Source organism: Miscanthus floridulus, chromosome 19 (assembly GCF_019320115.1).
Source record: "Miscanthus floridulus cultivar M001 chromosome 19, ASM1932011v1, whole genome shotgun sequence".
In the NCBI taxonomy this organism is placed as follows: domain Eukaryota; kingdom Viridiplantae; phylum Streptophyta; class Magnoliopsida; order Poales; family Poaceae; genus Miscanthus; species Miscanthus floridulus.
This window is the reverse complement of record NC_089598.1, coordinates 28779444-28851532: the sequence shown is the minus strand read 5'-3', so window position 1 is coordinate 28851532 and position 72089 is coordinate 28779444. Positions and strand designations below refer to the sequence as shown.

Below are 72089 nucleotides of genomic sequence, written 5' to 3'. Positions count from 1 at the left end.
AACTAACAGTCTAGCCAAGACTACACCCCACTATATATGTTCACTAGCACCTTGCAAAGATAATAATTATGCAACAAAGGTGCCGGGCTAGCTAGAGCTCTCCTAAACAATTCTAGGAGCAAGGTTACACAAACCTATGCCACTAGTACTTTAAGCGACAAGGGAGCTCCTACATATGCTAGTAAGCAAAAGCACAAAGCTAACTAAGCTCACTAGCAATGCTCAATAACAAGGCAACCAATGCCTAATTAGAGAGCGCAAATACTTAGATACACAAACTAAGCAATGTGACTAACAAGGTTACTAAAACCAAATTAGCCACGCAAGGGAGCTACTTCTATGCTACACAAGCAAGAAGGTAATTAGCAAGCTACACAAGCTATCTAATTACAAGAGCAACTACACAAGCTTAATATGTATAAAAGTAATTGCAAACTTGTGTAATGGGGATGCAAACCAACGGGAAGAACAAGGTTGACACGATGATTTTTCTCCCGAGGTTCACGTGTTTGCCAACACGCTAGTCCTCGTTGTGTCGACCGCTCACTTGGTGGTTCGGCGGCTAATTAGCATCACCCACTAAGTCCGCACGTCGGGCGCCGCAAGAACCTACCCCTTGAGTGAGGGTAGCTCAATGACACGCTTTACTAGAGTTGCTCTTCACGGCTCCCGCGGGGCGAGCACAATACCCCTCACAAGCACTTCTTCGGAGCGCCGCATAAGCTTCTTGCGGGCTTCGACGGAGACCACCACCAAGCCGTCTAGGAGGTGGCAACCTCCAAGAGTAACAAGCACCACCGGCTTGCAACTCGATCACCTAGTGCCACTCGATGCAACCTCACGATGCAATCGCACTAGAATCGCTCACTCACACAATCGAATGATCACTATCAAGTATATGTGTGATGAAGGGCTTCCAAGCACTCACAAGCATGGACACTAAGTCCCTTGAGGTGCTCCACGCCAGCCATGGCCGAAGGCCACTTCTATTTATAGCCCCAAGGGCTAAACTAGCCGTTACCCCTTCATTGGGCAATAGTCGGGCCGACCGGATGCTCCGGTCGTGTTGACCGGACGCTGGACCTCAGCGTCCGGTCGCTTGCAGATGACCACGTGTCCCGGTTTCAACGGTCACTTGACTTGACCAGACGTAGCAGCACTCAACTGACCGGACGCTGAACCCCCAGCGTCCGGTCATTTCCAGTAAGCTCCCGAGTATGACCGGACGCGTCCGGTCGAACACGATCGGATGCAGTCAGCGTCCGGTCACACTCCAGCTACTATGTCACCGTACGTCAGCCTGACCGGACGCAGCCTTCCAGCGTCCGGTGCATTCAGATCCAGCGTCCAGTCAGTTGACTGACGCCAGCATCTTCGCGACCAACACGTTTTCACTTCTAACATCTTCACCCTTGCTCCAATGAGCTAACCACCAAGAATTTGCATCTGGCGTAATAGAAAATAGGCATTCCATTTTTCCGAAAGCGCCGAATCTCAACCCTACAAACACCACCTCCTTTGTAAATATGCCAACACCACCAAGTGTACACCACCATGTGTATGTGTGTTAGCATTTTCACAATCATTTCCCAAAGGATGTTAGCCACTCAACTTGCCACGCCACTCGATCCTAGCGATAATACAAAGTTAGATCACTCGAGTGGCACTAGATGACCGATATGCAAACAAGTTTGCCCCTCTTGATAGTACGGCCATCTATCCTAAACCTGGTCATAAACTTCTCTACACACCTATGACCGGTGAAATAAAATGCCCTAGGTTATACCTTTGCCTTGCGCATTCCATTCCATCTCCTTCAATGTCGATGCAACACATGCACCAACATGATCAACAATGATATGATCCACTTCATATCATCACATGATCATATTGGTTCATCGATCTTGACTCTACTTGCTCTTCACCGTTGCCATCGTCCATCGGTGCCAAGTCTTACTCAAGCTTCACCGCCACGCGGTCCATCACTCCAAAGCCTTCGACTTACCCTTCACGCTTGCAACTGATCCATCAAGCCAAGTCTTGTCTTGATCTTCTCCACCTTGATCACATGACTCAATGTCATGTCTCATGTGCATTTAAGCTCCTTCATCATCACATGTGTGAGCTTTGCAACATCTCCAAGCCATTTTCACCTTCATGGCATATGTTGCTCATACACATGTACCTGTGGACTAATCACCTGTGTATCTCACATAAACATAATTAGTCCACCTAAATTGTCACTCAATTACCAAAAACCAAACAAGGACCTTTCAAGGGGCTATCAGGAAATACCTCCATTCCAGGTGAATGTACCCCTACCCATCCTTCAAGAGGGTGACGAAACTACTTACGTACGAATTGATCACAATGAGGTCCTCATTGTTGATGCACCTAAAGATAGTTAGATTATTGTTAACTATGTAATCATTATGCAGACGTTGTTTTAGCAATTCGCACTGAATATTTAATTTATATTTTATGGGCATCTCTACAATTTAATTATTGACTATGTAATCAAATATTAAGATGATGTTCACAAACACTATTATTTGATAATTATAGACCATTAATTAATTATCATAGAATTAAATAATCAAGACAAAATTTTTTGTGTTATTTTAGAATATAAACTAACTGCATTATTTCTATTAATAAATAAATAAAGAAAAGCGAACTCCCTACCCTAGCTCAGCGGTTAAGGCCGCGCACTCTATACTATAAGACCCGCGCTTGAATCTCAGGTGGGCCAAACTTTTTTGATTTTACATTTATTATTTAGTAGTTTATTACGATGGAATAAAAAAAATAAAACCATTCTAACCAAACTCCCTATCCTAACTCAACGGTTAAAGCCGCGCACTCTCGACCTCGTGACCCGCGCTCGAATCTCAGATGGGCCAAACTTTTTAATATTTTTTTACAAAAAGGCTGTGATGGTAGGCTCCAAACCGATAATGTTTTTTTTATATTTTTTTACTAAAAGTTGACGGCAGGGCCCTTCACTGTTGGTTTTGCTTTTAAAACCGGCAGTGATAGCTTCTATCACAGTCGATTGCTCAAACTGACACAGAAGGCCCAATTCACTGTCGGTTTTTAAACTAAAACCGACAGTGATGTGTAGATGCTCCTCACATGCTAACAGTGCTCCCATGACCACAACAGTTGGAACACTGCTCCCACCTACCCCGACAACTTTAGTTTAGAAATAAAAATGTACCACGACTGCTAGCCTCTATAAAATGGCCCTCGGCCAGGAGCTAGCCTCTCCATGCATGTTGGTTTCTACCAGGCCTTATCAGCCATGATACAATGTTTTCCTCTCACAACAAACCACATTAACTTATTTCTAATTTTTTATAAATTTTTAATGTATTTCAATACTATCTAAATAAATACATCGTTCTTGTTAAAACTTTTTCACTATAGTATCTAAATAAATATATCCTTTACATATATACACCTTCACTATCGGTTCTATTTAGAAACCGACAGTGATAGCCACCTTCATTGTCGGTTCTATTTAAAAACCGGCAGTGATGTCCATGCCCCCTATATAAAATAAACTACCAGCCACATCCATCGATCCCACCCACCCATGAACTCTCTCAGTCTCATTTCTCATGTTTTACTCTCACTTCTCAAGACATCCACTCTCTCTCTACGTGATTTGGTCATGGCTCCTGCATTTTTCAATGGTATTGATATGTTGTCTTCTCCAATATTCTATCTATATTCATTTGATCTATATTTATATTCATGTTTCTTTGCATTCTACATTTATACATATTCTTATTCCTTGCATATGTTGCCACATTTTACTTAAAAGATTTTTTTGTGCATATATTTTATGTTCATTTTTTTTGCATTTTATCGATCAGGTGGTATGAACAACGGACCTCCCCCACCATAAGAACCAGGTTTCCACCCGGGCGATGAGCTATTCGCTCCTAATGTGGCCATTCCACGGTTCCCTGTTCTAGCTATTGTATGAAATATTTTAAAAAATATCTTTTGTTTTTTGATGCTAACGAATAAGTGTAATTAGTTTAATATCATTGTTGCATGTATATATGTCGCAGACTATATCCCCAATAGATTGGCTGCGAACAGCACTTAGCTAGTTCTTTATCTCGGACATCGTCGAGAACACGGCATCTAATGCAAGTGGCTGGCTATGGATGTGTGAACTCAGTTTTTTCATCCCTATGAGAGGTTCAAATCATCGGAACCATATCCATGGGACGAGAATACAGAGCCCGGATATGATAAGCGCCCAATTAAGTGCCGTGCGCATCTGTTTAGAGGCACTTCGATGTATTTGCTATGATGTGCCTGATTTCTCGCACTTCAAGGCACTTGCTTTGAATGCTGGGGATATCCCCGTCCCGCATGCAAGCGAATGGTTTGCGAGCTACAACCATACGGATGTGGTAAAATGGTCACTTATACCTGAGTCGTGGTTATTTGTTGTTTATTATTGTAATAACATTCTCTAATTTTTTTTCCTTTTCTCTGCATGCAGATTGTGCTACAGGACCTTACCTATGCTCATGTGGCTTGTGGACCGTTCTAGACCAAGCTACAGAATAACTCGGGTACGATTGGGACTTCTGCAATAGAAACCTCAGTCAGCTCACTATAGAAGGACGCTAGTACTGCGTAAGGATTACTAACAGGGGCAGTTGTCGTTCAGTAGGTTACATCTATGGCCGACCATTCTTTCGATATTATGAGGCACGAGAGAGTGCACTCATACGAACATTGGACTTCATCGATACAAGCGGATACATAATCCGTGACATCAATTATCATATATGGCTACAAAGGCATGTTAGTGTGCGTGGCCCAATCGATCCCAGCAATGATTCTGATAGTAATTAATGTTTATTTAGCTAGGTTTTAAAGGTCATAGTTTAATTAAGTTCTAATTTTAATATGTACGGCTTTGTGTGTTTAATTATTGTCATGCATGTAATTCGTGTAATATTTGTTGGGCAACTAGAAATATATATTCTGGTGCCGTATTGGTCTCAAAATTATTCTCAGGCTTGCATGTGCTACGTGTGAAGGAAACACCAAGTTCGTGATTTTACGGAGATGGTTTGCTACTTTCTGAGGTTTAATTGAATTTCCGCGCGACGACACCTATTAATTATAGGTTGAACTGAGTCTATCCACAAAAAAATCCAGAATGGTGCCAAACTTTTACACAGGCTCTAATGTGCCCTTGGGATAAGAATTTTGTGGAGGTGGATAAAAAAAATCTATTGGGTCCAAGATGAAATTCATCCTCTTTTGTCTCATTTGGCACAGAGAAAAATATAATAAATAAAAAAATGATCAGGAAAACCTAAAATCCTATGTGGGGGTCTTAATTTGGATGTACATGCTTGCCAAAAAAAAATTCAAGCCATTTCGATATAGACGGAGTATACATGCTTCATAGAGGTATATTTACCTTTTCATCGAACCATGACTATACACATAGGTTATCAAGGTTTTTGTGGTTCATAGGCATTCTGGTGTCGTATTGGTCTCAAAATTATTCTTTGGCTTGCACGTGCTACGTGTGAAGGAAACATCAAGTTTGGGATTTTTCGGAGATGGTTTGCTACATTTTGAGGTTTAATTGAATTTCCGCGCGACGACACCATTTAATTATAGGTTGAACTAAGTCTATCCACGAAAAGATTCAGAATGGTGCCAAACTTTTACACAGGCTCTAATGTGTCCTAGGAATAAGAATTTTGGATGAAAAATCTATTGGGTCCAAGATGAAATTCACCCTCTTTTGTCTCATTGGGCATAGAAAAAAATATAATAAATAAAAAAATGATCAGAAAAACCTCAGATCCAGTGTAGGGTCTTAATTTGGGTGTATATGCTTGCCAAAAAAATTCAAGTCATTTTAAAATAGGCGGAGTATACATGCTTCACAGAGGTACATGTGCCTTTTCATCGAACCATGACTATACACATAGGTTATCAAGGTTTCTGTGGTTCATATGCATTCCGGTGTTGTATTAGTCTCAAACTTTTTCTTAGGCTTGCATGTGCCACGTGCGAAGGAAACACCTAGTTTGGGATTTTTCGGAGATGGTTTGCTACTTTCTAAGGTTTAGTTCAATTTCCGTGCGACGACACCGATTAATTATAGGTTGAACTGAGTCTACCCACGAAATGATCCGAAATGGTGCCAAACTTTTACATAGGCTCTAATGTGCCCTAGGGATAAGAATTTTATAGAGGTGGATGAAAAGAATCTATAGGGTCCAAGATGAAATTCACCCTCTTTTATCTCATTCAGCACACAAAAAATATAATAAATAAAAAATGAGTAGAAAAACCTAAGATCCTTTATGAGATCTTAATTTGGGTGTACAAGCTTACCAAAAAATTTCAAGCCATTTCGACATAGGAATACATATGCTTCTATTTATTCAGTATATAAAAGAATTTTTTAATATATATAAACATCACTGTCGGTTTCAAAAAACTGGCAGTGACAAGAAGAAACCAATACTGATGCTGGTTATCACTGTCGGTTTATTTTGAAAACCGGCAGTGATATATAAAAAATTAAAAAAAATGTGTCAGCCCTTGGGTTTGAGCTCGGGTCTCGGACTGCAGAGTTCAGAGACTTAACCGCTGCGCTAGTATAGGATGTGTGCCAAGATTTATTTATTTTTTCTTTTTAACCTTTTAGACCGCTTAATAAATTATAAAATTAAACCAAAAAAATTGGTCTGCCCGGGATTAGAATATGGGTATTGGGGGCTAAGTTGCGGGGTCTTAACCGTTGTGCCAGTAGGAGGTATTCGAAAGAAGTGGAAAAGATAACTTACTTATACTGGAGCCGCTATACGATAATCACTGTCGGTTTAAAGAATGGTCCGGCAGTGATATTTCTACATCACTGTCGGTTTAGACTTACAACCGGCAGTGATGTACCCCCATCACTGTCGGTTTATAATTAGAACCGACAGTGATGAGGTCTGGTATAAAAGCCCGGCGCGGGTTGAAATTATCCAAATTTCAACCCCAAGCCAACCGTTCCTAGCCCCACACTCCTCTTCTTCGACGCCGACGCCCGTGCACCACCCCACGCCGGAGCACCCGTCCACCGCCCCCCGCACCGCCGTTCCTAGCCCCGTGCTCCTCTTCTTCGACGCCGACGCCCATGCATCACCCCACGCCGGAGCACCCGTCCACCGCCCCCTACACCGTCGTTCCTAGCCCTGCGCTCCTCTTCTTCGACATCGACGCCCGTCCACCGCCCCACGCCGAAGCACCACCGAGACCTTCAGGAGCGCACAGACAGCTGCTTTCCCACCTCGACGGTGAGTGCGTGGCTCACTGGTAGCTAAGTGTTTGATAAAATGTCCCACGGTTGTTGTCTTCCCAATAGCAGCCGATTCCTATTCGATTGAGTTACATTCTGTTACTCCTTGGTTTAGCTATCCTTGTATGTACATGCTGTTACATAAACCAGTTAGTTTTCCCCTGAAGAGATTATGCTACCTACTAATTTATTGAGGACCTAGTAATCATGGCAATAAACTGTTTAAGAACCATTGGTGTTATTTGCATGTTGTCGCAACAAGTTATTCCCTTGAGTCATAGCTAAGTGACCTTTTATGTTGTGTGCAGTCTAAGTATTTAAACATTGATCATCAACACCTCTGGACATAGTTAGATTGAATATGTGACAATGATATGAGCATATCTGTCTCGAATAGTAGTTGCATAATGTTATGATATCTCTGTACTTTGTAATTATTGCAAGCAATGGAAACTAGCAGTCAAAGGTACACGTTAATGACTGTGGACATCTTATTTGTGATGGTAGGGAGTGTTCTGTTTGTGTAAGAGTTGGATACAAATTTTTGCTCTTGCTTAAGCAATGATGGATTCTTGTCAAATGTGTACATGTATAATCGCTATAGGTAGAGTGTCAATTGATTTTGATGGAATGTATAGCATGCTTAAAAAATGCATCTATAGATGTTTGTTCCAAAAAAAAGTTAAAAATAACTTTTAAAATTGGCTCGACAGCAAGTATGATTACTAAACCACATTGATCTTCGAATAATAAACAATCCAATTATTGAGGTAATTTTTTATCATGTCAAGGATAAAGAACATTAAATAGATTTAGTTTGGCCATATAACTTGAATAATAACTCTTGTTCAGTGAGTTACTATTACCACTTACCACATGCCTAATTTACTTAAATGTATAGGCAACCATGGCATGGTATGTAGTGCATGTTGGTCACATGCCTGGGATTTATCAAACCTGAGAAGATTGCTATGCTCAAGTCAATCACTACCCTGATAATGTGCACAAAAAATACAACACAGAAGCTGAAGCTTTGAGGGCCTACTATAGTCATCCGGCCTACCTTGCAAATCATGGGCAACCGGCCTACTATGGTCCAATGAATGCAAACCATGGCCATCCATTGGCACTAGAGATCAAAGAGAAGCCACCCGTCGGAGATGTAAAGATTAGGAGAATTGCTCCTTAGTTTTGGAAAGATGTCATGCTTTTATTTATGGCTATGGTCATTGCTTTCTTATTTGAAAGTTGATGTAGGCTTAGTTTCGTAGAACAGTAGGTAGACTTTGTTGTATGTGGTCAATCAAACAATGAATTTGTTGTAGGTGAACATATGCTATTATTTGACTTTGTTGTATGTGGACTTATTATTAGACTTTGCATTAAACATATTATATATATATATGAACATATGCTATTAGTAGTTGTCCGCGGCCAAAACTAACCATGATCGTGTCACAGCCATGACTCATCGTCGCCTGTTACCCCGTCGCCAAAGAACAGATCGGTAACAAGAAGCGGCTGATATCGCTGGGATGGGAGAGCCGCATGATCCGACAAACGGTGACGGTGTCAATCAGGTCGGTAAGAACGAGCAGCCATGGACCCCGTCCGGCCTGCTCGATCTAGGTCAAAATGACCAAGATGGCCAGGTAACTTTGGTATCATGTGACTATGTAGCCACACACGCTAATAAATTGAGAGAGTCAAAGCTTACTTGGCGTCTCTAGCAGGAGCCTCCGCCGGCCGAGGAGCCAGAGGGTTCGGGTAGTAGGAAGGCCAGATCCAAGCAAGGCATGTCAAAGATTTCTATTGGTAGGAATGCGCACTGGCACATTACTGAGTTCGATGAATTCGGGGATCCACTCTCACCGCCTATAGCTTTGACCAAATACAAGACTATCGTCGGGTTACTTGTTAGGGACTTTATCCTGATTAAGTACAGAAAGTGGATTGGGAAAGATGATGACCGGTGGAGGGTTCCCGAAAGCGAGAAGGATTACATATGGGATGTCAAGATCCCAGAGTATTTTACTTTCCCAGCCAAGTATGATAGGAAGTTAGTCAAGAAAAAAGCAAAAGAAATCATGGGGACATGCTTCAAGAATTTCAAGGGGACATTGTACAAGAATTTTGTCCTCCAAAATAAAGAACCAGATTTCGATGGTGGACAATTTAGCAAGCAGAAGGACTTTTGGCAGGATTTCAAGGAATACAGGTTATCCGAGGAGTACTAGAACTGAGCAGGAAGAATAAGGAGAATTCGCAGAAAGCGACGAATCCTCATCATCTCGGCTCTCGTGGCTATGCCAAAAAGATGCCAGAATTTGAAGCAGAACTTCAAAAGATGGATCACCTTGTTGAGGAAGGCGTTGAGGTTGAGACCGCCGATTGGGAGCCCAGATCGATATTATACTGTATGGGGAGAAATGTACGGCACGCCGAGGACGGGAGCTTTAGCTCCTCAAATCAACCCATGAACGAACTCATCTAGAGGATCTCCTAGGTAACTGAGGAGGTGAGGCAAGGGACTCACACTTCTAATAGGGAGAAAGACGTGCTCACCTAAGCCCTCGAAACTAAGGAGCACTCTGGTCGCACTAGAGGAACCGGTGTTGTTCCTTGGAAACTAGCATTCCCCCAAGAATCTAACACTTATCGGAGCCGCTCGAGGGGTTGAGCGGAATAGGAGGCAGAGTATTTAAGGAGACTAAAAGAGATGGAAGACAGAATGGAAGCATGGATTGAGGCGACCGTTGAAGCGCGAGTCGAGCAAATTTTGCTGTCCAAGGGGTCAGTAGTACCACAAAATCCTATCCTACTGCCTTTAGCCCACAGTTTAGGGGTCGCAGCAGCTGCGGATGGATCCCGCTCGATGAAGAAGAGGCGAATGTGCCTCATCCGGTGGATGGCATCACTAAACCCATCAATGTCAGGTTGTACATCCATCGGGAATGAACAAAATACAAGGTGGCGCTCGGCCAAGCCTGGCCTACGGGAGATGGGACAATTAATGGCTGCCCAATTCCACTGGGGTACGCTCGTGTCACCATTGATAGAATACTTGATAAGAAGTTTAACAAGATACCCATTGAGTACCCATAGCGGAAGACATGTCGAAACTTGATCAAAACAAGGGCTCTCAAGTGGCCTAGTGCAAGTGCTTCATTAAATTTGACCATCAATTGTCCTCTGATGATGAGGACGACTGTGAGTCTTCGCCCACCTGCGATGATCACTCACCATCTCCCAACAGAGATCACTCCCCTCCTCATCCGGAGCCATCATCCCCGAGAAGACAGAGGTCTCCTATTCCTCCTCGTTCGACTCCATCTTCATCAGCCCCGAGAAAAGAGACTCCTCCTCCTCCTCCCCCTCCCCCTCCATCTTCATCAACGCCGGGAAAACAGAATTCTCGTCGTCATCCTCCTCCTCCTCCTCCACCTCATCCCAAAACAAGATCAAAGATATCCTCGCAGTGGCAGAAAAGGTCCTTGGATTCGGTCGCTAATGCTCCCAAAGTGGATCAACAGAAAAGAAAAAGGCCATTCAGTGGTAGCGTTACCACCTTGATGAAAGAAAAATTTACAGCACACATCTCAATGGAAGATTATGTTAGTTTCTTCAATTTCTGTGCCTCATTGCCTTCATATTTGTTGAAGTCCGGATTCGAAAGGCAAACACAGAATAAATACGCTACAACAAGAGATGAAGAAATACACAATAAAGATTTAAGGAATATACAGAAGTATGTCGAAGACAACCCAGGATTAACCATGGAAGAGGCCGCGAGCATCTATTATGATGTACAAGGGACGGCAACACTGGCAATGAAGTATGAAAGGGGCAATCTTTTGGTTCCCGATGAGTAGTATAAAAATCTGACAACATACATGCGCTAGTTGTATGAATATTATATGGCTCAAGCAACAGAGACAGACGACTTTGGTTTTGAGGTTATTATCCATTCGCCACATAATTTTCATTATCCTGAAGAAGAGAAGTTCAATGTCGAGTGGGAGTGCTTGTTTCAGCTATACCAGAAACGCTCTCTCGATGTTCAAATGTTGACGTTGTGGACTATGTAAGTACCCTGCACGCACGATATTACAATTAACTACTCTCTCGAGACAAATTATTAACTTTTGAGCACTTTCCATGATTTTATGTAGGTGTATAGCAAAATTTTGTATTCTAAAAAGCAAATGAGATTACATAGGCTTTTTGGACCCCTTGCGAGTCAATGAGAAGATATGTCTAGGCCTCTATGGATGTGACGTGGAAGACCTAAAACAGAGATTGATTGCTATTTTCGATGAATTCACGATGAAGAAGAAAACCCACATACTTCTAGCCTACAACTGCGAGTATGTGTTCTCGGCTTTTAATTTTGTGCTTCTTTTTTTGTTAAGATTATTCGATAATTAGGATTCTGTGATTGTAGCAACCATTTCGTCTTCATTTGTGTCAATCTTACCAAAAATCTGATTGAGGTGTGGGACTCGAAGAAAAAACCATTTCATCATCTGGATGCACTGGTGGCAGTGCTGAATTAGTAAGCGATCCTAATAATATATTATTTTTTAATCACACATACCGCTTTCTAATGTTTCTTCATTTAATGTTGCTCAGTGTCCGAAGAAGACATCGGTGGGACACCGATCCCATTCAAGGTTGTCGAAATGGAGGAGAAGTACCTGTCACAGCCGGCGTGAAACAATGAATGCAGGTTTTATGTAATGTGGGCAATGCTTCGCTACATCGGCGGGAAATCAGAAGAAGCTGATAAGTTGGTGTGTATAATCCCTATTTTATTTATGTCTGTTAATAATTCAATAAAATGATTTAATGTTCCTCTTTGGATATCATATTTTTTGAACGACAACGCAAGAAATATAACCACCAAAGGCTGTTAGACATGGAGATCGTCGCACTGTAATCGGAGCTCGCAAAATTCAACTTAGCCGAGATATTGGAAAAAGATGGAGTATTTTCCATTGCACAATTCATGAGGTACAAGGACCAATATGGCCCAGAGCGGCTCGCCAGATTATTCAGCCTGTTCGCTTGTTGGTTTCAGCCAGCCCAAACCAGCCAGCCAACAGTGTTTTTCCTCTCACAATAAACCAGCACCAGCTAGCTCAAACCAGCCTAGAAACCAACCAGCGAATAGGCCGATTGTAAGAAGTCCGAGAAGCATTGCACAATCTGTGAAGTCCGAGAACAATTTTTTTTGAGGGATCGAGATCTAGATAAGAACATTTGAACTGTAACCGTAACATTTGTAATGTTTAATATTGATGGACCTGTCGTCTACGTAGCGTATATAAAGCGAAACCCGATTCCACGAAAAAAATAAATTAAAATCAATTATAAAACAATAAAATACGAATGGGCCATCACTACCAGTTAGCCACAAACCGACAGTGTTGTCTTGCAAAGCACTACCGGTTATCAACAAACCGACAGTGTTGTCTTGCAAAACACTGCCGACTTGAGCAATGAACCGACATTGTTGTCTTGTTCAACACTGCCGGCTTGAGCCATCAACCGACAGTGTTGTCTAGATCAACACTGCTGGCTTGAGCTATGAACCGACAGTGTAGACTTGCTCAACACTGTTGGCTTGAGCCAAGAACCGACACTCTTGAAGCAACCATCACTATCGGTTGGGACTATAAACCGGCAGTGTTGTTCAACTAGACACTATCGGGTGGAGCCAGAAACTGACACTGTTTCCTGCAGATCAGTGTCGGTTTTTAAGAACCGACAGTGATGTCAACCCCTCATCACTGTCGGTATGCCACTGTCGATTCAAAATCCGGCAGTGAAGGGGGGTTTTTTAACCGACAGTGATGTCTAGATCTAGGGTAGTGAAGTCTAGCCATCGCATGCAATGCAAGCTGTCAAGCTAATAAGTGAGTAGCTTCCTCTAGTTATCGCTAAGCCTACCTCATCCTCCAAGATCAAGGTACCTACAACCACTACTACTGTAACCATTTCAATTTTTCAGAGGCAGGAATGGCATCCGTCTCTAGCAAATGGTCACTGTTAATCGGCCATTTTCAAAGGCGAGCGTGTTGCCCACCTTTGTTAATATATTAATGGAGGCCAGCGTCTTAATGTATCCGCCTCTGTTAATGGAGCCTTTATGGAGGCGGGCATTTCCCCATGTCCCCATGGACGCCCCCTCCATTAATAGAGGCAGTGCCCCTTTTGTGCTCACCTCGGTTAATGTAGGGACTGGTCTCCTAAACAATTTTTTTGCGGTAGTGAACGTGGCTCTATGAAACTTGGCTACCTCATTGAAGAAACTAGAAGAGTCACTAAATCCTCCGGTTGTCATTAGAGAGCCTCATTGCATGTCAACGCCATCGCTATGCGGGACTGCCCGTCTCCACACCGTGCAGAGCACATCACCAAAGCACATTTCCTGGTCACCTCCTACTGCACCGGTCTCCATGCCAACTTCGTGGTCACAACTTCCGTACTGTCGCCCTTAATTGCTAGACAGAAGCACTGTCCTCCATCACTAAGCCCACTCGCTCTTTTGGCTCCCTTCCTCCACCCAGGACCCCTACACCTCTAATTCTCAACCGGGTCTCCACCATCTTGTACTCAACACCCCTCGACACCAACATGGCAAACACCGGTCGCCATGCATTGCCTTGCACCTCACCGCGCATGGCCACACAAATGGCAACACCAGCCATGCAACCACAACTCTATGTCCTAGCACACTACAACCTTACTCTGCTGTGCCGCCGCTCCTTCGCACCGCAGCTATGCTATGCATGTGTAGCCTCTACAAGATAGTTACATCATGCACACATGGGTCCACGCACCGTCCATGAACGAACACCGCATTGATGCTGCACTGCATCCTTAAAATTGCCTCTGTGTCGCTGCTGCACCACCCTGTTCAGCCTACATGCCAAAGCGTCCTCCACGCCGCCACATAACTGTTGTCTGTCCTCACTTGGTTATCTCAGCCCCCAAGCGATCCATGTGTAGTCACCATCATCGTGCAAGCCTTGGCTACCACTGCCATCGTAGATGCGCACCCAAGCCCGAGCTATTTTGCTTCCCCCGTGGTGGCTGGCGCAAGTGCCTAAGGGCACCGTTGCGCACTCAAAGCCCATGCTATCCCACTGAAGGACGACGCAGCGGGATCTCCACTGTGGTAGCCAATTCGTTCCGTGCCATAGGCCCTTGCTCGGTGTCCTCTTGGCCACCGCCTCCACCACCATGTGCGCCATAGCACACAACACACACCACTTGCTCACCTTCCACCACCGTTGTAGAGGGCAGAAACCAGGGGCGGAGCCAGCCCTGTTCACTGCTGTCATGTGACAGCAGTGATTTCCTGTGATTTCTATAGCACATTGATGCTCACATGTTAAGCCATGATGTAGTAGAAGTGACATCAATGGATTTGAGCTAGATCCGCCCTGCCTAGAAACACTTGGTCCGGGCGGCAACATACCAGATCCGCATGTTCTTTTTGTGAATCTGGTCCATTGTGCCTCCGCCGTACATCTTGGTTGTTAGAATCTCGAGCACCATCATGGGTGGATGGTGGGGTGGAGGGGGGAGGGCAGGAGCTCAGCAACAAATTAAAAGGTCCTGTTGTCTCCATCCTCACAACCAAACGGGTCTCGCCCAGGCTAGGAGCGATGCGGGGTCTGTAATCCTTTTTTGTCGGTTCGACACATTTTTAAGTTTGGAACATATTTCGATTAGATAATGGCTTCATTAATACTCAACTTTCTAAAAATTTCACTGTTCTCAATACTATATGCAGCAGCAGTGCCTCAATCTAATGTTTCCATGCGGTGGTGTCCTACAGTGCCGTTTTTACCCTTCACTTGCGTCAGTCAACAAGCTTCAACCCCGTGGGCACGTCCTCGCAGTGCCGCACATGCGGCACGATCTCGCCGGAGTCATGTCGTCGCTTGCAGTCGTACGACGGCGCGATGTGAAAACACGGCTCCAGGGACAAGTCCCTGCGGCACCAGCCGTGCCTGTGCCCCGCTGTGCCGTTGGCCTGTTTGAGCAGGACCCACGGCCTCAACCCGGCGAGTCCCTGCGCCACATAGCCGAACGTCGACTTGCCGGTGGTGACCAGCATGTCCGTCAGGCTTAGCAAGTAGATCTCCGCCCAGGCCTTGTACTCGTGCGACTTCACGCCGTAGTGCTGGTACTCCTCGTGGCTCGGCTGGTTCACAACCACCACCTCGCCGTTCGCCGTCGCGTTCTCCCAGTACATGCCCTTCATCTGCTCGTAGTACCAGGCCTTGAGAGAGGTGATCACGACGGCGCTTGACTTGGCACCAGGCGCGGTCGCCGCGGCCGCCGCCGTCGTTGTCACTGTCACGGCTGGTTCTTCCGTTCCCATCAGTCCCGGGAGCAGCCCCTCCTCCTGCGTGCACTTGGTGATCCTGTCCAGGAGCTCCGGAGACTCCGGCTCCCAGGGAAAGACGCGGACCTGGATGCCGACCCGGCGCTGAGCCCACGCCAGGTTCGCGCGGTAGTAGCGCGTGATCAGGCCCCAGACATGGTTCGTGGGGTGGAACAGGTACCGACCAAGGTGGTGGAACACGGCCTCGCGCTCCGGGAACAGCATGTCGAGCTCCTCCTGGAATGACTTCACGAAGAACAGCCCCGGCACGATGTAGCTGTCCGTCCTCATCACCAGCCACTGGAAGCTCGATAGCAGCCGCTGGTCGTCGTCGCAGAAGAACAGCTGGTCGTAGTCGGTGTGGTTGTAGTCGAGGTGAATGTACGCGAACGCCGGCATCTCCGCCGCCGCCACCGGGGACGTCCTGAGCATTCCGTTCTCGCGCATCTTGCCGTACCGCTCCGGCGTGTCGAAGCCGAAGTTCCAGAGCGGGAAGCTCCAGGGCAGCAGCCACGTCGTGCCGGGGAATGGCTCGCAGAACAGCTCGCCCATCTCGTTGCTGGGGTCGACGAGGAGCACGCGGTCGGTGAGGAGCGCGTACAGGAACGCCGACGCGGCGGCGAGGATCCGGTTCCCCAGCCCGCGGTAGGAGACGGACACCAGGTACCTGCACTCCGGGGACGACGCGGCGTTCTTGCCGGACTTGAGCTGCTCCACTGCGCTGGAGTAGGCGGCGGTGCCCGGGCCGCACCGCCTTTGCAGGGCTTCGTGCCGCCGCAGCTTGGAGACGAGGTACTCGGAAGGCTGCCTGCCGGGGTTCCGGCGGTACATGGCCGATTGGTACCGGCTGTGGCAGGACTCCTGGTCGAATCCTGCCACCAAGAGCCCGCCGTGAAGCCTGTCGTGCGTTGTCCTCGTGTACGGGAAGGAGAAATCGTCCGGACCTGCAGACCGTTGCATGCAAAAGTTGCTGAGTATAAAAATCTCTGCTTTCCAAAATGCAGGGAAGTAAAAATTATAGTAGTCTCTCGCACTTAGAAGGCCGCCTGAAGGAACTTGCGTTGAGGGAAAAGTTGGTTACCTTGCCGTAAGCCGGCCATGGCCGTCCTAACCCAGACCACCGGCGTGCCAGTGCTGCCGCCGAGGAGGATGACGAGCGTGGGCACGGTCATCACGAAGGCGGTGAGCAAAGCGCTAGCCCCCCAGTTCCATCGCTTGCCGTGGGCAGTGAGCATGCCGTTCATTGACTGAGCTGGGGGAAGCTTCCTCGGGTCTCCTCCTAATCCTTATTTCGTGCAGCGCCCTCGCAGTGTCCCGATTCTCTTGTAGTGCTGCCTGCTGCGACGACTTCGTGATCTGGAGCTAGCTTCGGTCTCGCGGCTTGACAAGTGTGCCGCCAATGGGCATGGGCACGATATGCTATGCATTTAGTGCAGGTCAACTCTATTATAGGCCCTGTTCTGCAGGTCAACTCTTTTCATTGCTGCTGCGGTCTGATTTGTAGACTGATTTGTTGTGAGATAAAAATACTATTCTATAACTAAAAAAGTATGGTTGATTCTGACCGATAAGCTCAAGCGAACAGCGCCTAGTCTATCCGCGTTTGTCCTGCTGCCCGTTTCAGTATGCGACTCCGCAGTAGAGATCTTGATGAGTTGATTTTATAATCCTCTGACATACAATGGGTTTCTGTTTTGAGCGTAAAATATACCTGCAGACAGCAGCTACCATGGTAGAGCTATACGTTAGCACTGTATGTAATCGGCCGGGTTTACATCAACGCCAACTATACTTCGTGATTCCAATTCCATGTCCTTGGGATCAGGGTATAACAATGTAGGAGTAAATCAATTGACTGGTCCGTTCCATTTGCAGCTAGCGTAGTTAACTGCCCTAGAACAGAAGAAGAAATCGTGGGCCAATGTTTGCCGCTGGATGTCCTGGCATCTACCCGAAACTTACTCCATTTGATTACTCCGATCCCTTTGTTTCCTTTGGAAGAACTTTGTCGTTTCTGGGGTAACATTGGCTCTAACATACTACCAATCCCACCCCGGTACCAAAATATTTAGTTAGACTGTGAATGAAGAGAAAAGAAATGAAAAGATGGGGCAGAAGATCTAGAAACCTTGAAGTTAGCAGTTACCTTACGCCAAATAACTTTTCTGCTCTTTCAAACGATGAAATATTGATAGACCTGTTATAGTACGGGTGTTTCTATAATAGACAAGAATTTTCTCTCTGTTGATTTGTTGAAAGACGGAAGTAGCTAGCGGAAACACAGAGAGCGTCAAATCAAATGAAAAGGAAGCTGTAGCTATCGATCTCGATCCTTTGGGCTTAATCTAAATCTCCTTTGTTGCTGGATTGAGTACAAGAGAAGAGTAGTCTAACGGCCCTGCTAATCGGCGAACATTCACTGAATTGGAAACCAGTGAACAATCTGACCAACCCCGTGACTTTTTTTATGGAAATATTTGTTTCTGCAACGTTCTATTTTTATAAACTTACAATTTTTATTTATAATAATAATATGTTGCGGAAAAGTTATCATCACATCTTCTTATGGTAATCTTTTCAGTACATTTTTTTATATAATTTTGTAGACAAATTTGTCACGACACAACTTTTCATCGTGACCCTTTATTTATAAAAGAGAGCTTACATATTACTCATAATGTTACAATAATGAGCAACAAGTTGCTTTCTGGGGTTTGCTAAAAAAAAAGTTGCTTTCTGGATCGTGCTTCATGGCTTGCTCTAAGTTGTAGTTAAAAGGCCCTGTTCATAGTGGCCCAAGGACCAAAATATGGCATCCATGAGGTCTATATGTAATTTGTAGGGACCTAAATGTAAACCCCAGCCCCACTATAGGAAAATATATAAATCGACACCTCCCTCCTCCTTATAAGAGGGGCAAGAGAGCATATGGATCCTATCTCCCGTAAACACTCATTTGGATGTAAGCTAAAAAGTAGACTGGGTCGTTTGGATCCTAGAATTAAATTGTCCACAATTTGATTGGATTCTAGCATTCTTGTTTCGATGTACATAGAATCTATTTTCAAGACTAAGGGGTCGTTTGGATCCTAGAATTGAACTGTTGTCTTTCGTTCCTCTCTCCTTCTGCCTCTGTAGAAGCACAACTCTTTCTCTCTCTATTGACACAGGAAACACCACCCCACCTCTCTCCATACTACAAACACCTCTCTCATCACAAAATAATACAACAAACATAATATAAATTAGCACAAGCTGAGATATATAGCTACCAAAACATGCACTTAGGCGCATCACTTAACAACAATGTAACACAGAAGTACAGTTCATCACTTGAAAGAAAAGAGCTAACCTCAATGTATTCTTCCCAAAAATGGGTTGTCCTAATCAGCCGAACAAAGCAAATTCCATTGACCTCTTACAAAACATTATTAATCTAAAAGCAATGCGAAAGAAGAAAAAAAGCAACCCACACGCACTAGAGAGTATGTAAGGTCCTAGAGTTCTCTGACAGAACTGAATAAAAGTTACAAAATGCGATAAAACTGAATAAAATAGAAAGAGCAGATGATGCATGCCCAAGAACACCAAAAGGACATAATGGGATCTCCAAATAAATCTAGCGATCTCGCTAGAAATATAATCTCTGCTACTCTATTTTTATTTATATGTCTTGGTGTGTATTCCTAGGCCCTTTTTGGTTCTAAAAATAATTTGTGACTGATAATTCATATGCCTAGCTATTAAATTCAAATGTTATATTATAATACATACCAAGACATGCATATGTATGCAAATGCTAGTGGAACAAGCATGTCAGTCCATCAGTGAGCTATATTATAATACATTAGAGACCATGCATGCTTTCATATATATCTTCTGAAGAAAAAAGAAAGTCAATAATGTCATGAACTTGACTCGAATCCATAGTGAATTCTATTTTCAATAGCACACAATGAGCCATTTTCTACTACGTTAGAGACCCTACTAGCAACATAAAAGTTTGGAGAATCTAACGCAGAAGCATGCATATCAAAACACTGCATTTCAGACATAGGACTAGCAAGCACGAGCAGAATTTATGGGGAAAAAATTCGACATATAGACTTCAAGATCTATAGCTAGGAACAGACTGAACACTAGACTGATGGTGTCCCACCTCATAGGATGACCTATGTCCTTCTCATTGTCCAAAACCATATCGACATGCAACGCGAGCAGGCATTGCATCCACAAACCAAATCTCCACCAGATCAATCAAATGCCCTCCCATAAGTAAAATATCCCCAAATCGGTGCATGGATGCTTCTACCCCCAACTCACCAAATGGATCCCTACAAATAGCGGGAATATCTAAGGAGCCCAATACTTGCTAGGTGGAGAACGAAGGCAGAAGGGCTGGTTGGCAGCAAGACAATGCGGATCTAGCTGGAAAATAGACCATGTGGAGCAGGAGACAGCAAGGAGACGGGATGGGAGGTGGAGGATGAGTCTGCAAGGGGCAAGGAGCATACAGGATGGGAGGTGGAGGATGGGGACGATGGAGTCACGAGACTTGGAAACCCTAGCCACCATGGCGTTGTCGAGAGAGGCTAGAGTAGAGAGGCATCAGGACTGGTGAGGGAGCTGAGTCACGAGGAGGTGCTCAGAATCCTTTTCTGTCTGAGAGCCCGAGAATCTATCATAGGTGTTCAATTCGGCCTGTGAAAAGAGTTGGAATGTCATTTTCTGATTCAGTAGGCAGCCAAATTAGACAGGCCAGCTCAGGAAACCAATTCCAATTCAACTCGTTTCTATAGATCCAAATGGAAAAAAGAAAAGAATAAGAACGGTCTTCGCTTTTCATAAAGGATGTTGATTCGTATTGTACTGAGGGCCTTGGACTTCCAGACGGTTTTTATTTTGGGCTTCTATGAACACTTGGATCTCACCAAATACAACCACCTATGGTCTAGAGAGGGCTTTTGGCTCATTTGTCATTACACATTTGCTGGCTCACATACTCTATCTGTTCCCATATCCTCTCTTTGCCTATGGTAATTCCTCAATAGATGGCACCCACCATGCCTCATCTCAAACTGACAACATGAGAGGAAGAGAGCGAATAGGATCCTTCCATCCTCATTTCCTCGTCCTTCTCACATCTCTTCTATTTCATAGAGGTGGAAGAGGGAAGTGAAGCAGATGGAGAAAGGCGGTGATTGCTAGCAACAGTGATGCCAAAAGAGGAGTTGTTTGCGCAGAAGGATAGCAGGGTGGACACCCGCACAAAGGACAGGCGGTGCCTTAAAATATTAACTACCCAAAATCCCCTCTTTGATCAATGGAATTGTATCGTTAGGTTGTGGATTAGAGTAGGGAAGTCAATTTAGGTATGTTTGTTTTGGTAGGTGCATTTATTTGCACTTGGGTTGGAGTTTGGTTGAAATTCCATTGTTATTGTGTGAAATAGTGAATAATTGCAGTAAAGTTCTTCAAAATCATTTTTTGTAATGTAGGAGATGGTTTCGATTTGTTTAGTTTGGAGGTGCATCAGGGGAGTGGTGTGTATTGGAATTAGAGAAAACATAGCCTAAAATGATGAGAAATACCGGTCGCATTTATGGATTGGTGATTTTGTGGGCCAACTAGGTTATGAGGAGAACTCATCAACATTGAATATATATTAGTTGTTGTTATTGGGAAGAAGGTGAGAATGGAAGATTCCGTTTACCGGGCCTCATTTCCGTAATAGTGATATCGTTTATGACTGTTTTCGACCATTACCATATTTCAACTTTTGATTTTTTTAATTTCTTTTAGTACCGTATTTATGTCGTTAGTAAATAGTTCAAATGCAAATATGGTGAGTTTCCGATCGACCGGGAATCGTTTATCCCCATAGTAAATATTGTAACCGATCATTTCCGATCGTTTTCATCCCTAGCTGCTAGGCAAAAAGAACTGATGGTCTAAGAATTGTGGTTTGTGACAATGACACGATGGTCATGGTTGTGATTGATAAGGTCCATAACTTGGTGATTTATATTGATCATGATCATCATATCATTGGAATAACTAGGATGACATTGTGATGAGCCCTATTGTAGAGTTGCCTAAGGTGATGAGTCCTATAGAAGGTGTCCATTGTGGAGAACAAAGGAAGAGAAAATGTGTATAGCTTTTACACTAATCTAAAGACTAAGACTAATGATGTGCATGATCAATGTGTAGATGGCAGTGAGGGTATTATATAATAGTGTAGAGCCAATGATGAAGATGACTCTAACTTTGTGGATAGTGATTATGAGATGGATTATGGGGTTGATGACCTATTTGTTGACAATGTTGATGCGATGTTTTGGATGAAGGAGCTTCTATGGGCAAGAAGATGCACAAGTATAAGAAAGCAAGAGCCAGCAGGCTGAAGGGACAACATTCTAAGTTTGAAGCACAATGATGATGAAAAATTGTCAACAAACCAATAATGGCTACAATTACCTCTTTGAGATGATGGAGAGCCAACAATCAAGAGGTTCAAATAGTTTAGGGGAGAGGACTGAGTCAATCCATCTTTCAAAATAGGGAAAACACTTGCAACCATAGAGCTTGGGATTTTTTTTATTTTTCATCCTTTTTAATCAATATTTTAATAATAACTGCTCCTAAAAAGAAATTGCACAAGGTAGCCCTTTTGGTCGCGCCAGCGTGGCCGGCGCGACTGCACCACGTTGTCGCGCCACATGCACCGGTGCGACAAGGGGAGCCATGGTAGCGTGCATGTTTGACCAGAGCTGGCGTGGCGATGCGTGGGGCCTGCCCTATCGCGCCAGCGACTCTGGTGCGATAGCCTTGTCGCGCTAGCCCGCCTGGCGCGACGTGGACATATAGGATTTGGCCGACCCGGCCCACTTTTCTTTCTCTCTCTCGCTCTCCCTCTCCTTTCCACCACACGCCTAGGCACCGCCACCGCCATCCCACGACCCTAGCCTTCCTGTGCCGTCTCTGCCCACGCCACTGGTGAGTTGAGGGGCTGCTCTTGCTACCATACAGTAATCTAGAAACAAAATTTGTTAGGTTCACAAAAATGCTATCTATCTGTTGGTGTAGTTAGTTTATAGTTAGCTGTGATAATGACAGATTCATAAATTCAATTTAGAAAGCTTAGTATTTGTTAGCTCAATGTTTGTAGAATTTTTTGTGGCAAATCGGTGATAGCTTTAGCCATGAAAGTTTTACAGTAGGCTCATTAGATTATTATGTGCTCACTGTAATTTTTGTAGCACTAGAGTAGGATGATAAATAGAATAGATAGTACTCATTGTTTTATCTTATATAGAGTAAATCAAAGTTAAGAATAGGGATTCCTTTAGTTGCTAAGTCAATACATGAAATATTTCATACCTGGTTAGTGGGAATGATAGATAACGTAGCGTCTTAGTCGACAGAGCTAGTGTAGTAGCTTGACAGATGTATTTTATTTTAAGAGTTGCTGTTGCTGTATTACTAAGTGTTGCATCATCATTTCATGCATGTAGATAATGAGTTGGTAGAGTTCAAGACTGCGGATGAACAGGACTACGAGGAGATTATTGAGGAGTACGAGGAGGAGATTCTCGTACAGGAGGGAGCCCCGGAGCCGTTCGTTGCTGACTTTGTTGACACACCGCCTGCCCAAGGCAAGCCCCGGTATATAACCCCTATTTTGAATGATCACTGAATATATATAATGTGCATTTATGTACAGGTATTTTATGAAAACTACATATATAAATATTTCTACCTATGAGTCCTACTAGTATAGGTCGAGTAGCTGCTATGCTCAGAATGTCGGTAGCATGAGTAACCTGTCGTTACTCATAATAGGTGATTATTATCACTCATGATAAAATGATAGAAAGAAAAAATGAAGACCCGACATGGATATGATTTGGGTATTGGTGGGTGTAAGAGGTTGTGTTCTACGGCCAACAGGGCATAACTTGGTCATATTTTTTCCTTATCTGTGTCGGTTAAGGACCGGCCGTTGCATTGGTTCTAGGCAAGTCAAAGATTTATTATCCCGAGCACATACTTGGGTATGGGCGTAGGGAAGACTTGTTGGTCTCTTGTCGTGGGTTCCGGCTCTTTTCAGACCGACTGATTGGAGGCGGGGATGGTGGAGGTCGAAGCACCGCACTGAGTCCGGAACTCAGGAGCGGGGGCTTGGAGTCCAAGGTTGGACGGGGACCTGGACCCCGTGATAGGAGAGTGATGGGCTAGTCCTGCTTGTGCCTGGGGTACAAAAGAGGCGTGTGTTTTTTGGGTACCCAGCTGGGGGCATTGATTCGTGAATCATCAGCGTTTCGGTACGGCTTTTCTACAGTCTAGCACCATAATAAGAATTGAAAGATGAAAGGTGATGAAATAAAAGTGATTGCTCAACCCTTGCTTGAAAATAGAACATGTGCTTACATAGAATGGCTAGATAATAAATTAATCATGACTGCTAATAAGAACATAATTAAGGACTCACTATTAGAATTGCTTTCTGCAAAAAGAAACCCAGAAAACCATAAAGCTTATCATATCCCTTAGAGTCGGGAAATTGTTCCCACTAGTCGGATAAGTCTTGCAAATACATTATGTACTCAGGGTTTATTTACCCCTATTATAGGTTCTGCTTAAGGAGTGGCCGTTGTGTGAAGAATTCTTCTGGTAGACATAGACGGATCCTTGTTCCTTATCGATAGATGTTTTTTTCATTCCGCTGTTTAATATTCTGCACTCTAAATTCGGCAATGTAATAATGCATTTCTAAAAACTATGGATGTATAAAATGGACTAAGTATTGTAACTCGTTCTCATTATTGGATCCTTGGAGAAAATATGGACTATTCGGGCTCTCCTTTGGGGTGTGCCCGATGGAACCCGTCCGTTGTAGCTTACTTTAGGGGTGCTTAGTGTCTGGTGGAAGACGAGCGCCTCCATAAATGTGTTATTTCGGACGGTTCTACCACAACCTCATGCACTAGACCAAAGAAACAAAAAATCCAAAACCAAACTTGATCAAAGGGAGGTAGACAATGAGAAGAAAAAGAAGAGAGAGAAAGAGGAGACACCGAGGTTCACGCCCTTCTCACATGACTGAGGGAGTGAGGGAAAGAGAGGCGAAAGCAGATGGGCCACACGGCCTTATAACGTCCTGTCGCGCTGGAGTCGCTAGTGCGATAGGACAGGCCCCACGTGCTGCCACGCTATCTCCGGTCAAACATGCACGCCATCGTGGCTCCCCTTGTCGCGCCGATGCATGTGGCGTGATAACGTGGTGCAGTCACGCCGGCCACGCTAGCGTGACCAAAAGGGCTACCTTGCGCAATTTCTTTTTAGAATCGGTTATTATTAAAATATTAATTAAAAATATTAAAAATAAAAAAAAGTAAAATGCATCGGAGGTCCACTAAATTTTGGTGGGGTGTCATCTAGGTTCATCAACTTTAAAACTGCATTTTTTAGTCCATTAACTTTCGTTGGGTGTCATCTAGATCCATCAACTTTGAAACTATATTTTTGGTCTATGAACTTTTAAATGGTTCACTGCAGTGGCTGCTGTACGCGCGCAAAGACCGGAGGCCGAAGCCGACGTGCATGCATGCATGCGTGGACCTGCAGTGAACCATTTAAAAGTTAATGGACCAAAAATGCAGTTTCAAAGTTGATGGACCTAGAAGACACCCAACGAAAGTTAATGATCTAAAAATACAGTTTCAAAGTTGATGGACCTAGATGATACCCCACCTAAAATTAATGGACATCCGGTGCATTTTACTAAAAAAAATCCTAAAGCTTTACCTCCCTACTTCCCTAGCCTGACCGTCATCTTCATTTGCACGCGGCCAACGGCGGCCTGCCAACTGGCTGCTCTGCCCCTGCATTGACCTCGTTTGTTTGGCCGGCATGCCACTTCCAAGCCACCTTCTAACGCCACAGGGCACAACCACTCCTGAACAAGGTGAGCATCATTGGCACGAGGAGAGCATCGATTTCTTGCGCATGTAATTAGGAGATGTAGGGAAAAAAAATCTGTCTAGCTGTTGTTTTTGACCCCTTCTATCAACTGAATTTTTTCATGCACTTACACTGTCACGTAGCTACATTAACACTGTCTTATTACTATATTTACAATAATTTCTGCAGTGTAATTTATTAGATAGAGTGGTGTAATTTGAGGATAATTGTTGATGCAAAAGTGGATCTGCAAACACAAAGGGCTAATACCCGAATCGGTATCCAAGGCGTGCCAGTCGATTTGACCTGTTAATCGACAAGGATGAAGATACGAGCACTTTGGTCCTGACAACAACGATACGCCCGGAAGTCACGGCCAAGAGGTACTCACGCGGAACTCGAGGATCGCCGAAGGTCGCACTGAAGCGATGCAGCTCACCGAATCAATGAGAACTCGTAAAGAGAAAATAATGCAAATTGACGAAGTCGCCGAAAAGTAAGTAGATGCAAATAGGAGTAAAAATTGGTTTTGATATTGATTGATATATCTATTTACATTGCCCCTCACTCCATATTTATACCCTGATCTAAAGAGACACAACCAAACACAACTAGGACACCAAGCCCATATCTAAGGAAACACGTGACTCTTACATGAATCATACTCTAACAAATATAGAAAAGGAAATCAACTCCTATCTATTTCCCTGTCCGCCTTAATTACGATGGAAATCTCACTGTCCTTCTTCCCATCGGCATACCCCCTGTTTCATCGGCAATAGTCTTCAAGTCTTCCCTCATCAGCATACTCCTTGTTTCATCGGCAGTAGTCCTCAAATCTCCCTTCATCGGCATACTCCCTGTTTCATCGGCAGTAGTCTTCAAGCCTCCCTTCATCGGCATCACTAGCTATCAGCAACCATCTTTACAAGCTGGCTTTCATCGGCTATCAAAGTATACAGTAACTTTCCCCTTGCCGATTAGTCCACTCCGAACATTTTAACACGTGCAAAAAATGGTGTCAACACATGCCCCCCAATTTCGGAGTATAAAACCATTAATGCTCCGAAATTTACTCCAGATTACCGTAACTTATTCTCCAAGCCAAAACCTGATCTGTTATCAAATCCAATCAAATCTAATCCTGATTCACGCACTTCAGTAAATATCGCACAATCGCCAACCACTCTTGCCTTGATTATGGTTAAGATACCGAAACAATAACCCATCGGCAAGATCTTAACATGATAATGCTGTCATTTTTAGAATTAAAATATCCTGTACCGATATCTCTTCCAAGTCATGATTACTTGCCATCAACCCGTCTGTACAATCCCCTGATCATCGTGCAAACAGTTACCATATCCATCTGAACCACTTCGACCTACATGCGCGCGGCATAGAGATAAGTCCAAAATACCCCTACTCCAAGCGGCTTATAAATAGATTCCTCCGGAACACTTGTCTTCTACCCTCAGACTCCAATCTTTGATATTTTCTCTTTCCGGCGGCGACTCCGACGAACCACTGCACGACCTCAACCAACAAGAATCCTTCTCCAGCGTTACCTCAAGTCTCCGGCTCGTGCCTTCATCTTCTTTAAGATAATGGCAGTCAACTTCGACGTCCCCGCGGTTCGCTCCTCTTCCATTACCTTTACTTTGATTCCCCTAGTTTTTGCAAATCCATACAGTTGGTGATTTTTCCTTTCTTTTATTCTCCGGATCCTTCAAACTTAGGAACTGCGCAACAAATTAGTTATTCCAACCGACCAGCCGCATGTCCAATGCCTAGGACCAATGGGCAACCCAGATCCAACCGATCTGATTAATGCAGAGGTTAACAGAATCCCCTTTAGAGCCCAAAATTTCTCTCTGAATTTATGGAAAGACACATTCCGATCTTGGCCCAAAACCACCAAAGGGTGGAAAGATTGATACTTGAGGGTTAATAGATCGATGCAAGTATACTGGGCAGAACGGAAATTAGACCAATGCATTAGGCTATCTATTGCCGATATGCAGAAGAATGAATCGATGATGATTGCAGCTGCTTACTTCTGGTCAGACACAACAAACACTTTTATGTTTGGACATGGCCCAGCTACTCCTACACTTGCCGATGTCCACATGCTCACTGGCTTGGATATTTCAACTGCCGATGAAGGCTCCATTTATGGTAGAAAATCTGAATATAGGGTGAATACCCGCAACATCGGTGGTTGGACGGAATACATTCAAGAATACCAGAAGACGGGGACACTTAACCAGAGGGAACATGCCACATTCTTGAATATGTGGTTAGAAAAATTTATTTTCTGTGGTCGATCAGTAGGACCAACCAACGCCTTCCTCCCCGCAGCTGAACTTTTGGCTAATGGCGTAAGGTTTCCTCTTGGCCGATACCTTCTGAGCTCCACTTATCATCTTCTTCATCAAGTGTCTCAGAAACTTCTGCTTGGCGAACCCATCGGCAACCTAGGAGGCCCGTGGTGGTTTATCAACATGTGGCTGAATGCCCATATGCACAAACGCTTGCAATGGGACTTTTTTGCCCAACAATTCCCACGAGAAATTGCTGAAGACCATGTGCTTGGGGATGATGAATCGGCAACACGCTCACCCCTTAATTTTGGTGAAGCCATAATTGTCCTTCCTGAAACAGAGGCCAATGAAGACCAGATCGGCAGATTCTTCCAAAACTTCTACAATGGTCTTTCTCGTGATCATAGGGCCTGGGTACCTTATATTGACGAGGACAACAGATTTCCCCTTCTTTTCAACTTTGCCGATGACACCCTGAATCAGGATAAGGAACTCATGATGGCCATCATTACTCCCAGGGCAATTCCAGTGAATACATTTGGTAGCGGGAAAAACACCAACATTTCATATGAATTTTACAACCCATCGGCAGTATCCCATCAATTGGCTTTTGGGCAACTGCCAATCAAACTTTGCTTTGCCGATGTGATCAAACCCAGGGAAACAATCACCTGTGGAACAGATTGGAACAAGGTGGTACAACTCTCCCCCGATGTCGATATCACAGATGTTGATATATCCACCTGGACGCCAGTATCCTTCATCACCGAGTCATACAAGCAATGGTGGCGAGAGTGGAAGGAACAACTGTTTGCAACTTCTGCTCACACATATCGGCACATGATCGACCCTGAATATGCCATCCCTGACGACGCAGTAAGTTTCTTTTAACTCCTTTTTGCTTTTTCCCTACATATATCAGTAACTGACTCTCTCATGACAGGTTAACAACCCAGCACCATCGGTGAGCAAAAGTGGGGAACCCTTCGATCTTCAGCCTATTTCCCCGATATCACCGATCGGCTACAACGCCCCCACCTTAACTGCTTTGACCCACCAGAAGATCCGTACCAAGACCATCACCTCTAAGTCCAGATTGGCTACAGCTAGGGCCACTCCATCGGCTGCTGCTACAACCTTGGTCAAGGCATTCAAGGTAACAACCTTGTTTATTTCTACTTATACCGATTACAAACTGTATTAACATTAATCACCAGGGGGTAAGAGCTGCCACTGGATCGTCATTGGCAATTCCTCTGATATCAAGCACCACTTCTTTTGACAAACCTTCAGAAGTATTCTCTTGACTTCTCATTTTATCCGTTAAATATCATACCTTACACTTGTTTTGCAGCAACAATTGGGTACATCGGCAAGCGTACCAGACGTCCAAGCTTCACAACCAACAAGTGTCGATGCCCCCCAGCCAATCGTTGCCGATGCCCAAGCAAAGCGCAAAGCTTTAACAGATGCCGAGGCATAGCCAAAACGACAAAGGCCCATGCCGATCCCTACATCTGCCCCAATGTCATCGGTCATCATACCTCAAGAGCCAACCACTGATGAAGTCACAGAGGACATCCCATCGGCAAGCTCAGCCGATCCCTCACACAACACACTCCAGGTTGTTTCTTCCAGTCAAGCACAGGAAATTGCCTTGAAACAGGTAAACCGATTAACCTAGCTGATTTACAATATTCATACTTATCCTTAACCGACCTCCTTTTCTTTTTCTCAGGAACAAGACTCCCCAAACAGCCTATTCTCCTTCGCTATTGACATCTCTGACGATGATGGAGAGGAAACAAGTTCTTCCCTTGTACTGGGAATAATATCGACAGAAACTAAGTCCAGGTTGGAAGCTCTCCTGAACTTGCTACAGCAGGATACCACCCAACTTGTAGATGACTCGGACCCCGCAAAGGCAATTTTCAAAACAATCCGTGGCCAGGTCCCAGCCGATGTTGAAGAAGTACTCTTCTCAGCAGCCCATTTAGAGAGTCGCCAACTACAATATCAACGGGCTGCCCAACGTATTGCCAATAGAGTAGCTCAGGCTCAACTCAAGGAAGAGATGCTACAACTGAAACAAATTGCCGATGAGAAGCACAAGGGCATCGGCAACTTGCAGACTTCGGGTGCTGAGCTTAAGCAGAAAATCTTAGATTTATCAGCAAGGAAAATGGCTCTATTGGCTGAATTGAAGGAAATCGAGGCAGCTTTAACTCATGCTCAACAAGAAGAAAGCCAGCTACCCAATGCCATCAAAACCCTTCAGCAAGAAAGAGACATCCAGGCTCGCAAAGCTTTGGCCATGAAGAAAAAACTCAAGCCCGTGGAGGGTACTGCCGATGATGATATCAAAGAAATGGAGGAAGCCGAGCAGATTCGCCTGCGTGCGATATTAGCTAGCCAATCCTTGTTGAACTTGTAATCTTGTTTATTGTATTGGCACTTTATGAGACATTGACATCCTTGCATAATTCTAGCCGATAGGACTGTTATGGCACTTATACTTTTATGCATCCATCCAGATACTAGGGTAATATTTCTTTAAATATTTTCTATTTAATGCTCTAGGAAACACAACCCCTTCGAGGGTTTCTAGAATATATGCGTTACCAGGAACAAACTGATATGGACCTTTCCAATTAGGAGACCACTTTTCAAACTTTGAACTTTTAGTCCCAATCGGTAAAACCAGTTTCCAGACCAGATCTCCATCGGCAAACTCCTTTATCTTCACCTTCTTATCATACCATCTGGCTACTCTTTTCTTATTTTCTTCGATGCTAACTAAAGCCCTTAACCGATGACCCGCCACATCTTCCAACTCATCCTTCATAAGAGTATTATAATCATCGGCTGTCAGCTGATCTTGAGAATGTATTCGCCTAGAGCCAACTTTAATTTCCCAAGGCAATACTGCATCGTGTCCATATACTAACTGATAAGGCGTTACTTTGGTTGCACCATGATATGACATCCGATATAACCACAAGGCTTCATTTAATACTGTATGCCACCTCCTAGGATTTTCTTCAATTTTGCGCTTAATGAGTTTGATGATCCCTTTGTTAGAAGCCTCAGCTTGACTATTAGCTTGAGCATAATATGGAGAAGAATTTAAAACTTTAATTCCCATACCTACAGCAAACTCATCAAATTCTCCTGATGTAAACATAGTGCCCTGATCGGTAGTGATAGTCTGAGAAATACCAAATTGGTAAACAATATGCTCTTTCACAAAATCAATCATATTAACCGATGTCACCTTTTTCAAAGGAATTGCCTCAACCCATTTTGTGAAATAATCAGTAGCAACCAGAATAAATTTATGTCCCTTACTCGATAGCGGATAAATCTGACCAATGAGATCAATAGCCCATCCCCGGAACGGCCACGGTTTGATTATAGGGTTCATAGCCGATGCAGGCACTCTTTGAATATTACCAAACTTTTGACATCCCTGACATCCTTTAAAATATTTAAAACAATCTTCAAGAATAGTCGGCCAATAGTATCCATTCCTTCTGATCATCCACTTCATCTTGAAAGCCGATTGATGTGCACCACACACTCCTTCATGAATTTCACCCATCAAAGTTTTCGATTCATCACTGCCAACACATCTGAGTAAAACTCCATCTATAGTTCGATAATATAATTCATCATCGAGGAGCACATACTTAGTAGCTTGGAACCTTATACGTCTCTCAACCTTTCTATGTGGATCCTTTAAATAATCAACAACCTCCTTTCTCCAGTCATCGGTATCAACTGCCGACGTTAGCACTTCCTGAATAGGCTGATATCCTGAAGCATGCTGAGCTAGTCGATTAGCTTCCTCATTATGCAACCGAGAGATATGTTCAAGACGAAAATCTCTAAATCCTTTCAACAACTGCAAACATCTTTCATAATACGAAATCAAAGCTTCACTTCGGCATTCATAAATTCCAGCCAATTGATTTATAACTAGCATAGAATCACCAAAGATTTCAACAGCATCGGCACGTATCTTCTTCAGTAATTCTAACCCTTTGATCAAGGCTTGGTATTCAGCCTGATTGTTTGTCGATGTAGCAACAATCGGCAATGAAAACTCATATTTCCTTCCTTGAGGTGAAATCAACACAATGCCGATACCTGCTCCTTCACCGCATGTGGAACCATCGAAGAAAAGTGTCTAAGGGGCAATCTCCAGAGAGTCCACTGTATTACAATGCTGAGTAACAAAATCAGCCATAACTTGCCCCTTAACTGCCTTGGTCGATTCGTAACGTAGTTCAAATTCTGATAATGCTAAAATCCACTTGCCGATTCTACCACTTAATATTGGCATTGACAACATGTACTTGACTACGTCGTCTTTGCATATAACCGTACATTCGGCAGATAATAAATAATGTCTCAATTTGACACAAGAAAAGTATAAACATAGACATAATTTTTCGACGGCCGAATACCTTGTCTTAGCATCCACTAACCTTCTGCTCAGATAATAAATAACACGTTCTTTCCCTTCGAATTCTTGAATAAGAGCTGAACCAATAATAGTATCATCAGCTGACAAATACAACCTGAAAGTCTTCCCGTGTTGAGGTGGAACTAGCACTGGAGGATTTGTTAAATATTTCTTAATTTCACCGAGGGCTAACTGCTGCTCAGCTCCCCATACAAATTTCTGATCGGCTTTCAATTTAAGTAATAGACTGAAAGCCTTGATCTTACCCGACAGATTAGATATGAATCTTCTAATGAAATTAATCTTACCGATCAAAGATTGCAATTCAGTCTTATTGGCAGGAGCAACCACCTTGTTAATTGCATCAATAGACTTCCTACTGATTTCGATGCCCCGCTGATGCACCATAAAACCCAAGAATTGACCTGCCGATACGCTAAATGCACATTTATTAGGATTCATCTTCAATCCATGCTTCCTTGTACACTCCAGTATCTTTCGTAGATCGGCTAGATGTTTTGTGATATCTCCAGACTTAATCACCACATCATCAATGTAGATCTCCACTAATGTGCCAATGTATTCATGAAAAATAAAGTTCATAGCTCTCTGATAAGTAGCACCGGCATTTTTCAAGCCAAACGTCATGACTACCCACTCAAACAACCCTACATGACCTGGACATCTGAAAGCAGTCTTGGGAATATCTTCTTCAGCCATGAATATTTGATTGTAGCCTGCATTACCATCCATAAAGCTGATAATCTGATGTCTGGCTGCAGCATCAATCAATAAATCAGCAATCGGCATTGGATAGCCATCCATCGGTGTGGCTTTGTTGAGATTTCTGAAATCAATACAAACACAAAGTTTTCCATTTTTCTTATAAACAGGAACCACATTAGAGATCCACTCTGCATATCGACACTGCCGAATAAACTTTGCCTCAATTAATTTAGTTATTTCGGCCTTAATATCAGGAAGTATATTAGGGTTGCATCGGCGCGCTGGCTGTTGATGTGGCCGAAATCTAGATTTGATAGGTAACCGATGTTCAACTACCGATCGGTCTAATCCAGGCATCTCAGTATAATCCCAAGCAAAACAATCTTTATACTCCTTTAACACATCAATTATTTGCTGCTTACATTTGGAATCTAACTTAGCACTAATAAAAGTAGGTCTTGGCCTATCGCCATTACCGATATCTACTTCTACAAAATCATCTGCCGATGTGAACCCTTGACCTAATTTTCTATCATCGGCAAACCTATCCATTAAAATTCTTCTTCAGAACCGACTGCTTGGATCGGTGGAATTTCATAATCAGCAACTCTAAGGAACTCTTTTTCCCAAACTTCTCCTGATATGCATTTAGTTCACTCATAAGTATCTGATTCTGCCGATGCGATGATATAAGAAGAATCACCAGGGACAACCTCAATCTTATCCCTAATCCACTGTACGAGGCATTGATGCATTGTAGAAGGAACACAACAATTAGCATGAATCCAATCCCTCCCTAGAAGCAGATTATATGCACCCTTGCCGTTAATAACAAAGAACGTCGTCGGTAAGGTTTTGCTGCCGATGGTCAATTCAACGCATACTGCCCCTTTAGCCGGTGACACATTGCCTTCAAAATCTTTCAGCATCATATCGGTTTTGGTCAAGTCTTGATTTCCCTTACCAAGTTTCCGATACATCACATAAGGCATAATATTAATCGCAGCCCCTCCATCAATAAGTACCTTAGACACAGGCTGCCCATCAACTCTGCCCTTCACAAACAAAGCCTTAAGATGCTGTCTCTCGTCATCGGTAGGTTTCTCAAAAACAGCCATCATTGGATCTAGTGTCAACTAAGCTACTTGATCAGAGAGAACAACTTCTTCCTCATTATCAGATAGTGCCAAAAATTCCATCGGCAACATGAATACCATATTAACATCTACCGATGGACCCTTATTTTTGTGTTTTACCTGCCACTGCTGATGACCGGACTTCTCATTGGAGGAATTTTTCTCTTGGTATAAATCCTCCTGACGCTCATGTTGCATCCTCCTTCTCTGTGTTTTTGTTAGACCCTCCGGGCACCATCGAGAAAACTTGGTTTTCCAAAACGGCTGATAACAGGTCCTAGTCGATTCCACACGGCGTATATTAGGGTCCCTGTAGAATATTTCCTCATCGGGAACTCTTGCATTTGCCATTTCCTCAAGCTCCTCTTGATTCCTCGGAAAACATCCAGCGCGTTTACCAAGTCTTTCATGTACACTAAGTCTGCCCCCCAGCCGATCATGTACTGATGCTCTGCTTCTAATCGGCTCATTGATAAATAAACCCCGATTGCCAGGTTGAAATCTTCTTTCTGACCGATTGACCCCATAATAACCATTGCACTCAGGGCAATTTTCAACAGTTGGTAATTTAATACCTTCCTCCCAGCAATGGATAAAAAACGGGCACCTCCAATGATCTTTATGCCGATGCCACTCTTCCCGACGTCTTTCTTCTTGCTGTTGTCGATATCGATCATTACGCTGACGCCAACCCTCCTGCTGCATTCGATGAGTAATCACAATGCCAGGTCGAGGAGGTTTTTTGGAACTACTGCTTTCTCCCAGCAACCCCTTACTTCTTGCATCATCGGTAGTTATCCGATGTTGGGGATCCACTGATGCGTTTTTCTCAGCAGCCTCGGACGTCAATACCTTGGTCTTCCCTTTGGCCTCCAACGTATTTGCTGGAAAAGGGTGTTGATCAATTTTCATCGGCCTTTGGGCATTAGAAGTACCAAACTTAATTCTCCCAGATTCAATAGCCGATTGTAACTGTTGCCTGAACACCTTGCACTTATTTGTACTGTGTGAAGTTATATTGTGCCATTTGCAGTACAAGATCTTCTTCAACTCTTCTGCTGATGGGATCACATGATTAGGTGACAGCTTAATTTGGCCCTCTTGAAGCAGAAGATCAAATATTTTGTCAGCCTTGGTGATATCAAAGGTAAACTTTTCTGGCTCTTTTTGACCAAAGGGACAAGATATCGGCTTTTTATTCTTAACCCACTCAGCTAAGCCGATAACTGGTTCTTCATCAGAATCAGAATCTCCTACTTCTTCAACAAATGATACCTTTTTACTCCAATTCTTTTTAGGTTCAAAAACCCTAGTATCTTGATCGGAGATCCTTTGCACAAGATGACTGAGGCTTTCAAATTCCTGAGAAGCATATCTATCTTTAAGATGTGGCAATAACCCTTGGAAAGCCAGATCGGCAAGCTGCCGATCATCCAGCACCAGACTGTAGCACTTATTTTTTACATCTCGTAGTCTTTGCACAAAGCTCTCTACCGATTCATCATTGCGCTGTCTCAATTTTACTAAATCGGTAAGCTTCTTTTCATGGATTCCAGCAAAGAAATACTTATGAAATTGTTTTTCTAGATCAGCCCAGGTAATAATAGAATTTGGTGGTAATGAAATGAACCACGTAAATGCCGATCCAGACAAAGATGATGAAAATAATCGAACTCTTAATTCATCTCTGCTAGCTGCCTCTCCACATTGAATAATGAAGCGATTGACGTGTTCCATTGTTGATGTATCATCCTGCCCGGAGAATTTAGTGAAATCCGGTACCTTGTACCGATTTGGGAGAGGAATTAAATCATATGCAGGAGGATATGGAGTCCAATAAGAATAAGTATTGACTTTGGGCTTTATCCCAAACTGATCCTTCATAATTTCTACTATCCTATCGGCCCAAAAAGCATCAGCTTCCTGCTGATGAACTGGCTGAATTTTTACAGGAGGTACCTGCTGATATCCTTCCACATATCTTTGTGGCCCACGATCTCCAGCAATCGGCATATTTGCCGTTACTTGTGGTCCATTAACCTGTTGGAAAGGATTTATCGGCTGAGCTGCCGATGCTTGATTCTGAACACCAGCTTGCATATAACCTTGTTGAATCCCTGCAATCTGTTGATTTTGCTGAACTGTGTGTTGAACAGGTAACTGTCCTGACCAACCATTATTAGAACCCATCGGTACAAAACTCACCGATGGCTGGTAATTTGCTGACATTGTTGGATAATTATAACCAGCTTGAGGCATAAACTGAACCCCAGTTTGACTCATAACAGGGGCTTTCTGCTGTATCGGCAGTAAGCTTGCCGATGGATTTGAACTGGGCGTTTGAACCGAAGGCATCTGGAAACCCCCTGGAGTTGGTTGCACAGTAGTTGTTGTGGCATATTGAGGCACTTGGGCCATCGGCGAAATAGCCAATGGTATAGGAGCTTTTCCTACTGCGTCAAACATTTGAGGTAATCCAGGATTGAAAGCAGATGACCCCGGAGGCATACCATATCCCCACCAATTAGTAGGAATCTGGCTATTCTGAGACACAGGGCCTGACATAGCTGATGTCGATATATCTATACTAAGCTGAATTCGTCCTCCTGATAGTACCGGATCTGATCGTATCGGTGTAGATTGAATATTAGGTAAGCCTGCCGATACTAGAGAAGAAGTAACTTCTGTACCCACAACGACCGAGGGAGCCGATAGAGTATTGACAGATGCCGGCTCTGGTTGGTGATAGGCAGGCCCAACATAATGCGGTGACGCTTGTCCTTCTTTGAGAGTTCGAACCACAACATTATGAACAGTATTGGACAACACATTGGAATGATTAATCAAAGCATGATTTACTGCAGAATTAACCATCTCTTAAAGTTTACCAGGGTTGGAGTCAAAGGTAACCTGCTGAGGCAACGACAAATCTTGCTTCTGGATAACTTGTCCATTCTTGTTCAGGCTAAACGATTTCAGACAAAGCTGCCTGTATTCTTCTACGGCCTTTTCCATAGCCTGCCTCTGTTCTTCCTTAAGATCTTCTTCTGACACCGCGATAATGTTCCCCGCATCGATCTCAGAATTGAACATATTGATCGGATTGATTTGTCCCACCGGGCGTGCCAAAAGATGTGTTGATACAAAAGTGGATCTGCAAACACAAAGGGCTAATACCCGAATCGGTATCCAAGGCGTGCCAGTCGATTTGACCTGTTAATCGACAAGGATGAAGATACGAGCACTTTGGTCCTGACAACAGCGATACGCCCGGAAGTCACGGCCAAGAGGTACTCACGCGGAACTCGAGGATCGCCGAAGGTCGCACTGAAGCGATGCAGCTCACCGAATCAATGAGAACTCGTAAACAGAAAATAATGCAAATTGACGAAGTCGCCGAAAAGTAAGTAGATGCAAATAGGAGTAAAAATTGGTTTTGATATTGATTGATATATCTATTCACATTGCCCCTCACTCCATATTTATACCCTGATCTAAAGAGACACAACCAAACACAACTAGGACACCAAGCCCATATCTAAGGAAACACGTGACTCTTACATGAATCATACTCTAACAAATATAGAAAAGGAAATCAACTCCTATCTATTTCCCTGTCCGCCTTAATTACGATGGAAATCTCACTGTCCTTCTTCCCATCGGCATACCCCCTGTTTCATCGGCAATAGTCTTCAAGTCTTCCCTCATCAGCATACTCCTTGTTTCATCGGCAGTAGTCCTCAAATCTCCCTTCATCGGCATACTCCCTGTTTCATCGACAGTAGTCTTCAAGCCTCCCTTCATCGGCATCACCAGCTATCGGCAACCATCTTTACAAGCTGGCTTTCATCGGCTATCAAAGTATACAGTAACTTTCTCCTTGCCGATTAGTCCACTCCGAACATTTTAACACGTGCAAAAAACGGTGTCAACAATAACACAAAAATATGCTAAATTTTTTAGAAAAATTACAAATTATTTCTATGAATCGTAGATATCAAATAAATATATGTTAAATTGTTCATAAATTTTAGAACAAATTATAAATTATTCGCATATTGTGATGGGACCCACCCTTGCCAACATTCCTTTCCTTCCCTTCCCTTCCGTGAAATTGCGGTGCAGATCTGGTACTGCAGGCTCGAGCGCACAACCGCGGCGTCCCTACCTGGCCGCAGCTCGCCGACTCGGTGCGCCGCCACTTCGGTGCCCCGACGCGCGGGCCGGGAACAATGCGTTCGACGAGCTCATCCAACTGCAGTACACCGGCTCCATCGTGGAGTACTGGGACGAGTTCCTGAGGCTGGTGGACAGATGCGATGGCGTGACCCAGCCGCAACAGGTTGCCTTCTTCACCACCGGCCGCTGCGATCCGCTGCGCGCAGTACGCACGTCGTCGTCGTCAAGCAGCTCAGCGCCGAACCGTGCCCAAATCGGACGGCCCCGAAATCGGTTGTCCACAGCCAGAAAAACAACCAGTTGACGTTTAGCATATCTCAAAAAAAAAGTGTGAAAGTGAGGCCGCGTTGGGTGCGGCTCTCGGTGCTCCAGCTCCGGCTCCCAATAACTGCGCAACAATGGTTTACTGTAGCATCAAGAAAGGGCTCCAACTCCTCTAAAAATAAACCACAAAGAAAAGGAGCCAGAGGAGCAGCACATCGGGAGCTTCTCCGGGCTCCGTCAAAGTAGTGCTACAGTGGCGGAGCTAGAGGAAGACCCTCCAAAGGGGCTCTGAACCTTATTCAGTAGTGAAAGTGAAAAGAAACAGCTCCGATGTGGAAAAAAAACATCAAACTCATGTACTGTTACTTTTAAAAAATGTGAAAGTGAAAAAAACATCAGACTACATCGTGCTATCACTTGGTATATCTCAGACGTGTTCGAAGCTATTCATTCGCACCAACAAGTTTCAGGCCCCCCAGGGGAAGTCGGGGCAGCGCTGGACGTGTGGCACAATCTTGCTGGCATCCAGCCATTGGTCCTGCCAGAGGTTGTAGTTCGGCGGCTGGAAAAAGCACGGCTCCATTGACACGTCCCGGCCGCACGGCGGATCCGGCACCACTGTGCCGTTGGCCGGCTTGTACATCACCCACGGCCTCAGGCCACCGAGCCCCTGGGCGACGTACCCGAACGTGGACTGGCTGGTGGTCACCAGCACGTCGGTCAGGCTCAGCAGGTAGATCTCGGGCCACGCCTTGGTGTCGTGCGACTTGACGCCGAAGCGCTGGTACTCCTCGTGGCTCGGCTGGTGCACGCTCACCACCTCCCCCGTGGCCGTCGCGTGCTCCCAGTACATGCTCCTGATCGATCTTCTCCTGGTACCAGGGCTTCAGGGACGTGACGAGAACGGCTTTAGACTTCTTCTTGGCACGCGACGCTGGCAACGTCGTCGGCTCTCCCGCGGCGAGCACTTCCGGGAGCAGCTTGTGCTTCTGCGTGCACGAGGTGATCTGCTCCAGGATCTCGGGCGAATTCGGCTGGCCACCGAAGACGCGCTGCGTGGCGCCCGCGAGGTAGGCGTCGTAGTAGCGCGTGACGAGGCCCCAGACGTGGTTGTTGGGGTGGAACAGGTACCTGCCGAGGTGGTGGAGCACGGCGTCGCGCTCCGGGAACATCTTGCCGAGCTCCCCTCGGAACGCTTTCGTAAGAAACAGCCCCGGCACGATGTAGTTGTCCGTGCTCATCACCAGCCACTGGACGTGCCGGAGCAGCCTCTGGTCTTCGTCCCAGAAGAAGTTCCTGTCGTGGATGCCGGCGTCGCTGTGGAGGTAGACGTACGCGAACGCGGGCAGCTGCACATCGGCTGCGGCGGCGTCTGCGCCGCCGCCGATCACCTTGTTCTTCAGCATGTTCCCGTAGGTCTCGGCGGTGTCGATGCTGAAGTTGGCGTAGCTTGCCAGCGGGAAGCCCTCCGGCGGCAGCAGCCACGTGGCTCCGAGGAACGGCTCGCAGAACAGGTTGTCCATGTCGTTGCTGGGGTCGACGAGGACGACGCGGTCCGTGAGCAGCGCGTACAGGAACGGCGAGGATCCTGTTTCCGAGGCCTTCGATGGGCACGGTGACTATGTACCTGCACTCCGGCGACGCGACGCTCTTGCCGGATTTCAGCTGCGCAAGGGCGTTGCTGTAGGCGGCGGTGCCCGGGCCGCACCGCATTTGCAGGGACTCGTGCCGCCGCAGCTTGGAGATGAGGTACGTCGAGGGTTGCCTGCCGGGGTTTCGACGGTACGTGGCGGATTGGTACCGGCTGTGGCTGGATTCTTCGTCGAAGCCGTCAACCAGTAGGCCGCCGAGAAGCCTATCGTGGCGCCGCGCTGACGAGTGACGACCTCGGCTGCATGGCGAGATCGTTCGAACCTGCAAACAAGTGATCTCAGAAACAAACAGGACTAAGGATAAAGGCCAGACAACTCAGTTTACATACGTGCGAACGCATCGAATTAATTTGACCTTTGCGTAAACCGGCCACGGCAGTCTGAATCCAAATCCCCGGTGCTCCAAAATTGCTCCCACTGAGGATGATGACGAGGAGAGGCACGGTCATCACGACGGCAGCGAGCACGGCACTGACCGCCCAGCTCCGCCGTTTGACGTTAACGTCGACCAGCAGCTTCGCCATCTCCGCTTTTCGACGGACACTGGAGCCTCTTCAAACTACTGCAAGTACGTGCTCTGCTGTTCCCTTCGGACACCGTGCTACGCCATACCAAAATGCTTCTTGGCTGCCGGATTGGCCACGAATGTTGTGTACGTAGTATATTATTGCGAAGCAGATCAACCACAAGTCTGCAATAGCAATCTGCATGATGCAGCAACCTCGAATCTCAAGGACTAGTATACTCTCATTTTACGTTTGGAGTCCTATATATAACAGTTTAATATGGACTTTGAGAATGCTGCTACACTTCAACATGGAGTCTATGCAAAAGCTACATGTTAAATGTCTTCGTTACCACTAACTCTGAAAAAAAATATTGAACTCCTAGTAACAAGTCGTGATTTTTTTACAGTATATTATGCGAACACAAGGTTGATATGTGCCCTTATAGTTCGTTTTATGATGAGTGATTGTCAACGTGATCCACGTCCTAGGTTGAGTTTATGAGCTAACCATGGCATGAGTTGGGTTGTGCGACATGTCTCTTGTTTGTGGTGTGCAGGTGTGGAGCTCAAAGACAGTGGTCGTGGCGAGGTGAAGATCAAGTAGGGACCGTGCCGATGGACCAGGAGTGGTGAAGGACGAACGTGAGGCTTAGACTGAGGGACCAAAAGGCCGGGTGACCAGCTGCGGTGGTTGACATATGGGACATCGACAAGCGCAAGTGTACATGGGAGTGACCGTGTTGACCGAGTCAATACGGCGGACGTGTGAGTTGAACGGGGCTCAGGAGGACTTGACAGACGACCAGTCGAGGACGGCGGTGACATGTGTCGAGCGGCAGGGGACGCGTATAAAGTACACTACTCGCGGGTGGTTTGGTGGTTTGGGCATCAAAACCATCGGTGCCCAGTTTCACGGGTTTGGGCCTCAAAGCCCGAGCGGAGGTTCCGAGGAGGAATGGACGACACGTGGCGACATCGAGGAGTTCGCGTCGAGGCGAAGCTATGTCATGAAGGGCGCGGTGGCCGTCGGATGAAGATTATCTCGGGTTGGACCATAGTGTCCTCGGGTTAAGTGGTTCGATTCAAAAATATCTAAGGGCAAAACTGGGATTGTGTAATAGCCCTGTTAAATAGGATGGGTGAGCTCCCATCTCTCTCACCTCTTTTATTTTGCTTCATCCTTCTCTAGGTTTTCCCCTCCCCTTAGGTTTTCTTGTGAGAGAGGTCCACAAATTGAATAATTTGTGTAAGAACCAAAGATTGCAGCGGGAATGGAAGCCCTAACCTCCTCGTGTCTTCCGGGATTCGATTTGTGAGTTATTCTTGTGAGTCGCGTTTGTGTTCTTCGCGTTCTTCCTTTCTCCCTTCTCTTGTGTGGTTCGATTCGTCGTTTTGAGACCGTTTTGATTCGTTCCTTTTGCACTGAGATGAACTAGGACGTGAGTTGAGCCTTTCCACCCAGGGGTTTCTCTAATTCCTCACGAGTTCATAGATCGGGGCGAATCAAGCTCTAGGGTTGGAAAACCGTTGTTTTTCGTGTTCATCCAATTTCTCGTTGATTGGCTTCAAGTTGGGCGATGATCTCCTAGAGTTAGCTCACCTATTGCCTTGTGACCATGTGGTTAAAATTTGGTGGCAATTGGTTTTGATTTGGTCATAAATCGGGATTTTCCTGGCTCCGGGCAGATTTGATCTCCTAGAGTTAGCTCACCTATTGCCTTGTGACTTTGTTCGTGCTGATTTCGTGACTCGCGGACAGTCTGCCCCTAACCCCCGGACAGCCCGTTGTTACTGTTCATGTCACGAGCAGAAGGTCTTCTTTTGGTCGTGTTTTGCTGCTCTGAACCCCGGATAGTCCGGGCCTTCTCGCGGACAGTCCGAGGCGGCTGCTGAAGCATGTCTAGAACTATTTCAGCAAGTTCGTTTTCTGGTGTTTGACTTGCGGACAGTCTGGGATTCAACCGCGGATAGTCCGCCGTTCTTCTTTCTGCCTAGGTCAGAACTGTTTCTCATCGTTCAGTTTTTGGGAGTTGAACGCCGGACAGTCCAGCCCTCAACTCCGAACAATCCAAGACCTGACCCGCGGATAGTCCGGGCTCCCTACGGCAGACAGTCTGGGCCTATGCAGATTGTGTTGTTTTCTCTCGTTCTTTCGAGCACTCGTTTCTATTTGTTCTTGGTTGATCCGTTGTATCTGTTGGTCATCGCCAAAGGTCCCCAGCCATCCGTTGGCTTCTGATCATCCGTTCTCTAGTGCCTTTGCTCTTGGATTGTAATTTTGGGACAGCGGCTTAAAATTTCGAAAGAAATTTGAGGCTTCCGTTCACCCCCTCTAGTTGCTGTTTTTGTTCCTTCATTTTGGTCGGTGGCTTTGTCTCCTTAGCATTGGGATGCACTACAAATCAACGGTAGATTGTTAGTACTTCGATTCTGTCATCGGACCTTTAATTGCAGTGCATAATGGTCAATGGACGTTACTATATAAGTTTTGGCTCCTCTAATTTGACTCGGAGGCCTTAGATCCAATTTCAGCTAGGGATTAGGGATCATGGTCTATGGACTTATAGTACTTAGGTGAAACAAACAACCACTTCCTTTTTTTTTAGATTTCGCAACCTAGCTTGACATTTTTTTAACAACAGATTTAATCTTTCACGGGTTGATCATTACAATCTTGCTAAGATCAAAGACCATGATCGCACAAAGAGATATTATCCTTAAAAACAAGAAGCAACTTAGGAAAAATTGCTAAGCATTCTACCAAAGCAATCCTAGTTGACACTCAACAAGAGAACCTGCATACAAGGTAAGAAAGAGGTAAACAAGAAGTAATGCAAGAACTAGACAAAGGCAAAGAGACAACTGATTTTTTTTTTCCGTGGTATCGGTTTGTGTTGTCATAACACTCTAATCACGTTGCAGCATTGAAGAGTCACCAAGACTCAGTTTAGCTTTCGTTCACTAGTGAATGCCCAATCTCTACCATGGAATGGTAGGCTTCAGGACCATGTGTTACAGCCTCCTCTACCAGAACTCCACCGAGAAACTTCACTAAGTCCTCCACTGGTCTGTCTAGGTATTGACAATCATCGAGAGTAACAAGTCTTCAACTTCAACTTAAAGAAAAAACTCAACCAAAAACACACAAAAACACTCTAGGGTAACTCTCAATCTTAACTTCTTTGCTTTGATGACCGTTTATACGCACCAGGGATAACACTTATATGGACGGTGAAGGGGCTACTAGCAATTGCAAAAAAAAAATTAACTGGTATAGACACCACTGGATGATCCATCGACCACCACTAACCTGATATGTGTTAGAATAGGTTAAGGTGGAACTTAGTTTAAGTTCTATATTAGACCATGTTTGGATGTGCATTTATCCACTTAATCCGTATGTGCTAGAGTGGGTTTGAGGTGAAACTTAGTTTAAGTTCTATCCTAATAACACACATCGAGGGACAAAAGTTTCATTTCCTCCTATCCTGCATCACAAATTAACGGTAAATCTTTATCGCACTCGGTGTGTTTGAGTTGCTCAGCGCGCTTGATCCGGTGGCCGTCGATCCTGCGCTGTGAATGGACGTGATGGTACCGGTGAAACGCACCAAGCGGTTGCGGGGCCCAGGGTGGCAAGGTGGTCTCGGTCGGGCGCCTTCCTGGGACCGCGCGCGGTCGGTGGAGACGCAAGTGCATGCTGCTGCGACCATGCGCGGCCGGTGGAGTGCATGCTGCGTGGCCGATGCAGAGCATGCTGCTTTGCAGCAGTTGCAGTGACCAGGTCACGGTCAAATCACCTATTCTCTTGCCACCCATGCATGCAGATTCAATCGTTTAGTACGAACAGTTGTAAATTCTGTGTTCAATTGTGTAAATTGATTATTCGTAAATGAGTATGGTCAGAATTACTCGAACATCTGATTATTATTTAGCTTTTTTAATTTTATGTATGTTTTATTTGGTTCCCTTTTGAAAATTTTCAATTTACCTTCTATAATCCGGCTAATTTTTTCTTTTTGTTTGTTTAATATTTTTGTACTATATGGATAATTTTTTGGTTCATTTGATCTGGATCCAATGGTCATGATAATCTGAGTGTTGTATGGATGAAAAACACTCAATTTTTTATTTCTATTGTCATTCGGGTGTTTTAGGTGCCATCCACGCTAGGGTGTCACATGCCCTAGAACACCCGAGTGCTGAGCAGACAATCCCCAAATTAAATGTTATGATTAGTTTATGAAACAAGAAATTTTAACTATGCATTACACGATCTTGTTTGGTTCATCCTCACAATTGACTCGACATGATATCACACGTTTAGAAATAATAACAGGATAAAACTTACTATTCAGATTAGCCTTATGTTGAGTCCCCTTGGGACATCCTATTTGTTCCGACCAACAAGTTTCAGCCCCCAGCTCAAGTCGTCACAGTGCTGGATGTACGGCACATCCTTTGAGATGTCTGCTGCCCACTGCTTCAGACGGCAATCATAGCTCGGTGGTTTGTGGAAGCACGGCTCCATGGACACGTCCCAGCCGCACGGCGGATCGGGCACGGCAGAGCTGTTGGTAGACTTGTACAGCACCCACGGCCGCACGCCGCCGAGCCCCTGCGCCACGTAACCGAACGTCGACATGCCGGTGGTCACCAGCACATCAGTCAGGCTCAGCAGGTATATCTCGGCCCACGCCTTGTGCTCGTGTGACCTGGCGCCGGAGCGCTGGTACTCCTCGTGGCTCGGCTGGTGCACGCTCACCGCCTCGCCGGTGACCGCCGCGTGCTCCCAGTACATGCTCTTCAGTTTCTCGTAGTACCATGACTTGAGCGAGGTGACGAGGACGGCTTTGGACCTGGCACGGGACGCTGGCGACGTTGTCGGCGCTCCCGTGGCGAGCACCTCCGGGAGCAGCTTCTGCTTCTGCGTGCACGAGGTGATCTGCTCCAGCAGCTCCGGCGAGTTCGGCTGGACGCCGAAGACACGCACCTGGATGCCAACTCGCTGCTGCGCCGCCGCGAGGTAGGCATCGTAGTAGCGCGTGACGAGGCCCCAGACGTGGTTGTTCGGGTGGAACAGGGTACCGCCCGATGTGGTGGAACACGGCGTCGCGCTCCGGGAACATCAGGTCGAGCTCGTCCTGGAACGCCTGCACAAGAAACAGCCCCGGCACGATGTAGCTGTCCGTCCTCATCGCCAGCCACTGAATGCGCCGGAGCAGCCTCTGGTCGTCGTCGCAGAAGAAGTAGTTGTCCTCGACGGTGGCGTCGTTGTGGAGATGGACGTACGCGAACGCAGGCAGTCGCGCCGTCGAAGCATCGGCGGCGACGCCGCCGCTCCCGATCACCTTGTTCCTCACCATGTTCCCGTAGCTCTCGGCGGTGTCCACGCCGAAGCTGGTGTAGTTCGTCATCGGGAAGCCCCGCGGCAGCAGCCACGTCGTGTCGGGGAACGGCTCACAGAAGAGGTCGTCCATCTCGTTGCTGGGGTCGACGAGGAGGACGCGGTGGGTTAGCACCGCGTACAGGAACGCCGACGCGGCGGCGAGGATCCGGTTCCCGAGGCCGCTGTAGGAAATGGAGACGATGTACGCGCACTCCGGTGACGCGTTCCTCTTGCCTGACTTGAGCTGCTCCAGGGCGTTGCTGTAGGCGGCGGTGCCTGGGCCGCACCGTCGTTGGAGAGCCTCGTGCCGTCGCAGCTTGGAGATGAGGTACGCGGAGGGTCGCCTCCCGGGGTTCCCGCGGTACATGGCGGATTGGTACCTGCTGTGGCAGGATTCCTCGTCGAAGCTGTCGATGACTAGGCCGTTGTACAGCCTATCGCGGTGCGCGGCCGTCGGATGCAAGGAACCTGTCACAGGTCATGTCAAAAGCGGGAAATGGTGGGAAGCGCCTACATGCTGTTATATTACTATTTGTTCACTAGTTACAGTTCGTAGAATAATATGGATGAAACTTCTCTTGGCAAAATATGAATAAGCTTCGCATGATTTGATTTCAAAACAATCTATGAACAGTGATACATTCATTCCAAATAACAATCAATATCAACCACATCCCAGTTGTGTCTCCATTATCAAATCTGATACCACTCGTGACTACGAGTATCTCACCCCTATTTCTTGACCACCAATCAAATATTATCTACTATTTATAACAATTGACTCTTCTCTATTAATCCATGCCCGGCCTACTCATATCGGTGGCTCTTAAAAGGATAACAATTGACTTTTTAGACTTTCAGCTGCCTATGTGTTACTATTGTCATTGAATTGCATTGCATCTCTTCGACGAACTTTCTAATTTTCAATCCAAAATGGCGATTCCATACCTCACCATCAGAAGTTCAAAATCACATCGACCAAGCATTGAAAGTTTCAGATGACTCGAGTATATGAAGGGCACTCGAATACAAGAATACGTGGATGCCTAAAAGGCATAAGGAACTTTCTCCTATATGAACATAAAAGCCCCAATAGAATTATGTTGCTAGTTCTAACATTGGCATTAGCATCTCTATGAAATGTTTGTTAATAAAATATCTGACTTATAGGTTGTCTTGGCTAGCTTACAAGTCTCTTATACTCCAATTCTCAAAAAAGTCTCATACTCCTTTCATGCTAAATGAGTACGTTGTTTTGGCTTTATAGTTTTTTTTTCTATATATCTTATGTTCAGATACATAATAATCTATGTGAAGGCCGAAACAACAGATAATTTTAGAATTTTAGAGCTGATGAACTAGCTATTCTTCTCCTCGCCTTAATGAAAAAACGTGCTACAACACCATGGCGAAAAAAATCTAGTGCAAAGAAAAGACACAGATTGATAGATATACATACCTTGGCGGAAGCTGGCTACTGCAGTCCACACCCCCGGCGCTCCAACGTTGCGCCCACCCAGGATGAGCATGGTGGTCACGACGACAGCGGTGAGCACGGCGCTAACCATCCAGCTCCGTCGCTTGGAATCCATCACCTCCTGCATCTTACTCGCGTCGATAAACCGCGAGCAGAGCAGAGCGTCTCTTCACTCTGCAGGCGCCAGTGCCGCCGTCTGCGCCCGTCGCTTGGCACACATCACATATATGCTTTGCTTTCTGACCGCCGGTGTGATCAGCTGCGTAAGTACGGTCGTATTGCAAATTGCAACGCAAGTCAACTGTAACACCCGCGCCTCTGTAAGGGCTGTAAGTCAACTTCTCTAATAATACAAACTTTTAGCGGATAGTTTTTTAAAAAAAAACCCTAATAACATTCTCACACAATTTTGAAATGTGCGTAAGAGCTTAGCTCTTGATAAGAGCTAGCTTTTCTCTCTCCTCTATCAAAATATGAGAAAAATGTTTAGAGCTAGTTTAAAAATCAATTGTTGGAGCTGCCCTGACATGCTTGGAGTCCTAGTTAGACCGGCGCGCATGAATTTTGGAATTGCTGCAAAATACTTGAGGGCATCACGCATCCCTATGCTACAGGTAAGTGTCTTTATTATTAACTCTAATAATGTTCAAAGTAAACGCTCCGCAGTAATAACTGGTTCTTTTTCTTGGTGTTGAGGTTCGTGCCTTTCGGGGCTCTATTGCGCGTTGACGTTGCGCGGCAAGTTGGGCTGTGAAATAAATGGAACGTAGAGAAATGTAGTTTACACAACTTGTTCAATTTATCATTTGACTACTACCTCCGTTCAAAAAAAAAGCATCCTAGATTTAGATTAAGTTGATTTTTGTAAGTTTAATTAGATATATAGATAATATTATTAATATTTGTGTCTCTAAGTAAATTTATTATGAAAATAATTTCATGATTCAACTAATAATAATACTTGTTAATATATTTATCAAATTTGAGATTTCTTATCATTTGACTACTATCAACTAATAGTACCAATTATTTTAATAAACAAGCTAAGAATGACATTCTAATTTATAAAGTTTGTCACCGAAGCTCGATGAGGATCGATGCTATCATGCTTTCAATTCTAGCTTCAACGGATTCTAAAGTTGTTGTTTTTTACTTGAAAAATAATCTTCAAAATACTTTTGTTTGATTGATTCATTATGGCTCTACTCGGCTGCCATTATAAGCCGGCTTATCAGTCATGGTACATAATATTTTCTCTTTCAATAAATCAACCGTATAAATCAGCACAATGTTCTCTTTTCGTGTTCGGTGTGCCCTTCACTGCATCCATCACCATGAACTTCATAGAGCCATCATCAACTAATTCCTTGGCTTAGCTTAACACATTCTTCTTCTTCTTCTTCTTCTTCTTGTGTCTTCAGGTTTTAGACGCATGTGATGACAGCAATCTGTGCTTTCCAATGATAAATCTTCTATCTTTGCCCTGAAGCCACCAATGTACATTTTCTACTACCAGGTACACAACCTGTATTAGCTGCGATGAACAATCTTCAAACCCCAGCTCATGTCGATGCAGTGCTGGACCTGAGGCACAATCTTTCCAGTGTCCGCCCCCCGCTTCAGCCTGCAGTCATACAGCGGCGGCGCGTGGAAGCACGGCTCCATGGGCACGTCCCCTCCGCACGGCGGATCCGGCACATGGGTGTCGTTGTCCGGCCTGTACATCACCCACGGCCTCACGCCGCCGAGCCCCTGCGCGACGTACCCGAACGTCGACCACACCGTGGTCACCAGCGCGTCCGTCAGGCTCAGCAGGTATATCTCGGCCCACGCCTTGGCGTCGTGCGACTTGGCGCCGAAGCGCTGGAACTCCTCGTGGCTCGGCTGGTGCACGCTCACCGCCTCGCCGTCGCCGCCGGTGGCTGCCGCGTGCTCCCAGTACATGCCCTTGAGCTTCTCGTAGTACCAGGACTTCAAAGAGGTGACAAGGACGGCTTTAGTTTTCCGGGTAGGTTCCGGCACCAGGGGCTCTGCCTCTGCCGCGGTGAGCAGTTCCGGGAGCAGCTTCTCCTTCTGCGTGCACTTGGTGATCTGCTCAAGGAGCTCCGGCGAGTTGGGCTGGGTGCCGAAGACGAGCACCTGGATGCCCACCCGCTGCTGCGCCGTCGCGAGGTAGGCGTTGTAGTAGCGCGTGACGAGGCCCCAGACGTGGTTGTTCGGGTGGAACAGGTACCGGCCGACGTGGTGGAACACCGTGTCCGGCTCCGGGAACAGCCTGCCGAGCTCCTCCTGGAACCCCATGACCAGGAACAGCCCCGGCACGATGTAGCAGTCCGTCCTCATCACCAGCCACGGGATGTTCCGGAGCACCCTCTGGTCGTCGTCGCAGAAGAAGAACCTGTCCTGCTCGGTGGCGTCGTGGTCGAGGTGGACGTACGAGAACACCAGCAGCTGCTGCGCCGCCGGCGGCGTCCCGGCGACGCCGTCGGTCCTGAGAACCTTGTTCCGCAGCATTTACCGTAGTTCTCGGCCGTGCTGATGCTGAAGTTGGTGTAGCTCGCCAGCGGGAAGCCCGCCGACGGCAGGAGCCACGTCGTGCCCGGGAAGGGCTCGCAGAACAGCTTGTTCATCTCGTTGCTGGGGTCGACAATGAGCACGCGCTCGGTGAGCAGCGCGTACAGGAACGCCGACGCGGCGGCGAGGATCCGGTTCCCGAGGCCCCGGTACGAGATGGAGACCAGGTACTTGCACTCGGGCGAGGCGATGATGTCGCCGCCGCCGCTCCTGCCCGACCTGAGCTGCTCCAGCGCGTCGCTGTAGGAGACGGTGCCCGGCCCGCACCGCCTCTGCAGGGCTTCCTGCTGCCGGAGCTTGAGACGAGGTACGCCGAAGGCTGCTTGCCAGGCCTGCGACGGTACATGGCGGACTGGTACCTGCTATGGCAGGATCTCTCGTCGAATCCGTCTGCCAAGAGGCCGCCGAGGAGCTTGTCGTATGATCTATCACCTGAAATTGACACAACAAAAGAAAATCGTCAGATGCATGATTCAGTAGTGAACCCCATCCACTGCAGTTGCATTGCAACTCACGACAAAGTTTGCAGCGACATGGAGTACAGCATTGGTCAGAAAACCATCAGTTATTAAAATAATTGTTCAAATTTTTGAGAAACAAATAATAATTGTTCAAATGGGCAGTACAATTCATGTTAGCCTAGCTCAAAGCTCAACACACAAAATTGGCCCATTAACAGCCCAACTTGATCCACCTCATCCTCGATTGTCCGATCAAGTTAGTTTGCACTGTTGTCTAGTCAAAAATATTTAGCACATGTGGCTTTGTTTCCCTGTAAGAATTGGCTAACCGGACTAGGTTGGTTAACAAATCAAAAAGTGAGATGCAGTAGAAAAGGGCCTGAGTTAGCAGCAGTGTATAAAAAAGGGCATTCTCTAGTTACCATATGAATATCACTGTAACAATATCCACACACTCTAGATTCAGAGTATATCTCCTCTGCATATGTCAGAAGTAAATGTCGGAGAAGGAATAATAGTGATTTGATTAGACAGCAGATGTTTATAAAACAAAACTTTAAATGTTTCTAGTACTGATTTTTTTTTATCTGGCTTTCAATTTATTACATCGACAAATGGTTCAGCTCAAAATCATCAAACAAGGTAATAACACTATTGTAATGGGTGGTACTAAGTCTAGCTCCTGCTCCTAGCATATTAGCTCAAAGTGACTGCTGTATCTCCTAGGATATTAGAGCATGGTTAATAACCTAGCCAGCAGCGGGTGGTATGCCACTGCCATGTCATATACAGCCAGCTATATAGCCAACTCATATAGTAGATGAGCTCTTTGGCTGGCTGCTGCTTAGATTGTAATCATTTATTGCTCAAATGTGCAAACAAGCTGCAAACCATCAGCTGTGATCACATCTTTGTGGCTGTATATATGTGCTCATTCAACTAGAAAACAAATATGCTCATCCATACGATTTTACCAAACAAAATCTGAGATGAACCATTTTACCAAACAACATAATAAAATGGAAGGCCATTGGCAGATAGATGGCAAATTTCAAGCAACAATACAAATTTCAAGCAACAATACCAGATAGATGACAAATTTCAAGCAACAGTTCGCTGGCACATAGACCATTAACTAAAAACAATACTAAATAAGTTCGTTGGCACACAAGCCATTAACTAAAAATAGTACTAAACAAGTTCACTGGCACACAGGCCATTATTTATTGATCTAGACGACGGTGCTAGAAGCATGAAGCCATAGTTGATAGCTGAACTTCGGTAGAATGCAGCAGCCAGCCCATTTGCATCAAAAGTGAAAACACTGCAAGCATAATAATGCGAAAGTCAAACATATGGGTCCTGAAAATTAGCTAGAAAAGTTTCTGTTTGTGGATAAGTGTGGATCAAATATGTTGAAGAGAACATGTTCAGAATTTTAGAGTGGATACCTGCAAGTAGCATCTGCAGCATTCAGCACGCCATGCCCAGTCCTGATTCATGAAAAGATACATGTAAGACATCATGATAGTTCTCACTGTGAAGGGAAAAAATAACAGAAACATGTAGATTTCATAATTCTACCATGACTAGTTCTGATGGCTATTTCCAAACCTACGCCAAATGTGCTCGACCAAATCATTTTTAAGCTGGGTATGCTATGGACGAGCACGGATAGCAGCTTTTCTACGCAACACATCAGCGAAGCACAGATTACCACCAGTGTTCACTTCAGGAGGTAGAGCAATGGATGCCCCTGGATTCTCATTCAAATCAATATGAATAGTAGCATCCTCTCTCTCATCTTCCACTATCATATTGTGGAGAATCACACAAGCTAGCATGATCCTTCCAACACTCTTCCTCTTCCACAGGCGTGCAGGATGGCGAACAATGGAAAAACGGGACTGCAGTACCCCAAAAGCACGCTCCACATCTTTCCTTGCCCCTTCCTGGTGCTTGGCAAACAACTTATGCTTCTCTGTTTGAGGAAGTGTAATAGTCTTCATGAAGGCTGCCCATTCTGGGTATATACCATCAGCAAGGTAATAACCTATGTTATACTCATTCCCATTAACTGAAAACTGAATTTGAGTGGCTTCTCCTTTTAAAGCATCAAAAAATAGTGGGGACTGGTTGAGCACGTTAAGGTCATTGTTTGACCCAGCAACTCCAAAGAAAGCATGCCAAATATGAAGGTCCTGAGAAGCAACAGCTTCTAGGACTATAGTTGGAACTCCATAATCACCACGGGTGAATTGACCCCCTCCATGCTAAAGGACACTTCTCCCAACGCCAGTGCATGCAATCTATGCTACCTAGCATTCCAGGGAAACCACGAGACTCATTAACCTGGAGTAAACGCTCAACATCCTCACGTGTGGGGCGTCGCATGTACTCCCCACCAAACACCTCAATCACCCCTCGTGCAAACTTGTCCAAGCACTGTAATGCAGTGCACTTTCCAATCTTCAAGTACTCATCAAGAGCATCTGCAGGAGTGCCATAAGCCAGCATGCGCATGGCTGTTGTACACTTCTGTAGTGGTGACAGCCCTATTCGACCAGCACAATCTGCCCTATAAGTAAAATAGGGAGACCACTGACCAAGGGCATCCACAATGCGTAAGAATAGACGCCTATTCATATGGAATCTAGTACGGAACATACTCTCGGGGTAGAGTGGTTCTGCAGCAAAGTAGTCCTCTACAAGACGCTCATGAGCACCTCCATGATCCCTCCGGATGCTCTTTCTAGGACCATATTGTCGCTGAGAAACCCCACCCGAGAAGGCAGCCTTGATCTTCATTGTGAGCATGCTAGCAAAGGAGTCGAGGACGCTCTGCTCTGCAACATGCTGTTCAATGATTTTGGAAGGAGCTAGTTCATCAGAATCATCTGAGTATGAATATGAGTCAGACATGGTTTGGGCTGAGTAGAAAGATGAGAGAGCACGAGTAGGAAGATGAGAGTGTTCTGATGGGCTGTAGAAGTAAGATGGTGACTACAATGTCCTCTATAAAGACATGGCTGAAATCAGCCTCAATCAACTCAGACATGGCTGCCACTACTTGGCACTGTTGCCATGCTTCAATAGTAGATAGAGAGGACAGCATTGTAGTTCAGCACTGCATTGTATAGAGTGTTCTGATCTACATTGTAGTTCAGCACTGCATTGTAATTAGGTGCAATTTACTGCATTGTAATTAGGTCCTAAATGCACCAGAAACCAATAGTGTCCACGTTTTCAGCAACAAAATGTATTTTAGTAAGCAAGACCTTAGTAAATAAAAAAACTAAGTTTTAGTAGGATTGTACCTCAGTCATTTTTGTTAAATAAGCTCTCCCTCAGGCACTTCAATGCCAACATATGCTCAGCTTTCACATCTTCAGGCATTCCAGTTGTGTTTTGCATCAATAATGATCTATATGTTTCTAGCATAACTGCCTCCTTGTGCTCTTTTGCTGCAAGGTGAGCAAGCCTCCGAGATTCAAGCTTCTCACTGGACACACGCCTTTGTGTTTCTAACATCTCTGCACGCCCTTCATTTGCTACTTTTTGAGCATCTAAAAAGTTGTTAAGCTCATCTTCAAGATCTATTATACAAGGCTGCTCTTTTTTTTCTTCATCTGCTCCTTAGCTTTCTTGCCCCCTATTGGCCGTTCATCATCATCTAGAGAGAAATGTTGCCCCACATCCTCCTCAACAAACTTTCTCTTGCCTAGTTCAAGATCCTCGAGGCGTTCCAGATAGGCGTCCCATTTTGGCTCCTTGCTAAGAACTTCCCAACAATGCCTAAACATGAATGGCCCATCTTTTTTGTGGTCTTCTTCGTAACTTTGCAGTGCCTTGTTCATTACATCCTCATCAGATTCACCACTAGCCCACATAGCATTGGCCTCCTTCCAGTTACCACCAAACCAAGCAACCCTTTTCTTAATTCTTCCAAAGTGATCCTTTATTTGCTTGGCTGTCCTGACTCGGTCTTTTGGGGTGGTGCTATTAAATACATCAGCAACACCTTTCCAGTACTGATCATTCTTCTTAAAATTGGCTTGGATTGGATCATTTGAATTATTCACCCAAGCAGCGACCTAAAACATTGTCAAATTGTCAAAAGATGTTAACTGATGTGCTAACATTGTAACACATGGAGCCCATTAACCAAAAAAAAAGAAGATCTTACCAATCTAAGATCCTCCTTTTTTGTCCATGTCAAGCGTTTTTCAGTCCTAGTATTGTTGTCAACATCAATATGTATTGCTTGTGATGAACTCCCATTGCTCGCAGCTTGTGGTGTGCTCTTCAAAATATTTAGGAAACCACCAGGAGGGTGAGAATCTAATCCCCTGGCAAAAAAAATGTACCCTAAATCAAAATTTGCATTAAAGAACTAGATATAAATAAATAGCAGCTTAGAACTAGAGATCTATAGTTAAAAAATTCATGTCTAACTAGATAAGAAGCATCACAAAAACTGCAGAAGTCTCTCGCATACAGGACATCTAATTTCATAGCTACAGAGATGAAATGCTTGCACATAAATATTAATCGTCATCGGTACAGAGATAACATACCATTCTTGCACATCGGACTCCTCAAGATTAGGCCCGGACCAAGGATATGCTGAAGCACCAACGCCAGGAGGTGCCCACCAAGGGCCTTGAGCCGATGAGCTTGCCATGCCCGGTTGCTGTACGCCGGTTAGCCAGCATGGTGCGGAGGAGGGAGGCATGAACTGTGGCGGGCGAGGCGGGCACCAGACACCAGGTCCAAACATAGAAGGGATGGACGGCGGGGGAGCGGGCTAAGTCGTCGCGGGCTGACCAGACTGAGCCACCGGCGGCGGAATCTCCATGGGCGTTGGCGCAGATGTTCTCTTGGACTTCCGACTCATCTCGCCCAAGTGATGGCTGCTGGGTATGGCAGCTAGGGTTTGGGAGAGGTGGCGATTGGGGAAGATTTGGGGCTTAAATCCTTGGATTTGGCACGCGAGGAATCGATTTGGCGCGCGAGGAATCAATTTGGCGGGAAGAGCATGATCTATTTGGCGCTGGGGAAGGGGAAGCGGAGCACGGGATCGGGAAGGAGAGAGACGGGAGGATGAGGCGCCGGCTTCTCGCTCGCATCAGGCTGGAAGACGGCGTTTTTTTTCTCGTACGCTGCGCTACAGCCGGGCGAAGAGAATAACGCTCGCTCCGTGATCTCTCTCCTCCATGGCTGTTTTTGTGATGGCGTGGACTCCTCTCCGTCGGCTTGCAGTCGATTATAATACTTGCTCTTAGCTCAAAGTCCTTGGCGTGGACTCCTCTCCGTCGACTTGCAGTCGATTATAATACTTGCTCTTAGCTCAAAGTCCTTCATGCATCTCTATCAGTCTATTGTACATATGCTTAGTGATACAACAATGTTCTCTCTTTAATGCGTGTCAGAGCACTTTTTGCACTGTACTTGCACTTAACTCGTACTAGGTGACGATCTGAAATCGAGCTTGGCAGCTTGCAGACATACAGCCTGTTCGGGCTTATTGACTGGAATAAACATATGCAGGATCAATGCTTTTGTTGGGAAAACAAAACAGAACTCACCACCTCTTGTGTTTCTTAGGCCCAGCAATTCAGAGTCCGACGACGTCAGCGGCCGTCGATCGCCGGAGAGGAGGAGCAACAGAAGCAAGGGAACGGAGAGCACGCAGCAACACAACCCCGACAACGACGGGTCGTCCCTCGCGCTTCGCCATGTCTGCGAAATGTCGCCCAATCGGCAATCAGTCCCACCGGCGCGAGCAAGGCTGATGAGCAGCAACGAATTCATAGGGAAAGGTTTCGGTACAGGTCAACTGCGTTGTAGGAAGCTCTGCTTGATGTGCCTTCGTGCTCAGCACTACAGTACGCCTGCTCTCGGAGAATCGTCGTAGGTGCATGCAGCGACGTGCGAAGAATAATGCACTCCACATTTTTTTGGAACATGTTACCATTACATACATAGAGCGATGGGTCATTAAGATTTGGCACATATGAATAGCCATCGAAGGCCAGCGACAGTGTAGCACAAATCATTGTGCGACCCGTGCGTTTGGATACGTGTATGTCCAATTATGGATGCACGCGGGCCGCCGCATCATCCGCCCTAGATTTCTTTTAACTATACCTATAGAGCCTGCTAATGCCTGCACTAGTTCCTGCAACGTCCTGCTGGGCTTTGCGGCAAAAAAAAAAAAAAAAAAAAAAAAAAAAAAACAGCAGGTTGCAGACATCTACAGGCGTCTGCATGCTAATAAATACAACTTATTGTTCCTTTTGGCTAATTCATTAGTTATTCCAACCATTTAGACTTCTCCATACAACTCAAACATGAACATATATACGTCAATAGTCATTCACGTGATCATTTTAGATATTCACCCCAATCAACCACAAAGATTACATGATTTCAAACATTCTTCAATATATAAGTGGCTTTGTCTTCTACTACAGGAATGCTCACACCACTGCAGCTTATCACTAGAGTTTTCTATGATTCCATTTCCAACATCTTCTGAAATTCACCATTCTTCAAAGGGGCACCCCCCAACCCCAAGAAGCCATAGGTTGGTGTCACAACCTGTCACAACCACCACGAGATTCTACTTTGACATAATTTACATGAACAAGCTAAGCACTGAAGAGGCAGATACACATAGATAAAGCATTAACAAATAGATTTGATGGATAGCCATATGAGCATACATGCGATTTTTGGAGCATTGGCAGCTACAAAACTAAATATCAGGACTGCAGGGTAGTAAACTAGCATAAGAACTGAGCACTGGATGAAGGTCTTCAAAGAGGAGGCATAAGCAGGACAAGTGAGAATGTCATGGTAGAATGGGCACAATTTCAATCTTGAGTTTCTGCAAGAATGCAACATCATTGTCAAAGCATGCTGCATATAGTGATAACAGTACATTATTCTTTCCAACAACGAAAACTATCCATCAGTGTCACGCATAAAGAAATATTCTACTACTACATGTTTATCTTATTATTCTACTTTCAATTTCAGTCCAGATGAATAAATACAAATGTACAAGACTGCATTCTACTACTACAGATGCTTGCATTTTAGAACTGCAAGTTGGATTAGAGTCTACTACATATGCTTGAAATTTACAACGATAACGGGCTACTGAAGAACAACTAAACTGTTTCACTTGGTTTCTACACTGACACACACTGTTTTTTCCAGAAAACATGACAAAACATGGACAGTAAGAAGAGAGAGAGAGAGAGAGAGAGGCAGCATACCCATGTACTTGATTCTTATAAAAAATCTTCAATGTTGCTATCTCGAGTGGTAATTGATATTATATCCAAGTAAGAAGAGCCTACAAAGTTAAAAAATGAACATATTTTAACAAATCTAAATGTTTGAAAGCGGACTGAATTCACAGAAAAAATAAGAAATTATCTGCTGACCGAAGCCGATCCTGGAAGCAAAGTAAAGCCTCAATAGCGTTGCTTGCTAGCCTAGTCCTATGATCATTGAAGATGCGTTCACTTGTGCCGAAAGCAGACTCGGCTGCTACAGTAGATGCAGGGACAGCCAATAAATCACGAGCCATACATGCCACTACTGGATACTGTGATGCATGTATCTTCCACCAGTGTAAAATATCGAAGCTCTCATCATCGCATAGAAATAGATCAGCATGAAGATATCTATCCAGCTCACCTGATACTTGATTATTTCGGGCGCTGCAGTTGATGTCTCATTTCCTTGAGCAGCAGAAGTGGTGTTTCCCATCTCAGAAGAATATCCATTGAACAGGTTTCCGAGGGTTTTATCCACTTTAGCAATATGATCACCCGCAAATTCACCATATGCTTGCTTCAAATGAAATTCAATAAAGCTAAACTTGAAGCGGGGATCCAAGATAACAGGAATACAGTTGGTCAGTATGAAATGTCCCAATACTTTTCAAACTTGTTTTGCATTTCTAAAACCATAGATAAAAGGGGTGTTTTTTATTTTAATTATTATTCATCTAATACTTGTTTCATACTCCAAATCTCATGAAAATAAAGATTGGTGGTTGGGTACTTTGAACCTGAAACAATTTCTATAGCTTTTTTGAAAACCTTCAACAACTTGCATATCACAGCTGCTCTTTGCCACTCTTCAGTTGAGGGAGAATAAATGTAGTTGGGATCGCTGCCTAACTCATGAAAACCATCCTTAAACGACAAAGCTGACTCTAACATGTCACAAGTCGAGTTCCAACGTGTGGCAACATCAAGTGAAGGGCGCCTCCACAATTTATCCCTAACTCTCCAATTATTTCCTCAAACTTCTCATTCCTAGATGGTGAACCCTGATGTATTTGACACTCTCCCTTATATTCTCGATGACACCATCAATTTATTGTAGTCCATCTTTTAGAATGAGATTAATTACGTGAGCAGCACATCTCACATGAAAGTGGTTATCACTAGAATGCAGCATATGCATCTTTACCAAATGTCCTTATAGGAAGTCCATCATTGATTTGTTAACACTCGCATTATCTAGTGTAACACTACACAGTTTGTCCTCAATATTGTAAAAACCGTATAGTCTTTATCATTACACTATAAATATTGAAACCATCATGCGGTGTTTTGATCACACAAAATCTGATTATTTTCTTTTGGACCTTCCAATCGGCATCGATGTAATGGTAAGTTACACAAATATAGCTAGTATGATTACAAGTCCAGATATCAGCCGTTAATGAGAATCTATAGTTGGAATCCCGAAATTCATCTCTGAGTGTTGACCTTTGGTTCTTAAAAGCTTCTATACAGTTCTCCTTAATTGTAGTCCTAGAAACAAACTCAACAAGTGGATCTAAACTGGCTGAATAACTATGAAATCCTTCATACTCAACAAAGGAGAAAGGGAGTTCATGAAGAACTATCAATCTAACAAGCTCACACTGAGTTTTCTTTGGATTGTTACGAATAATGAAAGACTCAACTAGATGATTCTATTGAGGCCCAATGGGGGATATATATAGAGTACATGGAGACGCAAGAGGAAAACCCTAGACTAGAGATATTACACTAATACCCTTGACTCTTATACCTTAACAACACCCCCTCTCAAATGCAACGTGAATGCATGTCGTTGCATTTGAAGAGTTGGCACTGCACACTAGACTTGAAAAAAAAGACGAATTACATCCAAAAATCCAAAATAGAAGATGTCGTCGAAGCGTACAACTCTTGAACATTGTCGATGTAGAAAATGATCTCTTCCACAAGAGGCTATTGCCTTCACAACACATACTTTAGCAAATACCTCAGTTCTTCACAACATAGTACATCAACTCTTCAAATATGAACCTTGCTTTGGAGACTTTGAACTCGACGAAAATAGAGATGTGTCAAATCAAGCCAAAGGAAGCATAGAGAGATTACTGCTGCAAAATGGCAAGCAGTAGGATAGAATTCAACGAAGGGGGAGAGGGTCCCCCACCTGACTTCATTCAAATTTGTTTCCCAAGGGGTTGGATGGTTCGAAATACATGGTTGTTTTCGTGCCACCACGCTTCACAAAGACTCATACACTCTCCTAGAGTTTACATTGCGTTTGTGAGTAGATTACACCAGGTAGTTGCGACATGTCCGTCCTTCTCAGGTAGCCTTGCTGCCCACAGATTGCCCTCAGTCTTGCACGCGCCCAGTGTCCCTAACAGATTGATTTGCTCATTTCTGAAAACAAATGCATTTCGGCGCTTCTAGATATGCCAGCTACATAGCAAAAGGAAAGTGCCAAACTGCTTCTCTAGAATGTGATCAGGTTGTCGTATATTCATCAAATCATTCATGTGCTAGTCACCGGAAGTGGAGATGCCCAACGCATCCTAGAAACACCCGGCCCAGGGGCAACTGAAGAGGACATCAGCCAACGATTCTTCATCACAGAGGCAAACATCACAGATCGTGTTTTGAACAATGGATTTTGAAAGTGTAATCAAGCTCTAATTGGGGATTTTGGTGATAATGACCACGCAATTAGAGAACTAATGAGATTTATCGAGATGGCAAGTAGAGAATTTATATTCGAGGATGCTACATGAAACGGAGGAGCCCCCCAATTATAAATTTTGATGGCTTCAAACTCAAAGGAGGTTTAAATTCTTTTATATTTTGAATTTAAGTATAAAAAAAGTCGTACTATAAAGGGGAACACAATACTTAAGCTAACATGTGTTACCAAGTGCTCAAACATACACATGCATCATCAGATTCACAGCCAAGATAGCCTAAACTTCACTCTTACCCTTGTTGTCTTGACTAGTGCGGCACTGCCGCGACTTAAGTGACCGTTGGGGCTGAGGAGGTATTTATACCCATCCTCTTCCTCCCCAACGGCTATCTTCTTCTTTCTGCTCATTCTAGCTCGTCCAAAAATAGAATAGAAGCTCTCCCTCTCTCTCTCTCTCTCCATTAGTGACCTTGAGCCCTCAAGCAAATCCATTGATTTTCCCATCAATCCTTGAGAGAAAAAGGTCCAAAACTCAATTAGAGAGCAGCTCCATTGATTCCTCAACTCAAAAGAGCACTTGGTTCATGTTTTGGCCAACGGTTGTGTTGGTTACTCTTGGAGTTTGGCTCCTACTCACCCCTCATCTCAAGAGTTAAGTCTCTTGACTTGAGAACGAGGAAGGGATGGAAATCCCTAAGTCTTAGTGGCTAACCTCAACAATGTGGTCGTAGGCAAGCCTTGGTGGCGAGCCGAACCATGGGACAAATCATTGTGTCTCTTGTGCTTGATTTACATTACTCGCATGTCATATTATTATTGAGGTGATTTCTAGGGGTTCTAGTCGATCTACTTATGTGTGGTATTCCTACTACTTCTAGCTCTCGATTTGTGACTATCAAACCTACAGTAAGCTAAGAAATTTCTCCGATCTAAGTTTTCGTTCACTGATTTTGAACTATGACTCAAAGTTATCTACATGTGCGGCAGTGCCGCAGTCTGGCAGTGCCACCCATCAGAGTGGTAGTGCCGCAGGGTGAAATTGATAAAAAGTTTGAGTGTTTGTTTTGACAGACCTATTCATCCCCCTCTAGGCCAACTAGAGATCCTACAAGTGGTATCAAAGCGAGGTTACCTCATATACGCTGCACCGTGTGAGGTATAGAGCCCAGAGGAGGAGTTAGTGGCATGAAGCCAGTGGATGTTGACACGGACAACAACGAGCTGAGTGCATCGACAGCAAGCAACACCACACTACCACATCTTGAGGCTACCGATGCCGAAAGAGCTTTCAATGATAATGAGAGAAGAAGAAGGAAGGAGACAAGAAAGCTAAAAAAAAAGCAAGAGAGAAGGAGGAGGAGCAATAGTTAGAGGAGAAGAAGCAAAGGAAAGAAGAAAGAAGGCTCAAGAGAGAAGCAAGAAGAAAAAGAAGAGAAGCTAGGAAGAAGAAGGAAGAAGAAGAGAAGGCAACAAGTACATCATCAAGCATATCAAGTAGTTCCGAAGATGGAGATGATGATGAGTCATACCAAGTGTCGAAGGGGAACAAGGAGAAGAAAGGAAAGGGCAAGGCCAACAACAAAAAATATATCGCAGTATCCTTTAACTACTCTTTTATTCCTATGACTAACCATGATCGGAGGCCTTTCATCAATGTGCCCACGGGCAAGTTACCTCATTTCACTAGGACTAACTTTGCCAAGTGTAAGCACTTGATGAGAGCTATCTTATAGGTCTTCATCCCAGCATTTGGGAGATTGTTTGCAATGAATTTGAGTCTCTGGTTGATCCCAAGAACCCACCACTAGAAGAGATGAGAATCATTCACCTCAATGGTCAAGCCACAAGTGTGTTGCTTAGTGCCTTAGATGGTGATGAGTATAATAGAGTGATTGGAGTTGATGTTGCCAAGCAAATATAGAACACTTTGCACCTAGCACATGAAGGGGTTGATAAAGTGAGAAAGGCAAGGATTGATTTGTTGATGTCAAAGCTCAACTGGTTTGTAATCTTAGATGGAGAGGTGCCACAAGAGATGTTTGATAGGTTGATGACAATGGTGGGCAAGATTAGAGGCTATGGTTGTGATGAGCTAGATGATCACAAAGTTGTCAAGATTATGTTGGAAGCTTATTCACCTAGAAATAAGACTGTAGTCACTCTAATTAGAGACAAGAAGAAGTTTGAGTACTTCACACCAAATGATGTACTTGGGAGGATCTTGACCTTTGACATGCAAAGAAAAGAAGCAAATGCGAGGAAGAAACTTGGAGAATTGCAAGCAAAGCTAGAGGGTATCAAGATCAAAGATGTAGCTCTCAAGGCCAACAAATCAAGCAAGCAAGGCTCTACAAGCAAGTCCAAGATCAACCAACAAGCTTCAACTAGCAAGCCCAAAGCAAGCAAGCAAGTTCAAGAAAGAGTGGAGACCATATCATCTTCAAGTGAAAGTGAAAATGATGATAATCAATATGAGAACATTGATGATGTTGCTCTCTTTATGAAGAGATTTCACAAGGGGCTAAAGAAGCAAGGCTACAAGGTAGTGAAGAGAAACTTTCCAAACAATAAAAAGAGGATATGCTACAATTGTGGTAGCACCGATCACTTCATTGCCAAGTATCCATATGAGATCAAGGACAACAAATACAAGAAAGAGGACAAGGCCAACCAGAGGAAGAGCAAGAAGAACATGGGAGAGGCTCACATTGGGCATGAATGGGACTCAACTAAAGAGAGCACAAGTGAAGAGTATGAGAAGATTGCAACCATTGCCATTCACAAGTCATCCCCTACACCAAGGCTCTTCAACAACATGTCCAATGATGACAACTACTCCCCTCATATTTGTCTCATGGCAAAGCGTGAGAAGGTAAAATTCTTCACCTCCTAGTGATATCTCTAGTAGTGATATTAGTAATAACTCTAGTGATGATGAATCTAGTAATGAAGAAATAAATATGATAACTAAAAATTTGGATGGAAAGACCAAATTATTCATCACTAAGCTAATGGAGGATCTAGAGAGTGTCCAAGCCGAGCTAAAATATAGAGAAGAGACTCTTATCGAACAAGAGGATCTCTACATTGCTAGCAAAGAAGCTCTTGCATTAGAGAGAAGTGAGGTGGAATCCTTGCATAAGGCCTTGGCCAAAGAGCAAGAGGATCATGCTATCACAAAGAAAGCAAATAAAGCTCTCAAAAAAAAGTATTGTGACTTGGATGAAAAGCACAAAGAACTTGAGATGCAATATGGCATTCTTTGGGATAGCAACTCACATCTCTCTAATGTAAAGGAAACCTCTTGATTTGAATGCCTATTCCACTAGCCTTGTAAACATGGAGGCTATGAGAAAGGAGATTTCTAGGCTCAATGAAATCATTGAAAAAGGGTGGATGAGTGTGACCCCATTCAATGACAAGAAGAATGATAAATCAAAAGGGCCATAATTTAAGCAAGGAAGGCATCCCTTAATCAAGCATGGGCTCGGCCACACAAAAGGAGCCAAGACAAATGGAAGAAGGATAGTGAATGGCTATGAGTGTGTGCAGTTTGAGAGAAAGGGAAAAATTGGTATAGATTAGCCTGCACAGACTGTGGTAGTGCAGCGTCCTAGAGCGGCAGTGCCGCACAGCGGTAGTGCCGCAGTGAAGGGCGGCAGTGCCGCGCCCCGCAAAATGGGAAGGCTACAAATTCTGCTCCTGATCAAACTAAGCCCAAGAAGAAGGTGTACCAACAGAAACAGGTTTTTCGAGAAGCCTCAGGAATCATTGTGGGCCACCAAGAATAAGTATGCCTATCGACCAAAGACTTATGCACCTCGACAAAGCTTGACATCATGCTTTGTTTTGAAGAACAACAGTAGTGGGAAATGGTTGCAAAATATGTTGGAAAGGAAATCAATATATATAGGAATACTTCTATTTGGGTTCCTAAGATCCTTATGACTAACATGCAAGGCCCCAAGTCAAATTGGGGAACTAAATCGAGCAACTAATCTTGTTTTGTAGGCATACTCCTCCGATGGATCAAGTTGGGTGCTTGATAGTGGATGTACAAATCATATGACCGAAGAAAGGAGTATGTTCTCATCATATTCACCGATGACGTACTCAAATGAAAATATTGTCTTTAGAGACAATTCAAAGGGGGATGTGATTGGTCTCGGTAAAGTTGCTATAACTCTTGAGCATTCAATTATAAATGTATTATATGTTGAATCGTTGAGTTATAATTTGTTGTCCATTTCTCAATTGTGTGAGATGGGCTACAATTGTCTCTTTATAGATAAGCGCATGGAAGTCTTTAGAAGGGAGGATTCCTCTATTGTCTTTATGGGTCAATTAAAGAACAAGCTTTACTTAGTTGATTTCAACAAAAGTAAAGCTAAGCTTGAGACTTGTTTAATGGCAAAATCTAGCATGGGTTGGCTTTAGCATCGCCGACTAGCCCATGTTGGGAGGAGGAACTTGGCCAAACTTCTAAAAGATGAACACATCCTTGGATTAACAAATGTTCACCTTGAGAAAGATAGGATTTGTAGCGCTTGTCAAGCCGAAAAGCAAGTTGGCATACCTCATCCACCAAACAGCATCATGACCACCAAGTAACCATTGGAGCTAATACATATGGATCTCTTTAGACCGATCGCCCACCTAAGTATCGAGGGTAACAAATATGGTCTTGTTATTGTTGATGACTATTTCCATTTCACTTGGGTATTTTTCTTGCATGATAAGTGCCAAGTTTAAGAGAAGGTAAAGATATTTGTTAGAAGAGCTCAAAAGGAGTTCGGTCTTCCCATCAAGAAAGTGAGAAGTGACAGTGGAACCGAATTCAAGAATACTCTAGTCGAGGAGTTTCTTGATGAAGAGGACATCAAGCATGAGTTTTCAACTCCATACACCCCTCAACAAAATAGTGTAGTAGAGAGGAAGAACCTTACACTCATTGACATGGCAAGGACAATGCTAGATGAGTACAAGATGCCAGACATCTTTTGGTGTGACGCCATCAACACCGCTTTCCATGCCATCAACCGCCTCTACCTACACAAGAAGTTGAAGAAAACTTCAAATGAGCTTCTAACCGGTAACAAGCCTAAGGTGTCTTACTTTAAAGTGTTTGGGTGCAAGTGTTTCATACTTAACAAGAAACCCAAAACCTCTAAGTTTGCACCTAAAGTTGATGAAGGGTTTCTTCTTGGTTATGGATCAAATGAACATGCCTACCGTGTCTTCAACAAAACCTCTGGGAGAGTTGAGATTGCAGTAGACGTGACATTTGATGAATCTAATGGCTCTCAAGTGGAGCAAGTTGGTTCAACTGTTTTAGGAAAGGAGGATCCACCATGTGAAGCAATCAACCAATTGGTTATTGGTGATATTAGACCACAAGAAGATAAAATCACTGAAGTGGTGGTTCCTCAAGTTGCTGCTGCACCTATTTCCACTGATGTACCTGATGCTACACTGCAGCAAATACCTACTGCAACTCCTGCACGCAGCAGTGCCGCACCTACATAGTCAACAGCACCTGATTTGACTCCAACTCGTGGACAAAACCTACAACCCATATTTTAGCACGATGATGATGAAGATCCAGAAGATGAACAAGAGGCCATTGGAGCATCCAAGGCTAAGGCAAACAATACAACGGGATCATCCTGTTGATAACATCCTTAGGAGTCTTCGAAAGGGGATAACAACTCATTCACATTTAGCAAACTTTTGTCAATATTACTCGTTTGTTTCCTCTTTGGAGCCTCTTAAGGTAGAACAAGCACTTGGAGACCCGAATTGGGTGATGGCCATGCAAGAAGAGCTTAATAACTTCAAAAGAAACCAAGTGTGTACTTTGGTGGAACGACCCAATACTAATATCATTGGCACCAAGTGGGTCTTCCGCAACAAATAAGATGAGAATGGAGTGGTGACAAGGAACAAGGCAAGGTTGGTTGCTCAAGGTTTCATTCAAGTAGAGGGCTTGGACTTTGAAGAAACATATGCACCAGTGGCAAGACTTGAAGCAATTCAAATGCTTCTAGCCTATGTCGTTCATCACGACTTCAAGCTATATCAAATGGATGTGAAGAGTGCATTTCTCAACGGCCCTATTCAAGAACTTGTCTATGTTGAGCAACCACCAGGCTTTGAAGAGCACAAGTTTCTCAACCATGTCTATAAACTCAAAAGGCGCTCTATGGGCTTAAGCAAGCACCAAGAGCATGGTATGAATGCCTTAAGAAATTCTTGCTTAAATAACGCTTTGAAATAGGCAAAGACGATCCTACCCTTTTCACTCACAAAGTTGGCAAATATATATTTATGTGCCAAATATATGTCGATGACATAATTTTGGTAGTACTAATCATTCTTTTTGTGTGGAATTTAGTGGATCATGACCAAGAGATTTGAGATGTCCATGATGGGTGAATTGAAGTTCTTCCTTCGATTTCAAATCAAGCAAGTGAAGGATGGAACTTTTATTAGCCAAACGAAGTACAACCATGATATGCTCAAGAAGTTTGACAAGGTGAATGTCAAGCCTATCAAAACTCCTATGCCAACCAATGAACATCTAGATCTCAATGATGAAGGGAAAGCTATGGATACTAAGGTATATCGCTCCATGATCGGCTCTCTACTTTATTTATGCGCATCTAGGCCCAATATTATGCTTAGTGTGTGCATGTGTGCTAGATTTCAAGCTAACCCAAAAGAGTGTCACTTAGTGGCCGTTAAGAGAATCTTGTGATATTTAGTACACACTCCTAACCTTGACTTATGGTATCCTAAGGGCGGTTTGATCTACTTGGGTATTCGGATTCCGATTACGCCGGTTGCAAAGTAGATCAAAAAACCACTTTGGGGACATGTCAATTTCTTGAATGGTCCCTAGTGTCTTGGAGTTCTAAAAGCAAAATTATATAGCCCTTTCCACCATCGAGGCCGAGTATGTTGCAGCAGTGCATGTTGTGCTCAACTACTTTGGATGAGGCAAACCCTTTAAGATTTTGGATGTCACTTCACTAAAATCCCACTCTTGTGTAACAACGAAAGTGCCATAAAGTTATCCAATAATCCCATAAGCCACTCAAGAACTAAGCAGATAGACATCCGACATCATTTCTTGAGAGACCATAAAACCAAAGGAGATATCAAAATTCGCCATGTGAACACCGAAAAGCAACTAGCCAATATCTTCACTAAGCCTCTTGATGAGTCAAGGTTTTGTGCTTTGCATAGTGAGCTAAATATACTTGATTCTCATAATGTGGTTTGAACTATAGCACACCTTGATTGATGAACTAGCGTGGATAGGAGAAATAAATTGCAAAAGTTTAAACATTGTGCTTAAAAATGTTTATCATAAGAAACAAGTGTATTATGATTATTGTTTGTATTGATTATTTTTTGCTGAGCATAGTAAGCTTGAGATATGTGTCCATATCCTATATATAGAGGTATTTAATTAGTAGCTAAATTTGTTGTATTGGGGAGTGCGGTAGTGCCACACTTTGAATTTCAACTGGAATTCGGCCAAAAAATAGCAGTTACTATGGGGGACCATCTTACCTCTCTACTTCATTTGGCCCCTAGGGTAACTTCCCTTCTCCCTTATTCACCACCACTGCCGCCTCTTCTTTCCTGATCGCACGCACGCAGCCACCGCCGTCGCCGCTCTATCTAAGACCGTGTTACCGCCTCTGGCACTGTCGCGGCCTGCTAGTGCTCTTCCTCATCGTCACCAGCAGCAGCCGAAGTTTGTGGATAGAGCCATTCTCTTTCTTTCCTCCTCAATCCATGTAAATCAAGGTGAAACCCTAACCTAGTCTCAATCTATGCCATGGAGCTTTATCTTTGTTGAATGATGGTTTCTAGTGACTGCATGATTAGGGTAGAAACTAGTTTGATGATTGAATTAAATCAAAACAAAGATTCATTAGTTGAGCCTCATCTATACTCATGGTAGTGATGCATGTTGGGTGCAGCAGTGCCACACTCAATAGAATGAATATGTAAATACAGATGTTGTTCCATCGATGACTCTGTTTTGGTTGGATTTGTGTACCAAATGTATTTCTATCTTAAACATGTAGCTACTTTACCTACATTGTAGACAACTCCATGTATTTGTTTAGGTCCTCATTCTGAGATTATCTAGTGATTTAGGAGAATGATTGAGAAATAGTCTAAATAGTTGAGAAGAAATGAATCATGGGAAAGGTGAAGCACCAGGTGTGGCAGTGCCGCTCTTAGGGTGCGACAGTGCCATACCCTCTGACCAGATTGGTTTAGGGTGCTTTCCTAACCCAAGATTTGAATCATCTCATCTGTCCAGAGTATTTTACAAGTGTTCTTCTATACCCCTTATGTACAGTTTCTTATTTGGACCTATATTTGTTTGAATAGATGACTTCTGGAGGTGATGATGACCGAAGGGGGAAGAGGAAGATGACCGAGCCTCAGGATAATCAGATACCTCATTGTGGTCATGGTAGGACCATAGGGGGCAGAAGCAGTGCAGTAGGCAAAGATGTTGCCAGAGATAGGGGAGGAGAGATTAGATGATCCAAGATGAGGAGAACCTGGAGAGGGCTGGTCACACCATTCCTCTAGGTGCTTGCCCAGATACTCCACCTCATCTTGAGGAGTTTGGCAGGAGCTACATCAGATAGTATTCTGAGGATGTAGTTATGAGGCATCCTGTTGACGCATGTTCTCATCTCGTGCTCAATTATGCGGGAAAGCTAAAGATGGTGGAAGAAGCATGGGAAAACAATCCCTATGAGCAGCCAAAGGATTTGGGGATTGATTATATGTTTTGGAATGAGTTTCATTCCAACTTCTATGCATCTGTGAACTTTAACTCCAAGAAATCCAAGGTTGCCAAGATGCAGTATGTTGATTAGGAGGAGATGAAGGGAAAGAATGAGCCTGAGTTCAATAAGGTGATCAATGCTTGTGAGTTATTTGGCCTCACTGATATTTTGAGCTTTAGATATAATTGGAATGAAGAAGTGCTAGCCCAGTTCCATGCCACTTTCTTCTATAGCATCTACACTGATGAGATTCACTGGATGACTGAGGGACAGCATTATAGAGTTGATTTTGTGACTTGCAGCCAGATCCTTGGTTTTGGAGAGGAGGAGCGGGGTTTCACTTACATTCATGATGATGCTAGAGCTGAGATCCATGATATTGCCTATATGTGGATTGATAGGAGAAGTGCAGATGGGAAGGTTAGTGGCCTAAAGAGCTATTATTATATTCTAAACAATTTGAACAGGCACACTATCAATCCCAAGGATAGAGCAGCTTCTGATCTTAATGGATATGTGAGGAATATGCTTGCTAGATTTGCTCCTGAAGGTGATAGGTTTAATGTCCCTCGCTTCATGTGGCGTGAGCTAAGGAACGCCATAGAGGATGGGAGAAAGGGGATGCCCTATGCCCCCTATCTAATGTTTATGATTGAGAGGGTCACTAGCTATAGATTTGAGAAAGATAGTCTTCACACCATCTACAAGATTAAGAAGACCCGAGGAGCAGGTGCTAGCAGGGCAGTGAGATGCTCTCCATCAGTTGTGGACGTGCCAGAGTCGTCCCGCTCTAGGCCTCGCAAGGAAAAGAAGATGGGGAAGTTTGGGAAGTGGATCAAGGCTATTTTCACCACATGCACCTATGCAGCGAGGATCACATATTAGGACCGGTTGGAGAACCGTGAAGCCAACCGGGAGGCTAGAGAGCGTGTAGGGCTGCCACCTCTTTCTCTAGTTTAGTCACCACCAAGATTTGATGACCTCCCTAGCCTTTCTAAGATAGATTCAGAGGAGGAGGAGCAGGAGCAGCCAGATCTTGATCCTCACACGAGTTTGAGGTCCACCTTGCAGTCCATGAGGAGGAGCACCAGGCGTGAGCGCCACACTTCGACCAGTCATCGCCAAGGGAGGGCAGTGGTGTCTTCTTCTTCCTCCTCCAATGATGACGATGATGATGATGATGGAGAGGAGGACGTTGTAGGTGCTAGCAGAGCTGCTGGTGGGGATGATGTCGATTGAGACAATATCCAAGAGGATGAGGAGTGAGTGTTGGTCTTTCTTCTTTTCTTCTTTTTTGGTGATTTATGCCAAAGGGGGAGAAAATTAGAGGGGTCAACAACTTTTTTGATGCCATGGAGAGGAGGTTGCTACAGCTAGAGTCATGTTCATATCCGTTTAGAGTAGTCTTCGTTATGTGAGAGTTTGAGAGTCCATTAGAAACTCTATTTATATAATAATGCTACTTAAGTACTTTATATATGTGTAGGATATAAACATATATTAATTTATGCTGTCGCTTATAATACAATTGTGCTAGAATGTATATCTTTATATATATCACATGTTGTGTGGTGTCTGTTCTGATCTGTGCTGTTACAGCAAGTGCGACAGTGCCGTACTCTGGTGCGGTAGTGCCGCACCCAGCTGTAACAGCAAAACATGTTGTGCATAAACTGTCATTTGCATCATGTTTTACATACCTGACATAGTATGCAGCACCCCACAGGAGCATGGATGTAGGGGGAGCCTCATCACTTTCACTAAAATGTGAATCTTGGCTTCTTATGCCAATTTGAGAATTTAATTCTCTATTCGCATATTTAGGGGGAGGCTCTACACCCATGGCTTGAAAAATCTCAGTATTTATTTCATATATTTTGTAAGCTCTAATTGAGTTGTCATCAATCACCAAGAAGGGGGAGATTGAAAGTACAATCAAGCCCTAATTATGGGTTTTGGTGATAATGACCATGCAATTAGAGAACTAATGAGATTTATCAAGATGACAAGCAGGGAATTTATATTCGAGGATGCTACACGAAACGGAGGAGCCCCCAATTATAAATGTTGATGGCTTCAAACTCAAAGGAGATTTAAATTCTTTTATATTTTGATTTTAAGTATAGGAAAAGCCATACTATAAAGGGGGACACAATGCTTAAGCTAACATGCGTTACCAAGTGCTCAAACATACACATCCTAAACTTCATTCCAACTTAAGTGACTGTTTGGGCTAAGGGGGTATTGTGGCACTTGTTGTCTTGACCCTTGTTGTCTTGACAACCTAAACTTCACTCTTACCCTTGTTGTCTTGACTATTGCGGCACTGCCGTGACTTAAGTGACTGTTTGGGCTGAGGGGGTATTTATACCCATACTCTTCC

The 72089-nt window shown here is 44.5% G+C and overlaps 1 protein-coding gene and 5 pseudogenes across 1 annotated transcript; all 6 read right to left on the bottom strand.

Moving 5' to 3' along the window:
• Positions 1-15218: 15218 nt before the first annotated feature.
• On the bottom strand, positions 15219-16957 carry LOC136525227 (galactoside 2-alpha-L-fucosyltransferase-like). The gene is made up of 2 exons (XM_066518220.1): positions 16828-16957; positions 15219-16690 (listed from the first exon to the last, which is right to left on the bottom strand). The coding sequence occupies exons 1-2, from the start codon at positions 16916-16918 to the stop codon at positions 15219-15221; spliced, it is 1563 nt and encodes a 520-aa protein (XP_066374317.1). The 5' UTR covers positions 16919-16957.
• A 22295-nt stretch (positions 16958-39252) lies between these two features.
• On the bottom strand, positions 39253-40985 carry LOC136525292 (galactoside 2-alpha-L-fucosyltransferase-like; annotated as a pseudogene).
• Positions 40986-45359: 4374 nt separating this feature from the next.
• LOC136529916 (galactoside 2-alpha-L-fucosyltransferase-like) lies at positions 45360-47950 on the bottom strand (annotated as a pseudogene).
• A 1415-nt stretch (positions 47951-49365) lies between these two features.
• On the bottom strand, positions 49366-56571 carry LOC136529868 (galactoside 2-alpha-L-fucosyltransferase-like; annotated as a pseudogene).
• On the bottom strand, positions 52460-53678 carry LOC136529867 (protein ALP1-like; annotated as a pseudogene).
• On the bottom strand, positions 54470-55767 carry LOC136529869 (glutathione S-transferase T3-like; annotated as a pseudogene).
• Positions 56572-72089: the final 15518 nt, after the last annotated feature.

What these genes read in the sequence shown, in the direction of transcription:
- LOC136525227 (XM_066518220.1), bottom strand. Translation starts at nt 16,918, where the DNA reads ATGACCGTGCCCACGCTCGTCATCCTCCTCGGCGGCAGCACTGGCACG. An exon ending in CATGGCCGGCTTACGGCAAG is followed by an intron (nt 16,691 to 16,827) that starts GTAACCAACTTT and finishes AACGGTCTGCAG; the next exon opens with GTCCGGACGATTTCTCCTTC.